Genomic DNA, 72,089 nt, shown 5'->3' with positions numbered 1-72,089 from the left:
TAATGAATTTTTTAATTAGTATTTAAAAATACAAACTTCAGCAGTATATTTCCCTGTAGGGAATGGTATAGAATGATCCAGGTAATTAGGGGGAGTGAAGATATTAAAACAAACTTATGGATATAATGCAATAAAAAATGTTTGAAGGTCAATGGAGGCAATCAAACTCAGGATATGAAGCTATTAAGAGAAAATATAGGTTTGCTATTGCTGTTTTTGTCTGAAATCACTAAATTTAAAATAAAAGATTACGTGATAGAACAAAGATATATTCCTGAAAGGGCGTTAAATGCTCTTTGAATATAAATTGGTCATTATTAATATTTTTAATTTGCTGTGTGTTATAAGTCATACTTTTACTGTATAATTTCCTAATAGAACCGAAATGTTAAGCTAACATTTTAAGGGTAATTACTACAGTTTTCTCTAGCTATGAAGATGATGATATACACAACAGAATTCTGAAGAAATAATAAAGCCATGGTGTTGTCATTCATTCGTCTTTTATGGCTGTGACTATAAATGCCTGGTATATGAAAAAGAGGAATGAAATTCTAAATGTATCCATCATAATAACAATTTAGAATATTTTCTTTTGGAAGACTGATTCTTTTAAAATGTAGAAACAGAAATATCTACATTTGCATCCATTCCAGATCCAACTATCAAGAATTAAGAATAAAGTATTCAGGAAACAGATTTTAAACACAGAAGAAACAGGACAGCCATTTTGGAGTCCTCCTCCAGCTACCGTTACAAAGAGGGAGCCCTTGGTTTCTACTGGCGGGGGGGAGGGTGGAAGTCACAGTCAGTCAGCCACTGAAGCTAGGGACAAATCCTCAAGCAGATGCTTCAACCATTTTTATTGTAATAATATCACCACTGTTACTAACCTTTGAATCTCAGTGAAGAAAATATGCAATCTTCCTGCTTTCAATCTTCGTATTCTGGAATCTGTCCTGCCTCCTGGTACCAACCCAAGCTTAAATATACCATTTAAATGATGCCATTTTGCTGCTGAAAACGAAACTTCAGTAGCCTATGGAAGATGTCTTAACATTTTTTTGTTTCTTGTATTAGTTTCCTCAGCCTGCCATAACAAAATACCGAGACTGCATGGCTCAAACAACAGAAATTTATTTTCTCCGCCCTGGGGGCCAGAAGGGCAAGATTACCGTGTCTGCGGAGGCCTGTCTGCTTGGCTTGTAGATGGCTGCCTTCTCCCTATGTTCTCCTCACATGGTCTTCCCTCTATGCATGTCTGTGTCTTCTTCTTATAAGGCCACCAGTCTCATTGGACTAGGGCCCACTCATCTCACCTCATTTAATCTTAGTTACCTCTTCAGAGGCCCTACCTTCCAATATGGTCATACTCTAAGGTACTGGGGCTAGGACTTCAAAGTATGAATTTGAGGAAGACACAACTCAACACCTAACACTCCTCATCTAAGCCTTCAACGATCTGACATCAATTTAAATTTCTAATCTACATCCTGGCTGCTTCCTCATTGGTACAGTTCAAAGCAAGCTGGCTTAGGAGTGTCTGATCCCTACGTTCACGTAGCAGCACATAACCTTAGCACTTAGCAGTTAGCACTTAGCAGTTCATAACCTGCAGCACATTCCGCACTTGATGCTGCCATCACTAAATATTACAGGCTCTTTATTCATGGGGGTTATCTCTTGCATTCGTTTGTTCCTAGGTAACATGTAGCATTATGACATATCTTACAGTTATTAATCAACTGAAATTAAATCAGATCAATTATTCGTTGATGTTCTGGTTGTTTTGTAGGACGTGGGGATTTGTGTAGAAGAGCAGTCTTTGGTAAACACATTTCCACACATTTCCTGTAATAGCCAAGTCCCGTTTTAAGAAAAGGCATCATTTTTATGCAGTGGAAAAATAGAACAAATTCAGTTTCTCCACACAAAAAAATACTTTTTGAGAATCAAGAAAAGTGTGTTTTGTAAGGGATTTATAGAGAATATTCTCTGCTCCTGAATTCTATATAGGGGCTTTCTAACTGGGGGCTCTCTGCTTTTGCCATTGGCCTTTTCTGCGGTTGACGGAAGAATTAAATAGGCTGTTTTAGGGTAAAATCTCAGGACACAGGTCTCCATTGGTTGTTCAAAATGTAATCATCGCAGTGTCTTCAGAGTAAGAACACACCCTGTGTTAGCAATCGCAGCATCTGAGCTACGATAGTTGGACACTCCAAGGCTAGAACATAAGAGTCCACACTGTCACTTTAGTTCTTCACCTCTTACCCACACTGTGCAACACACACGCACGCACACGCACACCCACCTATTCACAAATGCATGTGCCTCTGCAAATGACCTTACTCTTCTTCCCGCAACCGTTTCTCTCTTACTCACCTGCTTACCCCCGCTCTCTCAGCTACTTTGAAAGCAGCACCCATGCGTGGTCACCACTATTAGGACCCAGAGGAAGAGGAAAGATTCCATGGGAGAGGTATACCTGCTGTCTAAAGAGCGCTGACGGGGATGACGGGACGCAGCCCCAGGGCTCGCACCCCGCTGGAGAGAAGCTGTGTGGTCAGCTCAGCGCTGCTGCTTGTCTTCATATCAATTTCTTCAGGAACGAAGAACAGTTGATTTTGGTGGACAATTAGCTGTTTGTACCACAGTTTGTTTTCTGCCCTCAAGTATCTGTGTGTATGTTTTTTTCTTCATACAAAAACCCCTTTTATTCACCCTAAGGGGCGTGACTCAAGTTCCATCCAGATGCTGGATATACACGAGAGTGCAGGATGTCTGAATGATGTGCTGTCTTCCTCATTAGGCCTTCATAGGGCTCTCTGAAGTCCTGCAACTTATGCAACTAAAAGACAAATTACCTGCCCTCCCAAGGGGTCTTGGGTGCAGTCTGTGTTCTGGTCTGGCAATGAGACCCATTCCCCTGAGTTCTAGCGGCAGAAGCCATTCTTCTTCTCCAGCAGTGGGGTCAGTGTTCCCCGCCAGGCCTCTGCTTGGATCTGCAGAGAAAGCATGCAACTAGCAGTTCCCAGAAATTCCTGGGCCTCAGGGTAGCAAGTGCAATCCAGACCTTTCCAACCTCAGCTGCATCAGTAACCCTTTAACTCCAGGGTCCCAGTTGCCTTCACTTTCAGTTCTTCAGACTTTTCGATTATTATGGAAGCACCAAAATCACTTCTTTAATTTGTTTTTTGTTTGCAGTGCCTCGAATGGTCTTCCGTTCTTGACTCCACCTTGACTGGCACCACTAGGCAGTTCTTTCACATAAATTCTATGAGATGGGCACCATCCTCCCCTTGCAGCGGTAATCACACCTGTCATCATCACATTTAATTGTCTGCCTGAGTACATGGCAAGTGCTGGAAGGCAGGGACTTTGTGCCTTTTATCACCTAACATATGTACTGACTGGTAGGTGCCCAATAAAAATAACCCAATCATGGCCATGTGGCTTATGCACAGCAAACAAAATTAGAATCCCAATATCTGACTCTAAAATTTATTCACATTCCTAACTACATTATTTTCCATTAAAATTAATGTTAAGGTTTTTATTTGAGTCTAAGTCAGAAAAAATTGAGATAACCATTCTCTCAATCATGACACAACTAGTAAGATAATGCAAATTACAAATAAGCTTGGTAATATCATAGACAGAAGAACATGCAGAAAAAATACTGCAAAACTAATGAAATGTATTTTGGTATCACTTTTGATATTGTTTCTTTAAATATCTATCTGTCCACGATGACGGCATTATTTCAGTTTCATTATTTACCCTTAGCACAATCTTTTGTTTCATAAATAAGCAGCTTCAGACGGCTTTCTGGACTTTCAGAGCATGACTGTGCCCTCCAAGCCAAGAGGGGGCAGCCTACCCTCCCCATCCTTCATGTGTGTGGAGGGGAGGGGCAGAGAAAGGGGAAAGCTCACCCCTGAGGGTCTCCCAGAGTGTAAATCTCAGAGGAAGCGTTTCTCAGCCTGTGAGAATCTGACCTCCAGATGGCCTGTGTACTGTGCGCACACACGCTACATGCCACAAATCCCAGATCGTCGGAGCTCAGCTTAAAATTGAAAACTGCCACATCGCTTAAGTTTTATTTCCTTATCCTGCTGAAATTTTCTAGACCTCATAACTCCTTATCTTTATATGTTTTTAATTTCTTTTGCAGTGAATATAGGAAATCTCTCTTCAGTAAATTTGAGTTAGGTATTTTAACTCAATGACACAATACATGTTTTAAAGGAATTAGAGCAAGAAAAGGGAGTAGAAAAAGCATACCTCCCAGTGTGCATCAAAAATTAATTTTGACTTTGTAGAGGAGAAGGGAAATTACCAGTAAAATGGACTAAGCTTGATGCCAGGACAAATCTTTACTGCTGACACCGATTCCCATGAATTAAAATATTATTTTAAATTATTTATCCTGTTTTCTTCTGGAAATTAATCTACCAGACAGCTTTTAAAACTTAAACAGCATGAAAAAAATTTCCTAAGAATATTACAGATATTGAATATTTACTATATCTTTATATCACTATAGGCATTGTTAAAATTAAAAAAAAATTTTAATTTTTAAAAATTACAATGTGAATTACCCTTCTACAGTATGGAAAATTCAACTAAAAAAAGCTGTTTGGAGTAAAGAATTTGAGTCAATTAACACATTTAGATGCTATGAAAATCTTAAAGTCTAAAAAAACACAACCTTTTAGACAGTTGGAATATTTTTTTCCTGTCCTTTCATTAAATAATTCTATTTATTACCCACGTTATTGCCAGAGTAACACCTCTAAAATAACATGTCTGCTGTGCTAGTCACCTATTCTAAAACCTCTGATGACGCCATATTTTTTACTGTGTCATTCTGAATTCCTGTGCACATCATTCAGATTTTTGACGAGCTGACTATATCCCACTGACGTGAGCATTTGTCCTGTGGTGTTTCAATTCATGACTTTGCCCTTCCACGAGTGTGCCATCCTCACCTTCCACCTCTGTCCTGGTGGGACCATTTTTCCTTGCAACATAGGTCTTCTTTTCCATTTAGGTAGATCGGACATTCCAAACTGGCTATCTAAAGCTACGGGCTGGCCCTCAGAATTTTTTCAGTTTTACTTATATATATGTTCGTTTCATTGAATTTGAGATCCGTCTGGAGGGAAAGCTCGGGTACCACACAGGCTCCCTGCTCTTGACGGCTGTAAACCTTAGGCCACGTCACACGTTGTTTACGTGATTGGTCCTTTTGAAAGCACTTGCTTTTGAGTCTTGATCTAGACCCTAGGAAACTCTTAAGGATCAGACACAGACTTCCTCCAAGGAGCTTCTGCATCCTTGACGCCTTTGCTCCTCATTGTCCCCTCCTCTTCCGTGCGCCTCCATTCATATTCTGGTTTATCGTGTGTTCTGTTATTTCATTCTTGCTGAGTTGTATCTGCAATGAGGAATGTTCCTTCAGTTAGGTTCACATTCCACCTCCTCGTGGCCGTCACACACCCTGTGGCCTTAGCTGTGAGGGGTGCCGATATCCTAACTGTGGGCATTAAACGGAGGGAAGGAAAATGGCAGCAGGCAGAACTGCAGCAAGGCACCTGCCCACTCACAGGCCAGGCTTCTGCCCCAGGGCGCAGTCTGGTCTGAGCACGGAGGTCCAAGGACTTGGGATTTAAGGACAAACTGATCATCAGCAGCCATCTTGTTTGGGTTGTCTGGAGTTGATCCAAAGTCAGGTGGGGGCTTAGTTGTGGTTACAGGTGCGTCATTCTACGTAGAAGAAGGTCACCAGTAGAACATGAGGAAATGAGTGAAATTTGCCCCATACCCTGAGCACAGGTGTCTGGCATGAGCCACCCAGGCTACGACCTCCGCTCAGACTTTAGTCCCGGGGAATGAATCAAGAACGATTCTTAGATACGTGGACAGGAAGATCATTACACGGGTTTAGCATACACACCTGGTGGGCAGCTGGCCCCCAGGGTTTACTCAGCAACTACTTGCCACTATCATCTGGGCATCAGAACCAATGAGAGCCATTAGCACCTGCAGCGAGAGCTTGATGCCTGGCCAGCCCTAGTCTAGGCTGGGAGCAGGCTAGGCAGAGATTGTAGATCGTATACAGATTACAGGTTGTGCAGGTTGGTGTTATGGATTCTAAGAGCCTAGAAATGATAGGAACTGATCAGTGCAGAGTTTATCAAGACCTGTGATTAGCACATTGTTGGAGCTAAAGCAGCATTTATTAACTGAGTGCTTTAATTTTCTCTGATTCTCTTTACTCAGATAAATCAATTACATGAATGCTTTAATTTCAGAGACAAAGACTATGAAATACGAAACAAAACAATTTTAAAAATCTCACACTTAGGATGGGAGATGGAGACAGAAAGATCCTAAATCACAGCACAGTGCATTGGGCCTCTACTGAGGCCGTTTACAGAAGGAAGGAGGAGGGTTTAACTCAGCGTGCGAGTGTGTGTGCGTGTTGGTTAGTGGGCAACTTTCAGAGCATATGTGTGTCGTGGAGGGGATGCCGTGCAGACTAAGAAGTGTGGTAATGTCTACAATGGATTTGGAAGTAAAAATTATAGTTGAATAGGCAGATACCCAAGGGCACTGGCAGGGAGTGTATGTGATAGGGAGACCATCACGTACAAAGGCACAGGGGCCCAGAAGCAAGAAGGAAATCGAACGCAGCTGAGTCTTGCTGTTAATTATGCAGCAGGCTGGCAGTTGCAGGAGGCAGATGGAGACAGAGAGAGGGAGGCACCAAAGGGCAGAGTCGTGATCAGAACTGTGTTCCAGGAAACGTGTGCTGGTGGTGGTATGAAGGCTTGGCACCTGGAGCCTATGAAGGAGGCCATTGTGTTTTAAACATGAAACCAAGTACAGATTTTCCAAATAAAAACCTCTTGAAGCACACATCTCTGAGAGATTGGTTCTTATGGCGTTCAATGTTGAGTCTGTGATGAGGAAGACGGTGACTACCGTGGATGGCATCTACAGACTGGTTTACTCTGAGCAGAACGCATGGATGCCTCCTTGCAAACACAAAGGAAGGCGGCCTGAGCGTGAGGGTCTGTCATGGTCCTGCATTCTGATGGAAGATACTCAGCAGAGTCCAGCATGGGCTTGTCATCATTTTCACCAAGAAACTTTAACACAGGAATCCATGTGGAGAGAAGAGAGGCAAACGAACCCTCACCAACTACAACACACACCCTTCAGCCTGATGTTCACATTGGGAAAAGCTACGTAACGGGAACCTTTGTGCATCCTAGAACTTGGTGCTTGCTTCAAGGTCACGTCACACTCTTGATCTTCAAACACCCCTGAGGGGTAGGCTGGGAGGGTTTTTCACCCCTGTTTTAAAAACGAGGTAGCTAAAATCAGAAATACTTCAAGGGAACTGGCCAAACAAAGCCCCTGGGTGACGGGGGGACTATCCCATATCCCCGGCCCCACGTCTACATGAGTCATCTTCCAGTGGGGTCTTCTGTCCAGAGGGGCTGGCCTGTCTCTTTTCTTCCAGCTGCCCCTTCCCACAGCTTCATCCCTTCCCCAGTGATGACAAATGGACAGCCACATGGTGTGGGCTGAAGAGGCTCTGGGGAGAAACTGGTCACGGTGGAAAGTGCCCAGCACCCACTCTACCTTCCATGAAAGGTGGGTTATGGTGGTGAGAATAGAGCCGCCTGTCACGTTTCAGAGCATATGTATATAGAGTCTCCAGCCTCCTAGTTGGAGTGGGTGTCTTGTTGCTCAGTGGAATGTATGCAGGGCATACAATTTTTCTGATTTTAAAGATGGAACACTCTTCCTTTAAAGCCAAAATGGTTTCTGCTCCTCACATAATAGAACAAAGTTGGCAAAACATTATTTAAAACATTGAAGTCCATTATAGCTCTTTGAGGAAATACTACGAGGATGGACGTGCCCTAAATTGCGCCTGAAGTGAGTAACAGCATTTCTGGGGAAAGGGTATTCTAAAGCTCTAGGTAAGCCCTTCTCCTTCTCATTTTGAACAATTACTGCAATATTTTGGGCCCAATTAAAGAAAAAAAATTCTTCAGCATATTCAATTATTTAGTAAGATGACAGTGGGGCCAGTACAATCAGAATGAAGGTTCAGTGCATCATTGTTGTGCTGGAGGTGCAAAAAGTGCTTTCAAGATGCACACCACAATACGGACATCAGTAGACTCTGTGATACTCTGCAAATTACTCAGACTTTTCTTGAGGAACTTACATAATTCTCAAAATTTTAATTATTCGTAAAATAAAATGAGAGAAGACTCACACCTCACTTTTAATCCTTGGTAGTTTTTCAAAGCTCTTGTCACTAGTTTTCTTAGACTTTAAACTTTCTTCGTAGAAGTTCCTTATTTCTTATTTCTGTGTCCATGCAGCAAAGATATATAGGCACACTGCTTCCACTCTCAACCCACTAACGGGGAACGGTTTATTGCACATTACTAGTTTTATGTGCTAAAAAGCCATCTATTTTTGCCGAGACATATAATTCTGAGTCTGGTTTCTAACTTATTATTTTATTTAACTGTTAAAATGCTAAGAAAAAAAATGGAAGGAAAGAAGAAAAACTGAAGTTGCTGCTGCTCGACTAGTACGACCATTTAAAAACGGAATTTGAAATTGAAAACCATAAATTAAAAACTTTACTAAATGCTTTTAAAGTTTGCCTCAGATTTTCTGTTAAGATACATGGTTGTGGAGGTGACAGGAAAAAGAAAATGATCAATTTAACTGGGGGAAGACAGGAGCATTTCCCAGAAGAGGTTTTGAAGTTTGGATAAAAGTCTTCTAAGCAGGTAAGAATGCGGGGGGCGGTCAATTTCCAAGCAGAGGAGCCAGCACATCGTTTCTAACTTCCCGACCCAGGACGGTACTCAGAATTAAGTTGAAAAGCCAAGAGGGAAACGTGCGTGAAGATCTAAGCCCACACACAAAGTGGGATCTTCTCCTCAATACTGAAGCAGATTTGTTCTAATTAATGTAAGACTTTTATGCTTGCCCTAGCTCTTCTAGGAAAAAAAGAATCTATATTGCCTAAAATTTACATTTAGAATGGGTTCGAGAAAAGAGAAGTTTTTCGGGAGAGGATAATGTGATGCCAAATCTAATATTTCCCAAGTAATGTTATTAATAGTCATAATATTTCAGTTCCTTGAAAATGAAATGTGTCCAACTGTAACTTTCTGATTCTAAACTCCACTGGGGATTTATATTCTAACTTTTAAGAGAGAAAATTTGAAAAAGCAAATGACTTTATTGTGACTAAGCAACGTTGTAGGTGTGATAGCTCTGAGCGCTCCATTTTAAAAACTACCTACTCAGGGGCTGGCCTGGTGGTGTAGTGGTTAAGTTTGGTGCACTCTACTTTGATGACCTGGGTTCCCGGGTTCAGATCCCAGGCGAGCACCTACACTACTCTTCAAGCCATGCTGTGGCAACAACCCACACACAAAATAGAGGAAGATTGGCAACACACGTCAGCTCAGGGCCAATCTTCCTCAGCAAAAAATAAATAAGTAGAAAAAAACCCAACTACTTATTTGATGATCAAGTTAAATTAGCATTTTATTCCTAGTAGAATCATTAAATATGCACTATTTTCTTTCAAAGAACTGATTATGGGGGGGGAAAAACCTTAAAATTTTAATTTTATTTGTCACCCTCCCTCAAAATTTAGATTATGATGGACACATTTCTAGGCAACCCAAATTCCAAAGCAAATGAGATGAATTGAAGAAGGCCAATTTTTGCAATTCTGTATCTTTATCTCCATAGAGACCAATTCGAAAAATCATTTGTTACTGTTTTAGAAGTCCAGTATGTTCTTAAGTTACTTTAACTGATAGAGATAAAACTGGTGATAGGGGTTATTTAATGCCTTTATTAGTGGGCTCACTAAGGATCATATTTAAGATTCAAGTGGGAAAAAGAATATATGACTCAACTCACAGACTTTAAAAAGCTTTACCAAGAAACTCTTCCTGGCTTTAATTGTTTGAATCAAGGCTGATTGCACAAATTAAACTATAACATTGTGTTAGGATCATTTCAGTAATATTAACCCAGACCAGCTACTGAGATACTTTCATAAACAAGAGGTTGAAGTTGGCGTTTTTATTCTAAGTAAAGTTTCTCGACTAGTGAAGGCGGGTGGGAGGCCTCTCAAAGCTACTTGAACAGCTACTCTAGATGCCTCCTGTCTAAGGAGAGTCCACATCCAGAACACAGTCAGGAATGCTGGCGGGAAGAGAGGACATGTTGCTCATCTTGACATTGATTCCATTTAGGGTGGCAATGAGCCCAGCTGCCCTTGTCACTAGGTGTGACTACATAGTCAAGTTCTAGAAGGAGATACAAAAGAGATCTGTGGGGCATCTGGGAAGCTTTCTCTGAAGGGTGGGGACACTGCCTTTCTTGTACTTCCATCCAGCTCTGTGAACTCCGGTCACAGCTCAAGCTTCTGCAACTGTCTTGAACCACAGAGATGAGGGGCACATTTTGAAATGATACAATAGTAGGATTTGGAGCCTGGGTCCTTGATGGCTTTGGAATTGTCATGGAAATGTTTACTATCTATCTCTGAACTTCTTTTATATGAGAGAAAGTTGAGCTTGTGTGTTGTTTATGGCACTGTTATGGGTTGGCTGTTGCATGCGTCCAGTTACTACCTTGAGCAGAGGGACAGGTTCCCACGGCCCCAGGGCTTGTATATGCCAACGTGGTGGTGGAAGAGCTGTGCTCTAGAGTGTCCAACACCTTTTAAATAAGAGTATTTCCTTGGGCTTTAGAAACAACAGATCTCGTCTCAAATTCCTGCTGCTCTAATTACTAGCTCTAAGTTATTCATTTATGAGGAAATGATTTCACCCTCATGAACTTCAGTTTCCTAGTCCGTACAACGGGGATAATAATACTGCATTCCAGGACTGTTGTGAGTAACAAATGATTCTGTAGGTGCAGAGCCTGCCACGTCCCACGTGGCCACACCTATTTCGGTTTCTGTACTAACCCCTTTGTCTTATAACGATGGTGCTTCTGTGAAGCATTTAAATGACTGAGACCCTGAGAGAGCTTCCTGTGCTCCTTACAACCGGGAAGGAGAGCCGTTTCAGGCTGGAGCCTCAATAAGTTGCAGCTCCGAGGCTCTGAAACACAGCAGCCCCTCTCTCTCCAGTTGCCATTTGTTGTCAGATACTTGAAAGACATTTTTCTAAAAAACATTATCCCTGTTTTTAGTGACGGGCCCATGAAGCCAGTCCACAGTGCACATGCATCACCAAGGTTCATGTCCCTGTCTGGAACTCAGTGCGGGTGAAGCATTCTAGCAGCTGTTCAGAAACAGGAGAACACACATTACCGGCCGACTAAGTACTGTCGTTCAGAAGAGACAGCTTGTCCTCCGGCTGGGGTGAGACAGGTGGCATGGCGGGTCCCTCAGGTGAGGTGCGTGGTGCAGGAAGTCATGGCTGGGGCCCAGAGCTGAGCTCGTGTGCACAGGCAGCAAGGAAAGCGCCGACGGGAGACCAGTGGGTAGGAGCGGGCATCGGGGCTAGGAAAGCCTTAAAATCCTTTCTCCTCAGCCGCCTGGGGGAGAAGCTGTGCCACTGGTTTCTTTTAGGAAGATGGGGGGAGCAAAAGCCCACTGTACATGCAGTTACTGTCGGTGAGATGAGAGTGTTGCTCGTGATTTCCGTAACAGGCCTTATGAAAGTGTTACTGCTCCATGCCCCTGTCTTCCCTCTTTAGAAACACTTTCTCCGTCTCCATCCTCCCACAACACCTCGCCCTTCCCCTACGCACGCACACCCGACATTACATATCCACGCAACACACACATGTATGCATGCCGCACACATGCATGTGCACACCATATATATACATGCATACAGGCACACGCATGCACGCACTCACTTTGCCCAGCTGAACTTTGGATCCCAGCCCAGATGTCATCTCGATCCCTGCCACCTAGCTGATAGGAGGGCCCTCACCCATACTCCCACAGTGTCCTAGCTATCTCTGTCCCATGATAAACACATACATTTGTACTCGTCTGTTTGTACACCTATCTTTCTGACTAGTGTGTCAGTTTGCTGCAGACAGGAATCGAGGACCTTATCATTTAAGTCTCTTTATAAACTAGTCCCAGTGCAGCGCCTGGCCTGCATTCACATGCCATGAGCAGCACTTACACAGAATGAGGGGGAAGCGCTCAGCACGCAGATGTGGCCTCTGGCCCTGCAGGCAGGTCAGGCTCTCCTCCTGCAGGCAACAGAGTCACCCAAGAGTGACTATTTAAAGGGCGTCTTCATGCCTAACCCCTGTCTCACAAGGCTGTGAGCAGGAAAGGGAAATTGTAGGAGGAGTCTGTGAGAGAAAGGAAGAAGATGACGCCAAATTTCAAAAAATGAATATCTACCCTTGGTTGTCTTTATGATTTTCTACTGCATCCTAATCTACTCACTTCAAGGTTTTATATGCAGTAAAAAGTTGTTTTTATTTTTATGGGAGGGTGATTTTACACAAAATCAATTTGCTCAGAACAGTTTTTAAAATGTTCTGAGTTTATGGCAGTAGGTATTCTATTTTACTTTTCATTTCACTTTATTTTATTTTTGCAGGTTTAAAAAGGATCCAGCTTCCCCCTGTTGCAAATTAAACAGCTGGTCTAACAAAACTGACAGGCTTCTGCAACCTCTGATTGAGCGTAAGGTTGAAGGAAAATTGCAATGCTCTTATTTATACCACAATTACTGCGAGTAATAGGATCATTCAGAATACTACTTAGTAAGGCGGTGTGAGACTGAGGAGGCTGCGGAGGAGGAAACAGGCGGGAGGCAGAATGCCCAGGGGAGGACCTGTGTCCTCTCTGCAGGGACCAAACCCGGGTTTCAGGAGGCCCCTGCCACTCCTGGGGAGCAGTGTATGCAAAACCTTTGACGGTTTGTGTCCCTATCTTATTTGCTTTCTCTCTAATGGGGAGAGTGTTTTTTCCTATTCAAGTTATGTACAAATACTGAAAATAAGAAGCCTTTTGGCAAGATTCATGGCTCATGGAGATTAGTTTTAAACCTGTGCAGTAACTACGGTTGGAAGGCTGGTAGGAATGATTGGACTATATGCAACATGTCTGCAATGTGTTTGGAGCTGAGCCCCGACAGTTCCAATGACCCACCAGCCTCCAACGCATTTACAGAGGCAACTGGTACAACTGGCCTCATGTTTTCCCAACTACTTTATGTTAAATATATTCCGTTATATTTGTTTTATGTCTATCGTTATATGGTCTATTATTTAGCTTTTTAAAATTGATATTTTGTTTTCTTTAAAAGACCTCATTGAGGTAAGTAGGTAATAAACTGAACCATAACTTAAACTGTAAAACTTGATGTTTTGATATATTATACAATAATACATTATACAATAGTGAAATTGTCACTGAGGTCTAGATAGTGGACATTTGTGTGACCCCCACTCTCCTTTGTCATTCCTCCTTCTACCTTTCCCCCGTCCTCAGGCACCTGCTGGTATGTTTTCTGTTTTCAAGGTAAGTGTGCATGTACAAGGAACATGCATAATGGGTCATATGGGGTGCACTCTTTGCAGGGGAAGCGGGTCTGGCTTCCTTCACTCAGCATAGTTATTCTGAGATTCAGTCATGTTGTTGCCAGTATCATTAGTACATTCTTTTCTATTACTGAGTAATATTCATTGTATGGACTATATCACAATTTGTTTACCTGTTCACCTTTTGATGAAGGTTTCAATCACCTCCACTTTGGGCTTATTACAAATAAAGCTGCTGTGAACGTGATGGACAAATTTTGGATGGTACGTATTTCACTTATCATGGGTAAAAACAAACAAACAAATGAATAATAATGGAATAACTAGTTTACACATAGGTGTGTGTTTAAGATAGTGCAGGGGCCACCCCAGTGGTGTAGTGGTTAAGTTCGTGCTCACCACTTAGGTGGCCTGGGGTTCACCAGTTCGGATCCTGGGGGTGGACCTATACACTGCTCATCAAGCCATGCTGAGGTGGTGTCCCACATAGAAGAGCTAGAAGGACTTACAACTAGGATATATGACTATATACTGGGGCTATGGGGAGAAAAAAAAACCAGGAAGATTAGCAACAGATGTTAGCTCAAATCCAATCTTCCTCACAAAAAAAAAAAAAGAAAAAGAAAAAAGTGCCATATTGTTTCCAATGTGGCTGTGCCATTTTATAGTCACACCAACACCAGGTACCAGTTCCCATTGTTCTGCATTCTTGGCAGAGATCGGTATTGTCCATTTCTTTTTTCTTCTAATTTTAGTCTTTCCAGTAGCTGTCTAGTTCTGCTATACTATTTTCTAATCTGTGACTTCTTAATGACTAATGATGTTGAACACCTGTTCATATGCTCATTTGTAATTAGTATATCTTCTTTTGTGAAGTGTGTGTCCAAGTTTGTTGCCCTTTTTTTCACTGACGTTTGTTTGCTTACAGAGTTTTGGGAATTCTCTATATATGATGGATACGTATCCTTTGTCAGAGACATGTGATTCATAAACATTTCCTAAGCGTTTGAGGCTTGTTTTTCATTCTCTTAAAAGTATCTTTAAAAGAACAGATGTTTTTAATTTTGGTGAGGTCCACAGCTTGTTAAAAGCTGACTGAGAATAAATCCAAAATGGAAACCATGAAGTCCAGATGTGAAAAATGGACCTGTTTGACTTGACAACTGGGGTCAGCTGTACCTAAAGACAAACTCAGACAGGCTAATAGCCAAAAAGTTGTTCATTTTTTCCATAATACTAATCTTAAATGGGCCATGGGATTCATAGCTCCAATGGAATTATACAGTTCACAATCTTGGAACAAAAGTCTGGACACTCAGCTGCACTACCATCTTGGAATTACATAGAAAATATGAGATACTTTAATTATTCTAATATCAAGTTGCAAATCATAGGCAAATGTACTATCTGAAACTGGAAGGGAAAGCCTGGGAAACAAACCATATGATTATGTAATGTTGTGGAAGTAGACAACGCTAAGAAATTTTAAAAATAAAAAACATAAAATAATCCTCAGGAGACGAAAAATTAGAAATGAGTTTTACTCTCAGCTTTCATAGACACTTAGTCTTTTTACCAAATTAAAATTCTTTTTATATGACAAGAGGATTTTGATGCCATGTCCAGTTAGAAAGACCAGCTGAAGGACACATTTTTGCTCTATCTGCATAGACGTTATCCCATGAGAGCAGAGCTGAAACTTATGATAGAAGAGTCATAACAAAATATTCTGAAAACATTTCTACAAGCTATTTGTTTCTAGAAACTGGGGAAGTTGACACGAGTGTTTTTCCACGGCCCAGTACAAGAGACTCAGCATCACATTTTGAGGAATCACATTAACGGAACCAGAATGATAAATGAGACAGAGATGGAGGGAGAGAGAGGGGGAAGGGGCGGGGGAGTAATAATAAATAAGCATTTAAATTCAGGAATGAAAAATTCTTCCCAACTCATCCATTTGGATTTCTAGGGCCCAAGTTAAAAAATTTCCCCAACAGTTTATTTTAAATATGGCCGAATAAGTAACAAACAAGGTTACAGTGGTTAGAACACACACATGGTAAGTTTTCAGAATAGATAAGGGTTAGAGATGGTCCTGAGGTTACTTTTTTTTGAAATAAAAAGATACACGGTGGGGCCGGCCTGGTGGCACAGTGGTTAAGTTCATGTGCTCCACGTCAGCAGCCTGGGGTTCACTGGTTCAGATCTTGGGTGTGGACCTACACACTGCTCATCAAGCCATGCTGTGGCGGCATCCCACATACAAAATAGAGGAAGAGTGGCACAGATGTTAGCTCATGGATAATCTTCCTCACCAAAAAAAAACAAAAACAAAAATACTTGGTGGCTTCTTGCTTTAATAGTCTCTTCCCCTCAACACTATATCTCTAACTCTGAGACACTGCTCAAGGATGGAAATAAAGTTAAATGCTGATGTTGAACATTTTTATCACTAGTTAAATTTCCAATTCCTAAGCTCAAAGGTGTGTGACAAGACTGTGATATCATTGGCCAAGATCTGTCTGCTGGGACCTTCTGAAGTACTTCAGTGGAATTATCACATATCCAGTAGGAGGAGAAGTGGTTAGTTTGTAAGAGGAGTGTATCTCAACTTTATATATCATAAAGGCATTGTGGGTAATACACGATGGGAACAAAACCATTAGATTTGACATTTTCCCTCCTTTGTTCAGAAAACAAAGTTTTGTCTTTGCCCATTCAGTGTATTCCCTTTGTTCAAGACTGGTGTTTTTCTTCTCAAACTAGTCTTTGGGCTTTTGTAATGCAGATTCTAAGAATAAAGAAAGAGAAACAGAGGGGAGATGCAGAAGAAAAGAATTTATAGACCAGAGGTCCTTGGGCTCAGCTACAGGAGAAGCAGAGAGGGAGCTAGAGAGGCTGCAGGGCGTGGAGTAAACTGAAGGAGCACACGAGTTTAGGAAGCTGGATTTTCCTTGCTCAATGGCGTTTCTTTGATGCAGACTCTCTTCCAAGGCGTCAGCCTTACTGATCATGCTTCTTTAAGAAACAATCCTTCCGTTTCTGACGTGCCGTGATGTGCCGTGTATAAGGAAATAGCGCCAAGGATTTTTAAAGCAATTTACCAAATGTATATGTCTAAAGATTCTGGAAGATATTACATCTGTCAAAAAACATTAAAAAAGAGTGTTATGAAAATGGGCAAATCAGAGAAAAAGAAAGTTCTTAGAGTTTGAAGAGCAATCTGGAATAAAGTGATGAAAATCTTCAAGAATACAGGAGGAAAAGAGAAACAAAGATGAACATTCTGCTGATATCAGAGGAAGACGAAACTTAGAGAACCGATCTAGTTTATATTTTGGAGAGAGAGAAAAGGAGAGGTGAAACATTCAAATAATAGAAGAGATTTTTCTCAGGAAAAAAAGGACAATGAGCCTTCTCCTTGTTCTGAATGTTCACCCCTCTGGTTCTCTGCTCTGTCGCTTCTCCTGGGAGGACTAAATTTTCCTGCCCCTTACACAAAGGAGAGACCAGAGAACTGGTTCTAGCAAGAGTGTCTATGCAAGAGGAGCAATTATCATTTCCAAGCCAAGGCATCGAAGTGCCGGAATGCTTTTCCAGGCTCTTCCTCTCCACCTGCCTTGGAAATGTGTTGTGATGATGGATGATGGAACAAAGATCAAAGCATCCTGGATCTCTGAGACACTGCATAAGAGATGGCTGTCCCTGGAGAGTAGCCTGGACCCTTGAGGGACATTAACCAGATAAAAAAAATTGCCGCATTAAAACGTAGTACCAAGAGCAGACGAAATCTGTATTTAGGAAAGAAGAAGGAAGTAAAGGCATTTACTCTATGAGAAATTGTGAATTCTATCTTTTCGGAATTTCAAAGCTTAGGAAGTCCTAAAGACCTGCTTCTCTTTAATACCCCTCCTATTATACTTGCATATAATATGTATGCAATACCTGCATATTCCAGGTGATCCTGCTTTCTAAGTGGCATTTGCCTGTTCATCTGTTCCTCAGTATATATGAAGCCCGACGTCTTTATGAATGAGATACTTTCATTCAAAGGACCTTGGCATATTTTAGCTTGATTGTAATAGAATAAATGTATACACTCAAAAATATGGGAGCCTAGGTATATGTGAGTGATCACAGTCTCACTCCATTCAGGCTGCTATGATGAAATTCCATAGACTGGGTGGCTTATAAACAACAGAAATCTGGTTCTTACTGTTCTGGAGGCTTCCACCTGGTCCCCAGGCAGTGACAATTCACATATCCCCTCGACTGTTTAGTGTATGAACTCTTAGAAGGTGAAGGTCATATTTTACTCATCTTTGCATCTTCAGCTCTAGCACAGTGCCTAATAGGCATGCAGGAAACTCTAAAGAATAAATAGATAAAACTGAAATATGGCAGATCTGCCGAAAACCTAAAAGTACAGGGAAAATAATAGCAAAGTGAGAGAAAGAGAATTTGCTCAGGAGGGAAAGAGGAGTAGGGGCAGGGGGAAATTAAAGTAATTAATGTCTAGAGAATGCTAAAATGTAAAAAACTCTAACAGAGAATTGTCATCAGCTCAATGATACTGAACAATCAGAAATGTAGTTTATTAAATTTCTTTTTTGGATTTTATAAATTTAGTATATACTAGATAGCATCTCCAGTTGAATCCGTTACTGAGGTTTTGATATTTCTGGATATGATGATGAACAGATGGGGAAATATATATATGTGTCATTTGTATATATATGTCATTCATACATATGTGTGTACATGTCATTACACATATATATACAATATGCACATATGTCATTATATATCTATGTTGTACATATATACTTACATGCCAAACATATATGATAGATCGATAGATCATAACACGACATTGCAAGAGCACTCAGTGATCTCTTTAGCCCATTTCCAAGTTTCAGACAATCTTTCTGACTCTGAATTGAGATTGTGCGCAAGACAAGTGACCCAGCAACTGTATGTTCCTATGAGGAACCAGGTAGAATTTGACACCCATGGTCTGCAGATAAATACCCTCACTGAAGAGAAAAAAGTGTAAAGGGCGAGCAGGAGGTAAAAATAAAGTAGTATTTCGCTTACATTATGAGAAATACCCTTCAACACACTGTTTACATGTATCACGATTGTTCTCTGCTCAACTATTTATAAATTCTTTAACAAATGACCCTGGAGTCGGCCCAGTGGCACAGCGGTTAAGTTTGCACGTTCCACTTCGGCGGCACAGTGTTCGCCGGTTCGGATCCCAGGTGCGGCCATGGCACCACTTGGCAAGCCATGCTGTGGTAGGCATCCCACGTATAACATAGAGGAAGATGGGCACGGATGTTAGCTCAGGGCCAGTCTTCCTCAGCGTAAAGAGGAGGATTGGCAGTAGTTAGCTCAGGACTAATCTTCCTCGAAAAAAAAAATACAAAAACAAATGACCCTTTGTCAGAAGTTTCTGAGTGAATTCATTACCTCAGTCAGGTGTCTCCAGTGTAAAAGTTTTGCGCATACCCCACCAGTGGTGTACTGACTCACACCGGCTCACAGGAGCCGAGGGTGAGTATCTCCCCCCAGCGCCAACTCCAGCCGTGCCATCTTGGTGCTGTGAATTGTTTGTGGTGATCGCATTGACAAACACTACAAACCACGTAGTGTTGCTCTTCGTGTTTTCCAGAGAGCCAGCTGCTAACATTTCCCAGCACACCTCTGCTTCCCCTCCATCTTGCATGCACACACGCACTCTTTGGTGCCTCACATTGGCAGAACGGACCCACTGAGGCAGCATTTTCCAGTGTGTCCTTCACAACCACCTACTTCAGAATCTCTTGAATTGAGTGTGAAAATGCAGGCTACTGGTCCCTACTCCACACTTCAGTGAATCAGAATGTCTAGCCCCGAGCGGTGAGGGGGTGTTTGCTGTAAAAGGCTCCCTGGATGAATTTTATGGACCGCAAAGCTGGAGAAACACTCCAAAGACTTTTCTTGTCCAACAGGCCCTTTGAATGACTAGTCACCCTGAATACATTATGCTCCAGGGTGACTCTAATTGTTTCATAATTTGTCATATTCTTATTATATTACAAAATAGTTCATTTTTAGATTGGTATGAGAAGCCAAATATCTTCCTAGACAACAGAATAGATGAGGTAATCTGTCAGAGAACAGAGAGAACCGGTATTGATGAAGGATGCTGTGGCCTGAAGTCCTTCTTCCGTTACGATAATCAGCCTGATATTTGCAAATATGATACTAATTTTGAGTCTAAAAATTATGTGAGAATAAGTCACTGCTTTACGGCTCACTATATACACTTCTTATGTGACAAGTTAACATCATTGTTTAGCTGTCTTTCTAGATGGTGTTAATAAAATACAGCTATCAAGGCATGGCTGATCATTTATAACACAGACCCTAAGGATTGCATGTGTGTGTTAGCGTAGCTCACAGGCGGATAGGAACACACACAGTGTGCTTATAAGAGAACCCCTCAGGCTCTCACTATGTGTCTTTTATTTTATTTTGTTGATCATTTGAATTGTTTGCCAGCTAAGCAGACTAGCAACAACAAAAAACATTGTAAGAGCAGGAGATTTGCTGCTGGAGGCGGTTGTGCTGATGAAAGGGGCATAGATGAGATGGCGACAAGCAAGAAAAGACAGAGGTGAGCTAGAAAACAGGAGTAAGCAAGAAAGAATGAATTATGCATCAGAAAAGAAAAGATTTTCCTTAGGATCGCATCTACCTTCTATGGACAAATTTAAAATTCCTTTGTAGTTCTGAATAATCTGAGGGGTGGCCATGTGTACGTTTCTTAATAAAAGCCAAAGAGGATTGAATTTCTTTTTTTTATGGGGAAGAAAATAATTTGAAATTCCAGGGAGGCGGAGCACATGGGGAGGAGAAAGGAGGCAGCCAGGCTGATGTTTCCTGAGGGATGGGCTGGAGAAAAAACCCCTGATCCTTGTTGAGGAATTTGAGAAATTGTTTGTCTCTTGGTGGAATTTTGGGGAAAGTCTATATCGCTTGTGGGGAAACGGTTTGGGAAGACTCTAAAGTGGCAGTGACTGACGTAGTATGCAAGGACCCAGAACGGAGAGAGGAAACCAGAAGAAAGGCAGTCCTTGGGAAATTTTCAGAAATCTTGCAGACAACTTATTTAAAACCATGAAATTGGGAGTTCATATCACCATACTCTCTCCATATTGGGGGGTGTTGTTTACACTGGGCTTGCAATTATATTAATTGTAAGAAAACTAGAATTATACGTTATATCACAGAAAAGTTTATATCCCAAATTTAAAAGCTTCAATTCTTCATTTCCAAATATTTTCTGAATGGCTACTAAGCACAAGTACTGAGCATCAGTACCCCCATGGAACATCTTGTTTAGAGAGGGAATGTAGGATCTGTTCATGTCTAAGCTGGGTCCTGAAGTATGAATTAGTGTTGCCAACTGGATAATCAAGGCGAAGCAGGCGCTGGAGAGCAGGGGACGTGAGCACAGGCACTCCAGAGCACTGTGTGTTTCAGGAACAGCACTTAGCCCAGGAAAGTTGGAAAGAGTAACGAGAGTTGAGACTGTAAAGGTAGATACAGGCAGGATTACAAGCAATCTAATATGTCAAATTGAGGAATTTCAACATTAACCTGTAGGTGATGAAGAATTTTATAAGATCAGAATTTTCTTTTGCCGGTAGAGTGTGGGGACACGTTGCTTAAGCAGAGAATGACCATAATCTGTTCCCAAAACCTGGCCATTCAGGAAACTCATTACCTAATGCTTCCAGATAGTGAAGATGTTACCAGATGATGAGTTCCTCTGTTCCTCTTGCTTTGATGGTGTTTTCATTCTCCTGGCTTTCCATGGGCTAGAGACCATTGATGATGAGGTAGCGGAGGAAGACATTTCCTCTACTTAATGTGGGTTCGTCTGGCGGGAGAATTAAATTCACATGAGACAGAATAGCAGGCGAAAAGTAAACAAAGCTTTATGAGGACCATGGCCCAGGGCCTTTTTTCCCCGAAGGAAGAAAGGGCACTGAAGAAGTGGGGTGCACAGAGTGGTCATATACCCCCAAACAGGATGTTTCACATAGGATTGAAATGTCCCTCCCACAATAGTCACAAGATTGCCCTGTCAGCACAGCACTTGATGGACACAGCAGGTAGTGGGTCTGCTATCTCAGAGGGCATAGCAGGAGACAAGTTTATTGTCTCAAGCTGGGTGGTCACAGGTGAGCGCCGCAATCAGTTCCTAGCCTAAGGAAAGATGCTTAATCCTTAAGGAAATGCCAACGTTGGGAGGGGGAGGGAAGTTGCACCTTTATCTCAAGGGCCTTTGTTCTTGCCATAGTAAATGTTTTAAAGCAGATATACAATGCGTGCTCAATGGCCACAGTCAGGCTTTTTTGGAAAAACAAAGTCAGGCCGAATTAGGTTTACACAAAATGGCTTCCTCATGTACTCCAATATATTGTATTGCTTGCCATCTTTACTCATCAATGCACACATGGCAGAGGCCCAGGCAAGCCGAGCAACTCGGAAAAATGGCCAAAACCACCACCCCAAACATCATATCCAGCTAAAAGACAAAGGAGGATGTTGGGGTGGGGGAGTCAGTTACAGGAGGTTACCAGACAAGCACAATAAACAAATGCAGATTTAAGTCCTTGCCTTCCCCATTGATTAAGGGTTTCTAGAAACAAGGTCATCTCCCCTTCTTCCTGGTACAGAGGGAGATATCTTTACAGATAGAGAGTTCCTTTACAATGTAAATGTCTCTTACAAAGGGTAAGTAGATTCTACTTTTCAGTTGCTTTCCTGTCTGCAAAGAAAGGAGCCACAAATAATCATCATGCCAAAGAGACATATCTTGGGGTGGCCAATTCCAGGCCTCCACAATGATAATGGGAATATCAACTATGATAAAAAAAAATCCATTCCTTTGAGTTCTAGCTTTTTATTTCTCACGTTGTTCAGGGGATTTAGCAGGTGCAGTTCCTAAAGCTAGGAAAGACATAGCATTCTTCAAAGGAGATAAATGGAGACTGTGTCAGTCAGAATGCTCCTCTCTCTGCCTTCTCATTCTCCCTTTTTATATACACATATACATATATACTTACAAACACATTTCACAACGGTTTTACAATTGTTGGAAACTTTAGGACACAATGTTTCAGTTTCCAAGGTGCACAGCAACCGTTGGAAGAGTTATATTTTTTTCTATAGGTTGCTGTACTGTCAAAATAAGTAACCATATTATTACTAACGACCCAGGTGAATGTTGGGAGGCAATATGGCAGAATGGAATGAATATAGATTTTTGGCATGAAATAGACCTGGAAGAATCAGTCAGAATTATGTAGACACATCGTGCTTCTTTAGGACAATCTCCTGTTTCTTCGAGATTCCAGTGCAGAACCTACCTATTAAATGGGAAGATAGCGGCTACTTCAAATGATAGTCATGCGTTGGTGTACAGGGGTGCTGGTCTACTTTCTGGCATATAGATAAATGCTCAGTGAATATTAACCCAAATGGGGTGATGATGATGGTTTGATAGCTAGGCATTTTCTTTAAAGGATACCAAATACATTAATAAATTAGATAGGGATAATAAATAATAAATTTCAGAGAGAGAGAGAGATTTTATAGGATTTAATTAATTTTGTAGGATTTTCACAGCACCCAAGGAGGTGCTCAGCCTTTATGTCTGTTTCTAACCTTCATATCCCTGGTACCCGTCACCACTGCTCTGAAGATACACAGATAAATAATTATGCAAGGATCAGAGAAACTTGAGGCTAAAATTCTTAATATCATTTGAAATGCCTGTCTTGTGAAGAAGGAGCTATTCACCATTAAGGGAAATGGGGGATACAGGTAATAATTCCAAAGGATGATGCAAAACTCATGAAAATTTATATTCCATCAGCCGGTAACTACCAAACAGTATTTCTTTTTTAAACAGACAGTTTTGTTAACAGATTACATAACAAAATATCAATGATTCATGCACATATTTTTATTCTTCTTTTGCAAATTACATTTTCCTACAGAAATTAATTTGAAAACTCTTTGTTATAGAACATTATGTATGATTTCATATTGTAACATTTGTTGAGAATGTTATTTCTTTGTACAAATGATAACATTTTAGTTGCTTCTCATAGTTCCAGCAGGAAATACTATTTTAGAATCTAGCATTTGATGTAAGGAAGACACACAAAGCTCAAGTGGAGGGTCAAAAGCTTGTTCATTTGGGTGCAACTTGAAATATTTAAGAAAATTCCAAGCTTACGAAAAATTATACCTCCATTATATATACTTATATATATACGTTTACACACACACATATAAATTTATATTTATATGGCCAATCTCTGTGGGAACAAATTCCCTTAAGATCCTTTTGTTGTAAAACATTTAATCAGTTAAGGTATGTTTTTTCCATCCTGTTTGCCTCAGGCTAAAGCAAAATTTCAAAGGAACTACAAAAATTGAGTGGCCTTCAAAGATCCCCTGTGGGGTTCATTAGCACCACTAGATGTTTATCTGAAAGTTGCTTAATGCTTCTCGAATAAAACTTACCTAGACCCTAAAAAGGATTGATGAGGGAATTTGTAAACTTGGTTTGCGTTTTTACGAGGTGATGACCCTGGACTCTCCACAGAGAGGTCTTTGGTGCTAATGACGGGATGTTTCAATGCACCCAAATATCCCTGTGCTGCTTTGAGCTGTTGAGCTCAGCCAAACACCTGTAAAAGCAGAAATGATGCAGCCAATGAATGGGAGCCTAGACATGCGTAAGCCAAAAATCTCTGAAAGTCATGCAGACAGCAGAGGAGTCATTTTAAATGAAACAGGAGTTAACTCTGTAAAAACTTTTTCTTGTCCACTTTAACATATGCAAAGATTTATCTTTTGTTGCTCTCTGCTGCTACTTTCAGAGGGCGGCAGAACATTTTAAAAAGACTCTACTACCCACGATGCTGATGCAGAATTGTTTGTTATGAATGTTAGTGCCATTCCTATAATGTACTGAAGGTGACAATTCTCAACCTGGGAAGATGTTTCTGTAATTTAATTGGAATCAATGGAAAAATCTGATTTGACATGGAATTTCTCACATTACTCACAACTCTTTATACTTGTCCACACACAACTTGAAAATTTGAAGAAAAAAAAAGTTTCTTCCAAGTATTAAGTGATAAGTCTAGAATATTCCAACAGTGTACCCATCAGTGAACTATGTCATTACACTGCAGCATTACCATCAGGCTAAATTATGTACACAATCAAGGCTGATTCATGTGAAGGTTGTAACAGTAGTGAAAGAGCTCATGTCTGTGGGTCATTCTAGGAGGCGATCTCTTCCATAACTTCGTAATTTTCATCATCATTAATCATGTCCATTGCCCTCTTCTTTTTAAGTTTAATGTCAAATTCCTTTGAAAGTAATATGATTATCTTATATCAAGCCCTAATAAATATGACTTGACAGACTTCATTATAAGAATAAACATTTCTTTTAATAAGTTTACAAACCCATGCACCAGATTTAAAAAACACGCTTTCGCCACTTAATAGCTTTCAGAAAAGACATCTGATTCCACTTCCACCCATCACTGAGGTTCTAATTACTTTGATATAATAGCTGTGGGATTTTATTTTTTACTGATCAGACAGATTCCTCACTAATATGGAGCAGAAAAGAAACATTAAAATTCTGTTCTACTTGACAAGGCTATAAAGTCAGTTGGATCCAATTTAAATTTCTCCAATTCTGTCGTGTTGAAAATATCTTTGATGTTCCTTTAGCCATATTTACTCAGTGAATCTAAATATTTGGTGCACAATGAAACCAAGAAAAAAAGTGACACATTTGACCTTAATTTATATGTTTCTGTACAAAGATGCATACTCTTGGACTGAAACGGGCTTAGTCTCACTACCAACTTAATTGGCTTATTTGTGATAGTTCGATTTTTTGTATGATACCAGAAAACATATCATTTGGTTTAATACCTATATTATCACTGAAACTGTTTATATGTAAGTTAGTGCTATAGCCGTAATATTTTAGAATACGCAAGAACTTTTTTATGTTGATTTTTGTTGTAATATTACTAGACCTTTTATATACATTTATTTATAAGAATCATATATATTAAGAATTCGTATATATAAGAATTATGGACCTGAATTTTGAAACTTCACTTTATTATAACCAATAATCTTCAGCCAAATCATATATGCTCTGAGTTTCATATTTTTTAATTAGGGCAAATAATAACTGATTCACCGGGCTACTTTGAAGTTGAAAAGAAAAATCCCTGCTAAAAGCATTTTGTAAGTAAACAAGGGCTATGCAAATATCATTTAGATTTACTATTGGGTGCTGCCTCATATCCTATTTATATATGTATATATATAGTTTTGATACATTCTATTAGAAATAGAAGCAGTTTGTATATTATGGGATAATATGAACCTAGATTAAATATATTGCAAATTAAATAAATAATTATCTACTTCTAAAATCCACAAAAAGGATAACAACTACATTTATCTTTCAGTTATTTGGATGGTGTTCTGGGATTCATCACTACTTATTAGATTAAATTATATCTTAACTGACAAATATACAAAATCCAGTTGGTAATGCAAGATGTATAGAGAGTCAGTTATTCATAGGAGGGGAATAAAATTTTTATTTTAAAAATTATTGTATTTTCCAATTAGTCACCTCTGATGTGAACAGGAGCAAATGCTTAGGTGATCTTCTGAATACATTCACCATAAAATACATATACACTAGTTTATACTTGTAGTCTGACAAAAGATATAGCCCTTGCTTACTTACAAAATGCTTTCAGAAAGTGTAAATGTCCCCAAACTCATAGTCCCACATAGCGAGATGTCTGATATACTGTTGGCATTTGATAAAAAGTACATTTTTAAATTTCTTTGCTCTCTCCTCTCTTCAGAAACACATTTCTCATTAATACAAGTACACTTCATGTGTAGCTTTGCAGGTGAAATGCTTTGAAACTCTAACTAATGTCCCATGTTTCTGAAGCGTTTACTGTGATCATATATTCGCATTGGGAGGAAAATAGCAGGAGATAGAGGACAGGGGTGATAATTCTTGAAAGATATGTGCTTTTTCTGCAAAGGTGATGCAAAAATGTGTGTGTATCTATTGAAATCATAATAGAAAGGGTGCCTGTCATGACAAAGAAGACAAATTTCTTGGCTAAAAGGGTGGTAGTAGAGCTTATCCACGGCCAGCTCAGATTCATTTCCTCTTCTGGTACATGTTTTTCCTCCTGTTTACAAGCTATTTTACTCATTGTTGCAAAAATTTTGATTACCTATTCAAACACTTTGCTGCCATTCTGTTATTTTTTTCTAGAAGAGCCTCAAATTATTTTTAGCCAGATCCGTCTTTAGTATGTCATGAAATCAGGGAAAGAAACATCCCCCCCCCCCCCACACGCACACCACCACCTGTCTTAGAGTGCCAATTTTGATTGTTTTAAACCAATTTTGGTGGTTCCTCCTTGCCAATGCTTGGTTGAAGCAAAAGTTTATGAGAATTCTCATGCATGATGAAACAATTCTTGGGGTCACTTCTGAGAAAAGGTTACTTCACTCTTGTAATGAATCAAGTGAAGGAAATTTTCCTTTGGTGAATACATATGGCTGTATGATGAGGAGATGCTTGGAACTGTGTCAGCTGTCAGAGAACAAAGCTGTGGACAAAGGTCAACACACTGAAGAGGGTTCAGTGGAAAGAAGAAAAAATTCTGGATCCCTGTTTACACTGAAGCACCACTGATTTAACCAACTCAAACTCCCTTGCCTTTGGATTTCTTGTTATAGGAGAGACTAAAAGTCAATGTTTAACCAATTGACTTGGATTTTTGTTGCCTGAAGCTGAATTTATGCTAAGTTATGCTGTTTACATAGGTATATGCTAGAAAATTTTATAAACACAGTGGGGAAATATAATTTTAATCATATATAAATAGTTATCAATGGTGACAAGATTTCAAGAGAACACAACGTCAGAAATATTTGAAAGGCAATTTTGTAAACTTAAAGTTTATATACTTGAATTAGATCAATTAAAACAGAAATAGAGTTTCCATTGGGCTCAGTCAAACCAAAGCCAAGAGATCTTTTCATCTCCATGCATTGATCTGCTAATTTTGAATCACTTTCAAACTTAAAGAAAAATTACAAGTACAAATAACTTTTAAACAATTATTTGTGGATAAATTGTCAATGTGATGCTTCATTGCTCCTGGGTACATGAGTGTATTTTTTGTACAAACAACATATTCTCCTACATAACCATGACACAACCATCAAAATCAGGAAATTTGCAAAGCCCATGAAGCTTCCCCACTTGTCACAGATGTCCTTTGTAGAAAAGGATCTATTTCAGAGTTGCACCTTGCTGTTAGTTGCAGTCTCTCTTTCATTTCCTACAACCTGAAACAGCTCCTCAGGCTTTTCTTGATTTTCATCAACTTGACACTTTTAAAGACTATGGACTCATCATTTTGTAGAATGGCCCTCGATTTGTAACTGTCTGATGATTGCTCAAGATTACATCCAGGCCAGGCATCTTTGGCAGGAAAACCCACAGAAGTGACTCTGAGTGCTTACAGCATCCTAAATGGCAGCATGTGATGTCCCATTGCTCACGATGTTAACTTTGACCACTTGCTGAAGGTGGCGTCTCTCAGGCTTCTCTATTTTTAACTTACTCTTTCACATTTTGTAATTAACAAGTATTTTGTGGGGTGGTACTTTATTCCTTTTCTCAACAAAGGTTTAAGCTCCTCATTTATTTATTTATATCAATAAGGACTTGGGTTTTCCTGTTTTATCCAGTGGGTTATAATCCATTAACAAGAGTTTTTATTTTTATGCTCAAATTGTCCCAGATATTGCCAGTGGGAGTATATCAGTTTACTGATTGAGAAGAGGGCTCAGACAACCCTGGCTAGTGTTGTGTCAAGCAGAGAATCTTTGTCATTCGTTGTCCTACAGGTTCAACTCTGAATGTTAACAGGTGCCCACAGAAATAAATTGACGCACTGCAGTGTGCCTGAGAATTCAGAATCATTCTTGGGTACTACATTTCTTTTACTGCTCAGATTGTACTCCTCAGAGTCAGCCGCCCACTTACGAGGCACCAATGGGAAATGATCTATTGAGGATGCTCCAAGGACTCTGCTCTTGTTGGTGATATCCTCAGGCATGGACTCTGAGCTGAAAATCGACATTGGGGTCTATGTGTAGTACTATGCGTTCAGTTTCAGAGCCTACATATACATCCTCCAAATGGTTTGAAGTACATTTATAGAACTGCAGCCTGAAATCACGGGCTCTAAAGTCATCATACACCTTCTTCCATTATACTAGGCTGCCTCCAGGTTTCTCTATTAGTTCCTCTATCTATACTAGTCAGTGAGATGCTACAGTTCCATGATTAAAAAATGTGGTCTTTTGCTATGTTAAGAACTGAGTCATCATCAACCAGGGAAGCACTTCTGGTAAGCTGTCCAATTGAATGTGTGAGGTCTTTTAGTAAAGCCTCACATTTTCTCGATCTGTTCCATGCCACCAAGAAAGGTGATCTCACCTTTGGGACAGAATCCCCTGCTCCAGCTCCATGCTCTGTGAGCTTCTGGTGGTCATCTAAGCCTCAGTGGTGTCCTGTTCAATGGTGTCCACCACTGAGTGGGTCACAAGTCCTCATTCAGGAGCTTCCCAATGGTTCCCTTTGAGCCATTAAAATGCTTTTTGAGGATATCCCTTCTCTGCGCTGCACTTTCTGTCTTTTTTTTTCTTTTTGGTTATTCATGCCAGCTACTTTTTTATTATATAGCAAGCTGTAGAGAAAAACTGAACCATTACTAACATTTTGCATTTAGAAATGCTACGAGGACAAGCAAACCATTCCACTGCTCCTGGTAATGCATTTAACCTATTGGCCCTCTCTTTCTGCTTTTAAAATGGTCATTGCCTACCACTAATATCTTTCTAGATATTAATGACTCATTTATCTTCATTCATTCCATAGCATTAATTAGGATGATTATATTAAGAAGGCAATAGATCATTTTGTAAAGTAGAATTTTACTCTAAAGCCTCTTGTGATTTTTTTGTAATGTCTCACATGATGTGCTCTCCTTGATCTCTGCACCTCTCGCAGCCCCTGCAGCCCCTGGCCCAGCTGGGCGGGCAGCTCTGTGCTCCCTCCAGGTTCTCAGGGGCCTTCTGCGGCAGAACCGCCACCCACAGTCCCAAGTGTGGCAAACTCCACTTATATTTCTAAACACATACATTGGCTCATTTAATTGCCAGGTCTGATGGTAGGTATTACCAATATGCCCTTTTGTTAAATATGTTGATAACAGTTTTAAGACTATTGTTTTGAAGAGAATCCTCAAGTAGCACAGCCTAATTAAAGCAATATTGAATCTCTGTTTTCGGTCAGTTTCTGCCCATTATTTGTGGTCTGATAAACTGAGTACCCTCTTGACAGAATAAAAGCAGAACTCTTTGAGGCAGGCACCTGCTCCTTCTCAGCAGTGATGCTTGGAATGCCGTTGTAGAGATGGGTCAGCGTACAAAGGAAGAAAGTTAAATACCTATTGAGGAAAATCTTCTGCATTTCTAAAGAATGGCTTAAAATTGGGTTGAAACTAATCAACAAGTTAAGCAGGTATCTATTATGTGAAATATCCTGTGCCAAGTACTGTGTAAAAAGAAATATAGAAAGATATGGCGCCAAGTGGGTGCCTGTGTTAGGAGAGAGTTAGCTACTCTCACATGGAAAAGAACTGAGGGTGTTAACTGGGAATCCGAATTCTGCAAAATACACTTTAAGACGGAAGTCAGAATCAAGAGAAACAAACAAGAGGGCTTCTCTGTGAAGTCAGGGAGGGGTGGTTCAACAGGTCTGTGCTTTTCAGACAGAGGACCTGAGTTAAACCCGGTTCAACTGCTTCCACCTCTCACTAGATCAAAATGTCTGGTCTTTAGTTTCTCTATCTATAAAATGGGGGAAAGTAGAACAGCATTGCTATTTGATGTGAGAATGAAATAAACATTCTTGCACACATATACACACACAGAGTTTATTCTCTTTGTGGTGCTCAGCAATTCCAGTTCTCACCTCGGGAAATTATGAACGATATTTTAACATGATTATTTATGCATTTATCTGACAGACGTTTATTGACCATCCAGAGCTTTTGAAAGGCAATGGCTGTGGTGCACAGTACCACGTGCTGGGTCATTTGAAAGGTGGAGGGGATACTGTCTGTACAATGTGTTAAAATGTGTCTCTGTGGCTTCCAGAATTCCAGATTTTGTAGTCCAGCAGGGTTACAAAAAAGAAAAAGAAAACAACTGGACGCCGGTGGCACAAGCAAATGCGTAACATGTGCGAGCACAGCCTTTTCAAACGCGAAGGATGCTTCAGCGCAGCCTTCATGCAAACCCTCGCGCGCTCTCCTTGCGCTCAGAATAAAAGCGGACTTCTTACTGCAGCTTGAAGGTTTATCAGGATATTCCCTCCACTCTCCCTTTTTGGGCCATGTTACCTCTCCCTGGTGACCCTGACCTCTTTGCTGTTTATCAAAGGAAACAAAAGGATTGCTGTCCCCCCGACGGCAGGGTCCTTCCCACAGACCCAGAGGTTTTATCCCCACAGGTTCTTCAAGTCTTTGCAGAGAAGTTAAGTTCTCCAAAAGGATTTCCTTCACTGTTCTATTTAACGTGGCCAACACTCCGCCCCTCCAATCTCCCCTCTGCTCTGGCTTTTCCCCCTGCACGTACGTTTTCATGTAACTCTAGGACGTACTTATTTTTCATTGCCTGTTCTCCTTCAATAGAATGCCAGCTCCAGATGGGCAAGGGTCCAGGCCTAGAATAATGTCTCCCACATGAGAGGTGTGCATTTAAACATGTTGTTAATAAATGAATAGAGAAATAATTCCATACACCCAACTTGGAGATGAAGAAAGTGTTACTCGTATTAAATAACATCTCCCTGAGCCCACAATGATAAGAAATGGAAAATGATTAGAATCCAGGCCTGTTAGTTCCCAAATTCATGCACAGGCATCATTACAGTCTTTTGTAAATTTCCAGACAGTAGAAATAACATATTATTAATTAATGATGACGAGGAGGAGGATGACCTCAGAGTCAGTTGAAAACTGAGTGGCTAGGGAAGTGTATCCTCTTCAACTCAATAGAGAGAGAAGGACGGGCTCACTGTGTGAGCACTAGAGTGTCACCCAAAGCTCGTCCTAAAGGAAGGTTGGGTCAAGAGACAGTCACCAGCACAAAACTGCTAAAGGCCCTCCAGGATTCACAGACGTAAACAATGGAGGAAAAGCAAGACATATGTGATAATTAGTGCATCCTATCCTCTTGTATTAATCCATTTTTTCTTATATTCTCCTCCTTTTCCTTTTTACCACAAATTTATTAAATACGTTCAGTAGACCAGGCACAGTGCTAGGCACTGAGAACACAGTGTGTGTAAATCGTGTTCCCTATATAAAATTAAAAATGCTAAAATGGATAAAACAAAGTACTTAGGGAACTTAATTATGCTTCACTTTTTCAAAACTTAACTGACTATATCTATAAAATATATGCAACATAAACTAGAAGAGAGATTGCCCATTAACCATCCAAAGATCTGTGTCAGGCAAGATGCTGGTAACAGACCTGGGATGGCCTTTGAAAAAGAAACTTCTCTTTTTTCTGAGTGGAAGCCAGGTGCAAAATGGTAGACTAGTCCTTAGTTTGTCTAGGAAAAGTAAGTAGACCGTCACATGGGCCACTGAAATACGATCTTACCTGAAAAGTCCTATGTTGTACATAGAATTTCTGCCTTATAGCTTCAAGGTCAATGAATCACAGCCCACAGAGTTTGAAGCTTTATGACTTGTTCGAGAGTATAGCAACCGTTCTCATTTAGGAAACAGCATTAAAAAGAAAAACTCTTCTGCAAAGCAAAATACACTCACCTGGCACAGTGGGGGCCCACAGAGAAGTTGTATGACACAGTCAGAAGAACCCCAGAGGCAGGACGATGCGATCTATACCTTCAGGATTCAGGTCCTATAACTTTAGGCTGAACCATCCCTGTGAGCTCCTATATGTTCTTCCGCATGGAGATTCCTCTCTTCTTCAGTCTGGAGCGGAAAACTCCCTGACCCTAAGGTGTGGAAAAGGTGGCTTCAACCACAGACAACCTGCTAATGGCTGTGGACTTCCTAATTTAGGCACTGGGCTTCAGTGCTCTTCCACAAACATCAAGAAGCAGCTAAATATTAGAAGAATGAGTCTTTGGCAATCTGGGCTATAATCTAGATTTTTAGCAAGAAGAGTTGAATGAGTGTTCTCTTGTCTGATAGATTTTCTCTCTTCTCCACTCCACCCCCTTCCTCTTTGAGAAAGAATAGTCTAAAACATCTCCACTTACCACACTCTGGGAAGCAAATGAAGTTTGCTCCTGTTTCCTCTCTAAGTTTCTCCTGTGAAAGACATTTAAGAAAGTTTGATAGACTGCTGTGTCACTAACTAGCCATTTTCTGGTAACCATACCTATTACATAGGGAGTGAAATTTCTGCCTTTACTACAAACTTAGAGAACGCTCTTAAGGACCCTTAGGTCTTAACCTCTGCTCTCATCTCCCGTGAGCCACAGGAGCAGTCAGGATGCCATGCAAACAGAGACTCTGTGAAACTCCTCCATTTGTCTTTCTAAGGATATCTTCCTTCATGTCTGGTACATTCTACGATTTGGGCAAAGAACAGGTATTCTATTGCCACCAAGAACAGGTGTCTTTTGAAGGTAGAAATCCACAGATGCCAAGGAATTCAACACTGAGGAAAAGAGTTTGCCAAGGAATTCCTTCCCCTCATCTTCTAACATGTAACTGAGATTTGACGTGAAAACAAAAGGTTGGAAGTTCTAAGACTACCCATATGCCTTCCAATAGACTTTAAGACCTGAGCAACACTTCCATCTTAAGGGGAGGGGTGACAGATTAACATCATATGTCACCTCCTTTGTGTCAACTACCATAAATCTTTATTATCTATTCAATTTTCAAAACACCATTGTGCTGTCGTTTTTATTATTTCCGTTTCGCAGGTGAGGAAGATGAGGTTTTTGAAAGTTAGAATGATTTTGAAAAGATCAGAAAACTTGTAGCATTTGCAATCCGTCATAATGTTTTCCTGGAAAGCCCTCAGAAGAATCTCATCTGAGCTAACATCCAGTTCCTACTGCAACACTGACTTTGTGAATTTATCGTAATGACTTAATATCCCAACACAGTCGGATAGATTTGCCATGTAACAGAAAACAAAACGCTAACCAGTGTTTATTGTCTGTGGACAATGGATGGTTCAATTTCCATCCCCTTCTAATTCTAGATTTGGACTTCCTTTCACAACCCTTGTCCTGCCTTGGGGGGCAACTGCTCAGTCTCTTGACTTCAGCTGCCCTTGGGAATTTTGGCTTGAACCCATTTTAAGAGCTGGCCCTTCACACTGGCTCTGGAAGGAAACATCCTGTCAGAAATAAAGCCCTGCCCGGAATCTAGGTTTGGGGTAGGGACAGCTTTTCTAGTGCACTTAATCCCATATTCCATGAATGACTCCCTACTCAAAAAGTGCATACTTCTAACTATCTTACTACAGAAAACATTATGTGCTTCAGTTTTTACTAAATAATTTGAAAGCCAAAGACTTATTCTGCTACCAGTCTTCCAAAATTTAATCTGGATGTCTAAAACTCTATATGGTAAATAAGTAATTAATATGGGTAATAACATTGAAGCAATTAAAGAGACCACTGGTGCTTGGCATTTAAAATAATGATAACAATAACTATAAGAGACTATGGCTGTGATGTAAGCATTGTGTTGCTTCAATATGAAAAAAAATGTCAACAAACAGCTTCAAACATCCACATTAGTATTTACATCCTGGAGTGAGAGGTTCATTTTCATTGTTTCATATCTTGTGTGTGTTTTGACATAATTTCTATTTCAGTAGGTGAAACTCAGTAGAACATGGGATTGTATAAATGGTTAAGTCCCAAATGAATCCCTGATATAATTGATTTTATTTATTATTATAGAATTCCAGTATCAAAATAGCAATACAAGTTGAAGCTGTGGAGGAAAATTTTAAACAGACACCATTTAGTTGAATGAGTAGCGAAGGAAGAAAAGAAGTTATAGCTGCTCTTTCTATTTCTCCACATATTAATCCTGCTTACTAGTTCATTGTTTGCTATTTGTCCAATATCATTTGGCAAGGAGATTACTTACATACATAAAATGTTTTAGGTGATGAAAATTTTAGCATTTAAAAAATTTTAACAATTTTTATAAATTCTATTCCAAAGTTTGTTATGCCTATTTCTATACATTTAAACACTGTTCGGATGAGTCAAAATCACCAGTTTAAACAAGAACAATTTATAGGGCCACCACCACCAATTTACCTCTGTGCCAAATGTCCTCTCTGCCTTTTATATTTTTTTCTCTATTGTGCCTTTGATGGCCAGTGTTCCTTTTGTCATCTGTCAGCGAGCCCTTGTTTAGTTTGCTTCATCTTTATCTAGGCAACTGAATAAAATGAGATGACTTTATGACAGCTGGTGGTTCAGCCAAGCTTTTCCTTTATGCTGATTGCACGGGTTCCAGATGCATGGCTTTGCTGGAAGTCTGACCCGCTAACGAGTCACGCGCTGCTGTAATCTGTAATGGTTACATTCACGCAATTGTACTTAATACCATTCAACAAAATGAATCCTAGCCAAATCCTTTAGCGGTATTTGAAGACTTGGAGTCACCTTTGACTCATTCTTCCTCTTCGCATTCCTGTCATTTAAAAAAATGAAATGACTCATATCTGTTTCTCCTGCTACCATACTAATTATTCAAGATTCAGCTGACTCTGTTTTCTAATGGACAGAAGGCTCGTCTTTAAAGCCCTCTCAGGATTTAGCCCCAAACAACCATTCAAGTCATGCCACCCACCACTTTTACTCACAATCTAAGCACCACAGAAACCCCCCAATTCTCTGTACAGGTCATGTGCACTCACAAATGCATTAGCTCTTGGCGTTAGCTCTGCCTGCAACCTGAAAACAAATCAATAAAAGTATGTCCAAGCTCGAATTCCTTATTGTCTGCTTCAAAATCCAAATGTTGTCTTGCTGGCTTCATTTCTTTATGGATGGTATAGCCATCCATCAACCTCTAAGCTTGCAAGTCCAATCACCCTTGTTTCACACGTCTACCCAGGCCTTTCCACATTCACATAATCTTGTCATTTTTAATGCTGAAATGTCCAAATGCCAATTCCTTTTATCTAATTCTTAAGCAAAGCTTTTATTGTCTCCTTGTGTGCACAGGATAACAGTATGAAGAGTATTATAAGGCTTTCAAAACTTTACCCGGTCTGCAACCTCTCTGGCCATCCCCCCTGCCCTGACATACACACAAAACAAATGTCCCTACTGGTGACATGTTTTACTTCTTATGGTCCCCAAAATATCCCAGAGCACCATATATTTCAATATATAAATCCATATGCCATCATTCCTCCCTTCCCCAACTGGAAAACTCCATTTATCTTTCTAAATGCAGCTCAAACGTCATCTACCTGTGAAGTTCTTCATGATTCCCCGTGCAAAAATTAATCACCTCCTCCTCAGTGCCCCAGTAGGAGTCTGTGCACACTCCTATTGAAGTACTTAGCACATTATAGTATTGAAAGTGAATTCTGTTAGAGCAGAGAAGATTATTCACTCCTGTGTCTGCAGCAGTCATTAAGGCCCTGAGACATAAGAGATGCTGGCTCATTGCAGGTTTGTTATGGTGTAAAACATCTCATTACTGCATGACCCATAGCTTGTTTAAGAGAAAAAAGAGCTTCCTCCCGAAAACTGCCCCCCCCCCCAAATTGTGCATTTTCTTGAGAGTTATGAGTGGCCATGTGAGGGGTGGGAGAAGAAGCATCGAGTGCAGCTGTCCTAAGAGACCCTTCCTCATGGCCCAGCTTCTCAGTATCTAAAGGACGGAGGCATTGCTCACTCTGGGCACTCAGTTGAGATGGGTGGCTTGGGTCAGCCCCATGGCTGAGTGGTAAAGTTCGTGCACTCTGCTTAGGTGGCACAGAGTTTTGCTGGTTCGGATCCTGGGCACGCACACGGCACCAGTCATCAGGCCATGCTGAGGTGGCGTCCCACATAGCACAACCAGAGGCATTCACAGATAGAATATACAACTATGTACTGGGGGCATTGGGGAGAAGAAGAAGAGGAAGAAGAAGGGGAGGAGGAGGAGGAGGAGGAAGGAGGAGGAGGAGAAAGAGGAGGAGAAAAAGAGGGAAAGGAGAAGAAGAAGGAAGAGAAGAAGAAAAGAAGATTGGCAACAGATGTTAGCTAAGGTGCCAATCTTAAAATAAATGAAAAAAAAGTATGGGTGGCATTTCTCTAGTTCCATTCATGGATTAAACCATGGGCTCAAAGATTGATTGAAAAGTCAAAAGCAACTTCATCAGTTCATTTTAGGACCAGATGGTCCACCTTGGTCTTCTGCATCTAGTTTGCAAGTCAGACATTCCTTTTCTCAGTGTCAGGCAGGAACGGTCTCCAGGAAAGATTTCTTCGTTGTCTCCCTACCATCAGCCTTGTACACATTTGCTGATGGAAATCTGAGTGTGACTACTGTGGTGGCAATTCTAAGAGTCAGAAAGCAGGTGAGTTTCTCTGTGTGAATTCCGAACCTCCATCAGAGTGTCCTCTAGAATAAACACAGATGGAAAACCAAGTGGCATTAGTATGCTCAGCAGACTAACATTCGTTTTTGTCCACGAGAGCTCACTACGGAAGGAGATCGTTTCTCAATAAGACAAACAACACATGTTCCACCAGAGGTCATAGTTGCAGGGGTGATTACTCTGGGAGCATTAACTTGTGGAGTGTGGCCTGGGGATGACAGGACCCCATTGGAGCCTGCTGCCTGCTGGGGAAAGTGCAAGACAGCAGCCCCTTTAGAACTCATGTTGATCAGTCAGTTTGTTAGAAGGATGGCAGCTTCCAGTCTCAGGAACGAATTACACCTAGAAGCTTGACAAAGCGTGCAGTTTACACTCCTTCTTGTCTTTTGAGGTCCTTTTCTGCGAGACAACCAGTGCGCAGCTCACTGCCCTCCCCAAACTGTTTCTCTTTCCAATGACTCCCAGTGAAGCTGCTCCAGCATGGAGTCCCTTATGTCACATCACGTAACTAATTACAGTGGAGCCTTACATCACATTAGATAGCCAACCACATGCTTTCATAATAAGAATAATTCTTATAGCAATAGTAATTGTAATAATCCTGGCTGGTATTGATCTAGTGCCTTGCAGTTTTATTTAGTAATTCACATACAAAGTTTCACATGACTTTTGAAATAAACTTGTGAGGTTCTTATTTTTCTCTTCCTCATTTTAAAAGTGAAGAGACCAAGACTTTGAAGAATTTAATTTTCAAAAGGTTACCACTACCCTATGGTGGAACTAGGTCCTGACACTAGTTATTCTGACTGTGCATCTCATGGTCTTTCTGCAGTCCACAAACAAACTGACATACTGAAGTAGTTGACAGTCAATATGCCACGGCACAATACTTATTTGACAGAAAAAAACGTGTGCTGAAAAGCCCATCTCAAAATGCTTTAAACACTATGTTGTGCTTGCAGGGAATTCCATTTCTATAGGTACATCTTCAGACTTTCCAATAAACCTCACACTTCCTGTGATATATGCTCATTCTGCTGATGTCCTGGAGGTTGAAATGATACAGCAAAAGGAACTCTGTGCACTTTCTCAGTGAGCCAACTTCTAAGGTGGCCATGACTAAAAGAGAAGTCAGGCAGACTGTCTTTCTGATATATTTAGGGTGGAAAACACATTCTTTGAGGACATTATCTGCCGAATTAAGTGAATCATTGGGTCAGTCTTCTGAATTTGAGGTGCGAGAGAGAAATTGACTCTTTAATCTTGGCAGAGAAACTCACTGTTTAATTACAGCCGTGTTCCAAGTTGAGAGAGATAAAGGCAGCTGAAACTATACATTTATCCAAGACTATCCTGGGCAAAATGCCCAAGCTCTATATGGTCAGTCTGCAGGGATCTTGTCTTCTCAGAGGAACTCTGTCTGTCCTCTCAGGGTAGGTAGATGCCTTGGTTTGTCTTCAGTCTGTGAACTTGATCAAGGGCCATGACCGTACCAAGATTCACTTTTCCAATCTGAGAGACAGAGATATTAATACACGACACATGAGAATGCTGAGAAAACTAAATGAGATAGTGCGTGCTAGCACGGAGCAGTCACTCCACACCACATCCTTCTCTCCTTCTGGCTTCTTCCTCGGGGCATTGGGAGGAACCAGCTAATAAGCTCTTCCTTTCAGGTGACACTTTTGGGTAAGTCAGGTGGCTCTTTGAGGCACAATATTATCACTACCCACAGGATAAATAGTATGCCGGAAATTTTAAGTCAGAACAAGGTGATTTGGTGCCCCCACCCCTAAGTGTCATCCATGTTCTGCCCAAATTCCAGGAACTTCCACCACCACCTCCATGATTATGGACTTGGGATGACAGAATAAGAAGAAAGGAGATAGAACTGCTTACCTACTGACGCACTGACTGGCTTACCTGTGTTACGGAAGGGCAGCATAGAGGGCTGTAGAAAGGGCAACAGCTGGCCGTGATGAGAAGATAGCACCAACTGCCCGTGGGCTCCACGCTGAACGGCTTTGGCTCTTCATTCTCCCTTCTGCAAAACACTCTCCTCCAGAACCCTGGTGGGTGGTAAAATGCCAGTATCATTGTTAACGCGTGTGAGGTACAGTATTGATGGAAGCGGGAATTTTTGAAAATGGTGATATAGTAGTTTGAAATTAAAAGATGAAAATTGCTATTGATAAAATCATCCCACAACTCTGTTATGAGATGAACTTTCCTGACACGTCATATTTCTAAGTTGGAGGGTGGTGGAAAACAGTAGCTAAAATAATTGGCTTTGTGCTTCTATCGTGCAGACTCCAAACCCCAGACCACATTTAGTAGTTGTGTGTCGTTGAGCCACTTGCCTACGTGAGTTAGGCAAGACCATAATTTCCTCATCTGTAAAATGGAAGTAATAATACTTAAGGGTCATTGTGAGAAATCTGGCATATATTGCCCCCAAAACATGAAGACTTTGCCTGCCATGTAGTGATGGGTTATGTTTAACCCAATTATATCATATGCCACGTGTGAAATTAGTATTATTTTCATTAATATTAGACTTGGAAAAGCAAGGTACGTCAATGTCTGTATCCATCCAAAATACTATCGATCACTGAAAAGTTGTGGGTTTTCTTTTTATATATGTCTTAACAAAGTAGCCAATTTTGTTGATTTTTTGGGGTTTTTTTTCCTATTTTATTAGTTTATTTATACTGTAAATTCCTCAATATACATTGTGATTCAGGATTAAAATAGATGTGTGAAAACATTTTGAAATTTTAAAATCTGCTTAACAGAGAAAGCCACTCGCCATCCAACCGATTAACTCAGGATTTAGTGCTGCTTTGATTCATGAGGCATTGATGGCTGCTGTTTTTGCTGGCATCTTCCTCTACTCCTCGTTGGTGGAGGTGATTTACAATGCACAGCATAGTTAATAGAATTTCCACCCTGTTGTGGGAGTTAGGGAATAAAATGTACTAGAGTCCTAAACTAAAGAAGAATACCACACTAGCAATTTACAAGGAAAACACTAAAACATCTGGGGACTACTGATGGAGATGCAGCTAGCTTCTATAGGTTGCAATTGAAAGATCAGCACATGGCTTCTAAAAATCTAATTTCTCTATATAATTCATGTCCTACATGAAATAGACAAAAATATAGCTCAATGTAAACAGCAGAACACAAAAAATCTTCTGTCATAATATCTAGCTGTAGCTCTCCATCTGAAGTCATGGATTTCAAATATCCCAGCCAATTGATAGCTCCCAGTGAGGATGAACATCTGATTCCACTTTCACCCATCACTGGAGTTCTAATTACTTTGATTTAATGACTGTGGGATTTTATTTTTTACTGTTTGGACAGATTCCTCACTAATACTTACCAGGCAAGAAACATTAAAATCCTGTTTGGTTTGACAAGAGCAGAATTTAATGTCAGCTGGACTGAATTTATTTTCCCAAGTTCTTTTTTCTCCAAAATATCTTTGATGTTTTCTTTAACCAGATTTGTTTAGGAAACAAACTATACGATATACGGGGGATCCAAATACATTTCTTATTCAATCATAGCATCAATATTTTGTGCACCTCCCAGCTCAGGGTAAACATTTCACACTAGACTTCCATCATAAACAGACAGTGCAATTCAAGAATGAGCTACACAACATCAGCCAATGTCTATTTCTATTTGGATAAAGTTATAGCAAGAAAAAGCACATGATCAGTCATCAGGATGTATATTTTTCCTAAAGCATTTCTTCCAGGAACATTTTTCTGATTTTTCTTGGATCCCTGTCTGTTCTCTCTTGTTTCCATCTACTTCCAACATAGCACCTTCCTCATTAAATTGGAATGATTTTGTGCATGTTACGGACTGAGAGTTCCTGGAGGCCAATGTAACCATTACATAGCAGAGTATCTGGTCCATGGCAGGCAACTGGAACTATTTCTTGAATGGAACTGCGTTCTATTTACCTGTGTACTTGTTATATGCGTATATCAGGGTAAAAAAATAACATTCACATTATAAAATATTGTAAAGTAAGTGTCATTTGATTATCTATAAAAATGTTTAGTAACACAGACATAGGAATGATTGGCAATGAAAGATGAATGTTTTTCCTTAACAACTGTGAACAGTTTGTGGCTAGTATGGTCATTATTTTGATTTCCAAGGACAGATACTAATGAATAAATAGGATCCAGTTTGTATTAGCCAGCACAATTTCATTTGTAAATGACAGGCAAACAACTCTAGCTTTTGCAAAAGAGAGAATATATTTACTTATGTGGCTGGGAAGAATGCTAAATGTGACAGAGAATATTATTGCTTACCCAAAAGTTGTTGTTCTCCTTTCTTGATGATTGAAAAATTTTAAAATATAATTGAGGAAACTTTGATGTCATGGTACATGTTCACAGTCCCTGTTCGAAGGGCATGTAACCTCAACTCTGACCAGTGACCTATAAAATGAAGTCTATTGGCTTAATTCTGGGAAAGAATTTCTTTTTGATAACATAAGGTTGGTGAGGAGAAAGTCTAAGTCCTGTTTAATGCCTGTGATCACAGTTCTTTGAGGATATAATGCCTGGAGCTGTGGCAGCCATTTAGCAGCCCAGAGGGGAGGATTAGAGGCCCTGAAATCATGGAACTATTGAATTAAACCTACAACAGCCAGTCTCGAGCATTCTTAATATGTAGGAAAGATCAAATCCTATACATGTGAGATCTCCAATGATGTACCCTCATTCGTTCCTAATATTGATAATTTCTCTTTTATCTCTTTTTCCTTGATTTATATTGCCAATGGCTTATGAACGCAATTAATCTTTTCAAAGAGCCAATTTTGGCTTGTTGATTTACTCTATTTTATGTTTACTTTCAATCTCATTGATTTATTGTTTTTATTATCATTTTATTTTTTATTTTATTTTGATTTAGTTATTTTTTCTAGAGTTTTAAGGTGGAAAATTAGATTGACTTTCCATCTTTATTCTTTTCTATTATGTGCATTTTGGGCTATAAATTTTCCTCTAAGTACTGCTTTATCAGCACACTGCAAAGTTTTTGATATGCAACATCATCCTTAGCATTCAGATCAAAACATTTTGTTAATATTCATTGTGATTCAGTTTGGGGATATTTAGAGTCGTACTGTTCATTTTTCATATGACTAAGAACTCTCTAGTTATTTTGTTTTATTATTGATTTCTATCTTTATCTTTAGAAGACAAACTGAATAATTTTGATCTTTCATTTCTTGAGGATTTCTTTATGGGCCAGCATAGGACACTTTTATAAAAGTTGCATTAGCTCTTAAAAGGAATGTAAATTTTGTTGATATTGGGTACCTTTTTTTTGAGGTGATTAAGTGAAGTTTTGTAAATGATGGTGTTAATATTTTGTCTGTCCTTACTAATTTCCTTGTTTGCTTGTTCTATCCACTATGCATGTTGAAATTATGTATGGATTCCTATCAATTGAGGATTGTGATAACTTCTTATTGGATTGACCTCTTTATCACTATTAAGGGCCTTTTTTTATTTCTGTAATGTTTCTTTCATTAATTTTTTTATATTATTAAAATCTGTTTTTAGGGGGCTGGCCCCATGGCCGAGTGGTTAAGTTTGTGAGCTATGCTGCAGGCAGCCCAGTGTTTCATTGGTTTGAATCCTGGGAGTGGACATGGCAGCACTCATCCAGCCATGTTGAGGCGGCATCCCACATGCCACAACTAGAAGGACCCACAATTAAGAATATACAACTATGTACCAGGGGGCTTTGGGGAGAAAAAGGAAAAAAATAAAATCTTTTTTAAAAAATCTGTTTTTATTTTAGTTTCATTGATGTCTATACATTGTTTTTATCTTTCCACTTTTAATTGTTTTGCGTTTTTATGCTTAAAAGTATACCTCTTGTTGGTAGCATAAAATTTTAAATAGATTCTGACCATTGATGTTGTTAACTGGAAGGATTAGATCTTCCTCCACCACTTGCCATCATTTTATTTGAATTTTCAGTTTGAGTAGAGATGCAGAGTGGTTACAGAATTGTTAACTTATACTCCAGGGGGAAACATCTTTATCAGTTATAGTATGGCATTTCCGTACAATTTCTTTTGATTTTAGTTGTACAGATTCCATTCACTTCCAAAGTGACTTAGGTCTTTTCCCTAACTACTTCGGTACAGTTTCTTTTATCCATTTGTAATACAGTTGGATTGTTTCCTCACTTTCTGCATTCCATCCTTGGATTCCCCGACATGCTAAATATATATAATTTAAAATTTGCATCCATTAGGATTCAATCTTTGTACTATAAAGTTCTATGACTTTTGACAAATGCATAGGGCCATGTATCCACCATTACAGTATCATACAGGATATTTTCACTGCCCTAAAATACTCCCTGAGCTTCGTCCTTTCAACTCCTTACCCATGAGACTTTGGCAACCACTAGTCTTTCATCACCTCTAGAATTTGCCTTTTTCAGAAGGTCATATAAATGGTATAATACATATGCAATCATAGACTAGCTGCTTTCTATTAGCAATATGTATATAGGATTTATCCATATTTATGTATGCCTTGAAGATTCATTCCTTTTTGTTGCTAAATATTTCTTTATCGTAAGAGTGTAGCTGAGTTTGTTTATTAATTCACCTATTTAAGGATACCTTGGTTGCTTCCGGTTTTGAGTAATGACAAAGTTGCTAGAAACATTCACGTGCATGGTGTTGTGTGGATACACATTTTCAACTCACTTGGTAAATACCTCGGAGTGTGGTTGATTGTTGGATCATATGGTAAGACTGTGTTTAGCCTTGTAAAAAGCTGCCAAATGGTTGTACCTTTTTGCATTTCCACCAAGAGTGAATTAGAATGCCTGTTGCTCTGTATCCTTATCATCAATTGGTATCGTCAGATTTTTTGGATTTTAGCATGCTGATTGATGTATAGTAGTCTCTTATTATTGCTTTAATTTCTAATAAGAAATGATTTAAAAATAGTTTCCTATGCTTATTTGCCATCTGTGCATCTTCTTTGTGAAGTGTCCAGATCTTTGACCATTTTTAATTGGGTTTTGTTTTGAGTTTTTATTGTTATTATTAAGTTTTGAGGATTCTTTTTATGTTTTGAAAACAAGATCTTCAGCAAATATGTGTTTTGCAAACATTTTCTTCCAGTCTGTAGGTTGTCTTTTCATTCTCTAAATGATATCGTTTCCTGAGTAGAAGATTTTAAGCCAGCTTATCAATTTTATCTTTATTAGATCTTGATTTTGGTGTTGTATATAAAAACTCATCGCCAAAATCAAATTCACATATATTTTCTCCTATGTTTCCTTCTAGAAGTTTCATAGATTTATGTTTTACATTAGTCGTGTGATCCATTTTGAATCAACTTTTTTTAAGGTGTGAAGTTGGTGTGTAAGTTCACCTTTTTAATCATATGGGCATCCAAATTTCCAACACCATTAGTTGAAAAGATCGTTATTTCTCATTTAAAATGCCTTTGTACTTCTGTCAAAAATCATTTTACTATATTTTTGTAGGCCTGTTTCTGGGCTCCCTCTCTATTTAACATATCTATCTATTTCCTCACAGGATTTTGGTTGCTGCAGTATTAAATAAGTCTTGAAATTTGGTAGTGAGTGTCTTCCAAGAGTGTTCATCCTACTTAGAATTGTGGTGGCTATTCCAGGTCTTTACTTTTCCATATAAACTTTAGAGTCAGTTTGTCAATGTCTATAAAAATAGCTTGCTGAGATTTTGATTGACAATTCATAGAATCTGTTATCAACTTGGGAGAAATTGATGTCTTAACAGTATTGACTCTTACAACCCATGAACACAGAATATCTGTTTATTTAGATCTTGTTTCTTTTATTAGTGATTTTTAGTTTTATGCATAGTGATCCTGTACATATTGTAAGACTTTTACCTGAGTATTTCACTTTTTGGTACTATTATAAATGGTATTGAGTTTTAGATTTCAAATTCAATTGTTTGTGACAACACAGATGGTCCTTGGGGGTATTATGCGAAGCAAAATAAGTCAGAGGGAGAAAGTCAAATACCGTATGATCTCACTCGTAAGTAGAAGCTAAAAACAACAACAAACAAACACAGAGCAATGGAGATTGGATTGGTGGTTACTATAGGGGAAAGGGGTGGGAGGGAAAAGGGGTGATTAGGCTCACATGTGAGGGGATGGGCTATAATTAGGTTTTGGGTGGTGCACATGATGTAATCTACACAGAATTTGAAATATATTGTGATGTACATCTGAAAGCTATATATTGTTATAATCCAATGTTACTGCAATTAAAAAAATAATAAAAAATAAAAAAAATAAATAAAAATTCAATTGTTCATTTCTGAGATACAGGAAAACAAGTCACATTTGTATATTGACAAGCACTGGTGATGAGACAGGACGTCCTTTCCTTATTCCTGATCTGAGGGAAAAAGTGTCCAGTCCTTCACCAGTAAATATGTAAACTATAAGTTTTTGTGGGTGTTCTGCATCAAGTCGAGGACATTCTCTTCTATTCTTAACTTGTTGAGAGTTTTTACAATAAATTGGTGTAGGATTTTCTCAAATGCTTTTTTCCATCAGTTGAAATGATCTTACGGTTTTTCTTCTTTAGCCTGTTGATACGGTGGTTACATCAATTGACGTTTTTAGTGTTGAGTCAGGCTTGCATATCTGGAATAAATCTCACTTTCTAGTGGTGTATAATTATTTGTATATATTGTTGCATTTAGTTTAATAATTTTTGCGGAGTTTTGCATGAATATTCATAAAAGCTACTGGTCTGTAGTTTTCTTGTAATGTTTTAATCTGGTTTTGGTATTAGCATAAAGGTGACCTCATCGAATGAGTAGGGGACTGTTTCCTTTGCTTCTATTTTCTGGAAGAGATCGTAGAGAATTGGTTAAGGATTAAAGAGAAATTTGTTTCATAATTTAAAAAATTAGAATTTGGATATGATAGACCATTGGTTCTCAACCCTACCTATCTCCACAGTGAATTACTTGGGGATCTTTTAAAAACGCACTGATGCAGAGGCCAAACCCCAGACAGACAAATCCAAATTTCTGGGGTGGATACTGGAAATTAAAATATTTTAAAACAGTGTCCTAAGTGATCCGATATAAAGATCGAGTTGAATACTCATTTTAAAATGCTGATCTGATTGTTCTTTAATTTTCAAACACCACCAAGATGCATTCTGTGACCTTAAAAATTCCCAGTGAGTAATTTAGGAGCTATTTGGGACAAGTGGATGGTTAGTGATGTTGTCTCCACTGAGGAGACTATCTTTTGTATTTCCATCTGCTTCTTCAACCTGAAAATATCTCTGTATTTTACACAAAAAGCTTTGTTCTCTAGCAGGGGATCTCATTCTGGTATAAAAAACATCCCCTATAGATTGCATTCTTATGTGCCTTAATCTCTTAGTCTCAGAGAGGGTTGGGAGAGAAAGAGAAAGAGAGACAGAAATAAAATGCTTTTTTTACAGGCAACACTTTGTGCAGGCTGCATGTGCTCTTTCCTCCTGAGCTGGAGAAGTGGAGGAGGCAGGAGAGAGGGTGAGTCATCAACGCACCACTGCAGCTGAACTCACCCCGTGCGGTGGAGAGTCGCCCTGCTTCACAGAAGGAACACCATCCGTGGGCTGATCACTCCAAGGGGGAAGTCACATGGACTTCTGGTGCATCTGAAAAGACACTGCCAGGAGTCATTAACTCTGTGCTCACCGCATCAGGATCTCAATCTTCTATTTGTAGCTGTACCATCTCCTTGACATTTCCCCCATATATTTACAAGACATATTCTCTGGAGAGCAACAGGAGGTGCCCCAAATCCCTGTGAATCCAGACGAGCTCTGCTGGGAACGGCCTCTTCCCCCCTTCCGTTGTTCATACAACAGCATTTGCCAACCAGACGATCGAGCAAATGTTCAGATTTGTGGTGATTGCTTTTGAAATTGTATTTCAAAAAATTAATTGTAGGCTAAAATATTTTAAAGGATAATCATGTTTGCCTTTTATTTTTCATTCTTATTATAATTATTATTTCACTATTATTTCTTTGTTCTTTTTTGACTGTGTCATAAAAATCAAAGTCTAATATGCTTAAGTTCAAAGGAACCCTGTTTTAAATATGTATCTTCCATCAGGAAGAAGGCTCTAGTTTTTTGTCAAAAGGAGTCACTAATAGTCCGGTGGGAATGCTGCCCTCCCTGACAGCTGGTCGACCTGGGGGAACCTTGTGGATAAAGAGGTATCTTAATATAGAGACTTGATTATGTCGTAAAAATTGCATTGTCCACTCACTGGATTGAGGATGGAATCATGAGATATAGAGGCTTTTAGCAAACTTTGCATCATTAGGATAACTGTCCTCCAAAAATACCCTTCTTTCTTTATCTTTCCTGCTCTATTCTCTCCCCCGTCCACCTCCACATTTCTTTTTCTTCCTTTTTACTACTTCACTCTAATGTGAATTAGACCATGGACTGTTGATGCTTGCTCCCTGACCTTGTTCAGCAACAGTGCATGGCAATTCTTCCTCCCATTATGCCTACCCCCATGAAGACACTCATTATTTAATGCCAGTGTTCTGCTATGAGCAGCAAATGTTATTTGCTCTTGTTTTGTTGAATAAAAAGCACAGTAGGTGTTCATGTGACATTATTTGGACATAGCTTCTTTACAGATGCAATTAGTTAAGATGAGGTCATTAGGGTGAGTCCTAATCTAAAGTGACTGGTCACTTTATGTAAAAGGGAAATTGGACACAGACACACATGCATACAAGGAGAATGCCATGTGCACATGAAGGCAGAGACTCGGGGAGTCTATAAGCCAAGAAACACCAAAGATTGTCAGCAAATCACCAGAATTTAGGAGAGCTTCAGAGGGAGCATGGCCCTCCTCATACCTTGATCTCAGACTTGGGCCTCCAGAGCTGTGAGGCAATGTGTTTCTGTGGTTTAAGCCACTCAGCTTGTGGTCCTTAGAATAAACCTAAATTTTGGAATTGGCAGAGGGGAGGACACTGGTGTGGGACTGGGGGACGCAACTATTGCAACCTAGAAACTTTGGGAAACTGTAGTCTGTTGTGCTCTGGGCACGTGCAACCAAGTGCCAACCAAGTAAGGGTGAGGAGAAATAACACGAAGAGTTACAGACATCCTAATCCTAGGCAAGGTGGCTCCACAAGGGCGTCGGGCCTCTCCCGTTGGTGGAAGAATAGAGGAAAGTGGACACAGGCATGAGAGGGTAGTTTTGCGGGTGAATGGATCCCCTGGGGAGTTCAAAATTGTCTCCGATGTTCAGCTCAGTCACCTTTCTCCAGCCTCACCATAAGGTCAGTGGCATCCTTTTCTAAGAATAGGAGTCAGAGTGTTGAGGAGGTCACATTTTTTCTCCTTGAAGAGAGAACCAGAGGGAACCAGAGTTTCTGTTTTATGGACTACGGCAGGAATGTGAGCTGACACAAGTTTTCAGCTGAGAGGGCTACCCAGGATCTAGGTACGTGTACACAATGAGAGTATCTGAACTTCTCTTCTAATGAATGAAATAGGAGGCATTCAGATTGGAGCAGAAAAGATACTTTCCTAACCAAGTTCATTTAAAAAGCTAACAGCATTGAAATATTTTTAATATAAGAGAATTAAAAGTTAGCATCATACCTTCATAACAAAGAATTAGTGACATTGAAATATATTGTTCCCATTAGAGGCAATGGCATGTGCCTTTTCAAGTAAATTTTTATTTCTCCCACACTGTCAAAGTAGAAGTTCAGATTGGGTGGACCATCAACCATGGCAGCCAATACCCACCCTCCATCTCGTTGGACAAACTTTCAATAAAGCAAAACAAAGAAATCCCCCAAATCTCCATGGAATATTGTCCTATTTTGCCTTGTCTAGGTTGGTGGGTTGGTACTCATTCTCTGTGTTCTTTGGAAACAATAAAGCATCATGCAACTGCAAGCTAGTTCTTTTTCTTATTTCACTTCACATTTTTGCTTCAAGTCTAACAGGTAGACTCACTGCATCTCACCAGGGGCATCATTTCAGTTCGGTCGAGTTTACGAATTGAGCCTAATTCTCCGTCAGCCAACAAAGTATTAAGTGGCTCACAATAAAACAGAGGGTCAATAAGGGAGACGTGCAAACTTGAAAAGAAATCAAACCATCATTTCCTCCGAAGACTTCTCTTATGAAAAAGGAAATAAGAACTTAATTGGCATCCAAACTAACACCAGCTGAAAGCCCTAAAGCCTAAGTGCAATTAGACCTCAAACCCAATTAGCCTCCCCCTTCCTGTGCCACTCACAGGCAACAGGTGTCCCAGGATTCCTCTAAGCAACTACTTCCTTGTTAACATTCCCAGGTTGCTGTGGAGGTGAAAGGGGATTAGATTTCCCTGGTAACTCTCGTCCTGCAGTGTAGATGTTTTAGAAACCAATTACGCAGGGCTCCCTAGGACACAGGCTTAGCTATAAACATCAGCCTCCTCAGACCCTCAGCCAGGATGTCTATCATTCTACAATACGGCCATCCCTGGTATGTCAGCTAACTTAGGATACAAATTGCAGTATAAAATTAACATTCTGGTGTCAGTCCTAAGTAGACATTGGCAGGTATTACGATTCACAGCTGCTGCTTATGATGACCATTAAGAAAAAATATTGTTCAGGGGAAGTTAATATGCAAGGAAATCTAGATTGTGTAAATCACAGGTATTGATTGTAGTTTAGGCAACAATAAGAATTGGGATGGGGGCAGCTGGCCCTGTGGCACATTGGTTAAGTTTTCACGTTCCGCTTTGGCAGTCCAGGGTTTGCCAGTTTGGATCCCGGGTGAGGACCTATGCACCACTTGTCAAGCCATGCTGTGGCAGGCCTTCCACATATAAAATAGAGGAAGATGGTCATGGATGTTAGCTCAGGGCCAATCTTCCTCAGCAAAAAGAGGAGGATTGGCGGCTGATGTTAGCTCAGGGCTAATCTTGCTCAAAAAAAAAAAAGAATTGGGATGGGATGCACTGATTAGAATCACTGTGGGGATAAAGGCCTCTATATGGATGAATATGGATTCCTGAAGTAGACTGAAATCCATTGATGCGGTGGCCAACATTTGGCAGAGAAAATCAAGAGGGTTGTTGTAAGATTTAATGGAATTAGTGTGTGAAAAGTACCCAGTTCAGAACCTGGCAGGAAGAAAGTGCTCAGTAAGTGTCCACTCCTCTCCCCTAAGTTACAGAGACAGCACCTCAGTGAGGGTTCATTTCATAGAGACTGTGGTGGGACAGCGCGTACTCTGTGATGGCAGAGCTGGAGAGATTGTCAGATACAGGAGAGGGGCAAGGAAAGACCAATTGCTCTGAGAAAAGTCCACGGTGACAATAAAGATGCTAACAATAAGGATCCTCCCTTCTTTACTGGGCGCATGGGATTTAGATGCCCACTTGTGTGATGGACATCCAAAATCATGCTTGGACTATATAGATGAGCTGTGCCTTTGGTTGGGATAAGTATGTCAAATGAGTCTACCACGTCATTATGCTGTATATAGACTCTTCCTTTTCATCTCCTTGCATTCGCCTTAGACTGTACAACAGAATCTGACCCATGGGAGGGTGGAGAGCACAGGAGCCTTGAGCTCCTTTTTGCTTCCACGCTGAGCTCTGTCTCTTTAAGATGCTAAGTGGGGGAACAGAGTTGCCTGGCCGTCTGTTATTTAGTGGTTGATTGACGTTCACTATACAATGGGTCTTTCTGAGTGAAAAACCTTGGCTCTGCCTGGATGTAGGACAGTCTTGTGTGGGACCTGCCAACCTCTGCTGCTGGTCCTGTGTGAATTCGTCAATCCAGCTTCAAGAGGAAAAGGACAGCATCCTTCCTGATTGTGATCCTCAGTGCTCCTTCCCAAAGACTTGCAGCTACTGTGTGTAAGTGACTACTGGAATGGGCTTCCCTTCAAAAGGGGGAGGAAAATAGAACAAATGTCTGATAAATAAGCGCCAAGTACCAATGAGACATACAGGACCAGGCAGGGTAAGAGAGAGCTTCCTTCAGCCGTACTCAGCCAGAGGCCGTGAAGTTTGAATAGCTGCATCTTCCTCCCCCAGATGGTGATTCTCTCAGGGTAAAAACTGAACAGTGGGTGCAAACCGTGGGTTTGCTGCTGAAGGATAATGGATAGATATGTTATTTTTCTCATTTTGAAGTAGTCAATGTAAGGTCATAACTTCCACTTGAATTGTCTTTTTTCTCACCAACACAACAGCAATTATGGTTTTACATACAGATTATTACAAATGTAAATCATTAGCCTCTCAGCAAACGAGCGCTCTCTTCCCTCTTACATGTGATCATGCGAAGGTTTAGAGCAACGGGCCCCAGATGGACTGCTGGTCCGGCAGCTCTCAACCGCTTGTTATCGCTCTGATAGATTAGGAGCTAGCCGCAGTGAAGGCTACCATATCACCAAGCACACATTTGTTTCAGATGACACTTTCTGCAGCAAGCAATATTTTGGTGACGGAAGCACTGTGTTGACTTACTTGTGCGCATTGCACAGACTGGCATTTTGTAGTCGCGACCTAGACGGTTTAAACACCTCAGTGCAGATCGTCTGAGAATTGATGTCAAAATTGCTAGTAGAATCTGCATGTCCTGGCACTCAATTCTTTGTTTCTCACATTATAATAGATTCTCTATCAATGATGTAGTAAAAATGTCTAAGGATCTAAGGAACAATTGTAAAGAATCTTTTTTTTTCACATAGTTTGGGAAACTTTGAGGTTTTAAAACATTTTTGTATTTTTACCTTAATCTTCACTGAAGACACGTTGAAGTTTTTTCTGACAAGACTGTGTAACGGATGAAGATTAAATAACAAAAGTCAAGTAGTTCAAGGAGGAGAGGTGACATGTAATAAAAGGTCTAAGGTGCGGGAAGTAATGAATGATTTCCCCTTTTCCATTTACCCCATTAACAAAATAGAGATAATAACGGAGTGCATTTCATAAGGCGGAGGGCTAAATGAGATAATCTCTATAAACTGCTTAAAGTAATGCCTGGAACATGGTACAATTTCCATAAATATTGCCTATTAATAGTAATACTAATATTAATAATTGCTAAAATTCTCATAGGGCCTAATGCATGCTAAGGAACTATTCTAAATGTCTTGCATAAATTATTTAATTTTATCCTTTCCCCATCCCTAGTAGCTAATATTAGTATCCTCATTTTACAAACGAGAAAACGAAGATAAAGAAAAGTCAAGTCACTCCTGGTGTCCCGTAGCTAGTTAGTGGTGGAGGGAGCTGAGAAACCAGGCAGTCTGCCTGCAGAGTGTTGGTACTCAACCACTCTTCCATCCTACTTCAGTAGTAGCCACAGAAAGAAAACTCACACAGAGAGGCATCTTAGATAGTTTTTGCATAAAAGTAAAAAATGTCAGTTCTGTAGAAGAGTTTTTACCTGGTCTTGGACTACAGGAAGAAACGACTGAACACTGTCTGTCTAGTGGAAGGAAATAATCAATAGATAAAATTCCCAGGAGAGAATTTGCAAAATCAAAAATCAAAATCAAAATCTTAAAGTCATCCTTGGCTCTTCTTTTCTTGCACTCTATGCATCCAATCCATTAGCTGCTCCTGTTGGACCTAAATCAAAATATATAAGACTCTGGCCATTTCTCATTACTTCCCGTATTTCTCGTTATTTGACCACCGTGCTTGAAGCTGCCGTCTCCCCTTACTTGGACTAGTGCAATAGTACAGCATATTCTGAGTCCAGCCACCACTGCAGTCCTCTTTAAACATTAAGTGGAATTGTGCTTTTCCTATGCTCAAAACTATACAATGAGTTCCGTTTTACTCTGAGAAAAGGTCAAGGTCATTAGCAGGGCCTAGAAGGCACCGCCTGAGTTAGTTCCCTCTCCTTCCCCTGCCCCCAGCCTCCCCCTCTCCTATGACGCCCCACCTCCCTCATTCCACTGCAGCTCCACTGGCCCTAATGCAGCTCCTTGAAGAGCAGGCCTGCCCTCCTTTTGGCCTTTTCCCTGGCTTTTTTCTCTTTCTGGAAGGTTCATCCGTGAGATGATGTGCTTCGTGAGCTCTCTTGCTTCCTTCAGATCTCCCTTTCTTAATGAGGCCTATCCTAAGCCCTATATTTGATACTGCATCAGTCTCATGATGATGTCCCAGGAGGCAGAGACATGTGGGTAGTGAGGAAAAGCAAGATTCAAAACATTCAGTTAGAAACCCCATGATGTGGCATTTGGGTGTACAGTGATACACGTGTAAGAGCACTTAACCTGCTTAAGTCCTTAGGTTTAGAACTTCAAATGAATTATATTTTGAATTGGTACCTTATTTGACAGATGAAGAAACTGAAGCACAGAGAGGTCAAGTAACTTGTTTAAAGTCACATGGTCAGCAGAGGAGCTGGGCTTGACCACAAGTGGTTTGACCTAAGCTCACGCTTTTTATTTCTAAGGAGAATTCTTCAGTCCCCACCTCTAATTCACTCCACTCTGGTGAGGTTACCTGACGTCATATTCTGAACATTGGGCAACAATGATATCATCAGTTTACCCTTTCAATAATCCTATAAGATAAATATGACAAGAACTTCAATTTTAGGGAGAAAAAAATTGAGATAAAAGTTATTTAGGTATCAAAAGTCATAATATTTGTTAACAGCAGATCTGAAATTACAAACCAAGTTTCCTGACCCTCAGCCCAAAATTCTTTACAAACTATATGATACTCCGCCCACATGTGGCTCATGAGATTGGCTGTGCAGAGAAAAGTGTATTGTCTCTATGATCTTCAGTCCAACGACAAAATCCTAGAGGCAACAGCAATGATTACATCAGTAAGACAAGAGAGATCACAGGTTTTGAGCTGGGGGATAATTTCTGAAGGTAGGTACAAGGGAATTTCTGGGCCAATACCAAGATGCTTACTCCCAAAGAACAAAAGACAGGATGATACTGCTATTTTAAAAAGCAGGTAACCTCCAATCCCAGGGTCACCCAATCTTGCCGACCAGAGATCTGGGAAAGGCCCATCCTGGTGTGACGTTGTCACAAGTATAATTAGCACAGGTCACTCAAAAAGCTTTCTTAGAGGCCCTCTAAACTTCACCCAGCCTAAAGAATGTGTGCTACCAAAGGAATGGGCATTAAAGGACTTGGGATAAGAAATCAGCCTCCTGATGATTCCACCCACACTGACCTGTATGCCCTGAGCTTCCCTGACCTTCATTCTCAGCAAACATTGTTCTTTTTGACTGTCCTTATTAATTTGTGACCTAATGGGGCTTCCAGGCTCATTTAAACTCCCTGTGTGAAATCTGCTTAACAAGAGATCCCGGGTTTCGCCGTCCCCTGCTGAGACGCTCCACTGCTCCGTAGGACCCAGCGGAGTGTGTACAAAGCCCTCGTTTCAGGGCATCACATGTTTAAAATTCTCCCTGGTGAAGACGTCCTCAAATATCTCCAGGTGAGACGACCAGCATGGTCATTTGAAATGCCTTTCTGGGAAGTAAGAATAGAAATCTCAGTATTTATAGAAGTTCTGTCCTTACTTTTTCATATTGACAATTTAACCTATGGTGCTATATTTTAGTGTTAAAAATTTTCAGCAAAAACTTATCAACCTCTCATTAAAACACTGGAAAATGTCTGCCCTCATTGAGGAATAAATTATTATATAAAGTCAATATGAATTTAGGGAGAAATATAAAATTGTTCAAACACATGCATACGCACACACACCAAACACATACGCAACCAACACACATAAAACCTTTCAACATTTCTTTCACTCTTTGACGTCTGTGTGCCGAGCGAGTGTTCCTCAGATGCTTCCATATGTCCCCGAATATGTGCCTTCCTTATTTCATTATGGCAGGTTAATAGATGTGACAGGTTAGATTAATTACGACTTAAAACTTGGCATTCCACAGGAAGAAAATACAACTTTCAAATACAATACTTCTAACAATATGACTGATTTTCTTGAACAAAAAAACTGTCAAAACATGACATGTCAGATTCAGTTTCCTTCCACCAACATATCACAATCTGTTTTGATGGAGAAAGGATATATTTTAATTATTTGTTTTTAATCTGACTCCAGACTTGACATATGGCACTTCATTAAGTTCTCTCTACATATTCTGGTAAAAACAAAAACAAGCTGTACAAAGTTATTCAACTTCTGGCATAAAAGTTATTTTTAAGAACTTCTATTGCTTCTGATGAGGTTAAATGATTCTAAGGAAAAAAAAAACCTCTTCTAAAGATTGGAGTGTCATCCGTTTTGAAAGATTTGCCAGGAATCAATCACAGTAGACATTAGCTGTGGGTAAAATGTGTTTCCTGGATGAGAAGGGCTGTGTACAAAGATAAATGGTAATTGGTCTCTCCATAAACACTTTCCTCTCTGAAATTCAGATATATTGAGTAAATTGAGAGAAAATGTATATACTAGTATTTTCAAATTGTATATGAAGCCCTTTGTGTCTCAATTCAATCTCAGAACAGGAAAATAACAAATCATCTGTTTTTTTTGGCTTTATGCAACATGCTTTATTAATGCCTTTTCTGATAAGGCACAAGGAAGCAGTCCTGACAAATATTTTTTTTTCTGCTAAGTTCTGGAGTCTACTTTAACAGTACTGTCAATTAACCAGAATTTTTAATTTTTTCTTATATCTTATATTTTAAAAAAATGCAAAACATATTCAGGATCTTATTTAAATGTTTAAAAAAATCTCTTCAATCAAAGAAATAACATTCAGAGAACATGCTGATGCTAATACAGATTCAACCTGATAATTTAAATTAGGATTATCTATGCACCTGGAAATGGTCACTAATGTTCAGAGTGATTCATTCATTTATTTATAGTTTAATACAATAAGCACTGACTTAGCATAATAGGAACATTGTACTGAACTAAAGGACTAAGAAGTAGGAAGACAAGACACAGACTCTGCTCTGAAGCAGTTCACAGTCTTAGAGAGAAGAATTTTGATATCCACAAGGGAAGGGAATAAATACATAGAGATATTGGCCAGAATCTTCTGAAAGAAAGATTGGACACAAGACCATTCAGAGTTCGAGCCTTTGGAATGGATCCTAAAGTTATAGGCCGCTGGGCTCACTAGACTTTTATATCTTGTTAATGTCTATAAAAAATCCATGAAAATATTTCAGCTAATCCAATAATTTTATCTATTATAGCTAATTTCCAACATCAATTTTCCAATTACCAGGCCACTATTTTCATCGATGAAAAAATCTAACATTTATTATACTGACTAGATACACATAGTTGAAAGAACTTATAACAACTTTCTCTGAAACTTGGAATTTTAGAGTAAATGCTAGCTTACCAGCAACACTGTGTTATGCATGACTAGAATAGAGATTAAGCTAGCCCGATGTGAAAGGGCGTACTCACATACACTGAAATATTAAAAAAACAATTATAGATCTCATAATACTTCACTTTTAACATTTGGGTTAGTAAAGACTTTTCTGTTGGGCTCACCAATTTATCTTCTTCTCATACAACCATGTCTAGGACATAGTAAACACACGACAAATATTCCTTGGCCATGTCTATCAAAAGCAATTAACGTGTGGTCAGATCACTGGGACATTGAATCACTCATTCTGCACAACCCAATTTTTGCCATTCTCATAAAAATCTAAATTCTTAAAATATAATTCTTGTGTTAATTTGACTCTGTTTGACCCTGTCATCAAGATTTTTGTCTATAGGATGTCCAAAACCAAGTAAACATTCCGTATTTCTATCTTAAGATTAATATAGGGATAAACTAAAGTTTACAGTTGAGGATTAGAATGCAAATATAAATAAAATTGTGAAGACATAGGCAGAAGAGCAGAATCTAGGTAGACTAGGGGAATATGTTAGAAGACTTTAAACTTAAATATGAGAGGTAATACTCTTTCTTTTTAAATCGGGGAGACCAATGAGAAGGATGTAAAATCTGTGTTGAGGAAATAAATAAGAAAGTTTTCAGCAGAGTAGAAAACATTGATTGCCAAGAGTTGTATATTTAAGTGAGATGTTTTTCTCACGGAAGAAATTAATCCTGCTCATTCTCAAGGGAGAACAAGAGATTATAATCTCAGGGCAATTAAAGTTGAAATCCTACTGGAATACAATATTATGCCAAGAAAATTGTCAGGATTACTTTTCCAGCTACAGGAATGTGTTCACAATAACAAGAATGGCTCCACCGGGGCTCTTCCCTGGATCCATAAATGGAGAGAACTCAGGAAAGACTGCAGACCCCCACAGGACAACACATGTTTCGGCAGATAGGAGCATCAGTGGTTGGTATAATTTACCTTGAGTATTTTCCCAAAGGTGCTGTCATGGCCAAGACACAGCAGGTACTATCGAAACATTGGCACAGAGTTCTCTACAACTTGAACCAAAATGCTTCCCAGAGGAAAAGATCTGAGCTGTGCGATGCTGTTGACTTCTCAGGTCTCCTGGTTGGAATTCGAGCCAAAAGAAGGTAGATAAGGTCCCATAAGGTAACCATAACACTTCATTCATGACCGAGAGCCTCTGATCCAATGGTTACCACAAACAGAGAAGCAAGAGCAGCTCAGATGCATGCTCACGTCGAAACTAAAGCAGAACAAGAACAGCTCCTTCCAGGACCGTGCTCTCAATCCGAACGCTTGCTGTTCCTCCTTCACCGGTATGCTCTGACCAAAGAAGGATTTAGATTTAACATGGTGCTTTTTCTAAAGTGAATAAGAACAAGGACAGCAAAAATACCCAACTATCAGCGTGAAAGTGATATACTTTAATGCTTACTAATGAAAGCACCAATGGGACTGTCTACCTTAAGAGACATTTTTCACAAAAGGAGATCAAAATTTCAGTGTCCATGACTACCAAACAATATGAAGAGGAGCAGGTTGCAAGTTCCTGGTAACTTTCGCATATGAAAATGAAATTAAATGGCTTAGACAAAAAAGACTGTAAGTAGCTATAAAATATTTTTAATGCCATTTTAATCAAATTGCTTTTTGAGGAAAATTAGCCCTGAGCTAACATCTGTGCCCATCTTCCTCTATTTTATATGTGGGACACCTGCCACAGCATGGCGTGACAGGCAGAGCTTTGGTCTGTGCCTGGGATCCGAACCGGTGAACCTCAGGCCGTCAAAGCGAAGTGTGCAAACTTAACTGCTGCGCAAGCCGGCCAGTCCCTTAAGCAAAATTTTAAAGTGAGAAATTCATGAGAGCCAATTTAAGATAAAACTTCATAGACTTTATGCCCCAGTTAGAGAGAAAACATTCTAGAAGGCCGAAACGAAATACTGGGCAAGTCTTGCTAGTTGTTAATGCTGAAATTCGAAACCATGGGGATCTTGGAGAGTGACTTACGAGAACAGATTGTTAAATCTTGAAGTTTGATGCATTGCCTTGGGCACTGGTCAACAGGAGGCTTACAGTTCCAAACCAAAGCCATTTTTGCTCAAAGTGGAACTTATTTTGTGTTTGTGTGGTGGTAGTGGTGATGATAGAGGGCAGGTTTTAAAAGCTATGAATATCTCATTTTTCCCCTCAATGTTTCTCCCTAATTTTGTCTCTGCATGTAGTAATTTTAGCACATATCTGAATTATGCCCATGATGTTCAAGACTCTGTCTCAATCGATTTGTGTCTAACAGATTTAAGGAAATTCTTCTTAATAGATGCAATCCATTTTAAAATGAACTTGATTTGCCTAAAGCCAAAGCTTGCAGCCTAGCGAATGAATAAACAGTGTAAGTAAACAATTAAATTGCAGGTAAGTGTGCACACTGGTGGGTGAGAGAGCCTGTCATTTTGAAATAGCAGAAGCTTGAGCAGAGGCAGCAAGAAAAAACGTGTGTGTAGTATATGTGTAGTAGTGTTTGATATAGCTTCGGAGTGCCATCGCTCGAACAGAGTAAGTGGTGGGTGGATATATTTTCTTAATATAGGGATTTTTTTTAAGAAAAGCGATAATGGTACAGCTAAGATAATGCGCACTGAACAGCAGTTGTTTTGAAAGTGGAAGAGTCTTAGATTTGGGTGACTTAGCAGTTGACAGGACTGTGAACCAGTGAGAGACGTGTATTGTAGTGGTACCGTCTTTGAGGGTCCAAGTCTCAGTTCTGCCCTCTACTAGCTGTGTGACCTCGACCAAGTTCTTCACTCTTTTGTGGCCCAGTTTCCTGAGATGTCACTGGGGAGAGTCCTAGTGTCTATCCCATAAGGATATTGTGAGGATTCCGTGAGTTTAAATATTACAGTGCATGCAAAGGGCTTAGGTCAGTGTATGGCACATAGCATAGGAGATAGTAACAGGAAGCAAGCCCTGAAACAATTGCAGTGGTAGAGAGAAGTATGTTAGAGTCGAAGGAAAACATGTTTGGGGATGGCAGCCACGCATCAGTACATTTTTTTCAAAGATTCCCAGGTAATTTCAATAAAAAGCAATGTGTGGAAACCCCTGATCTAGGCACATAGAAAGAAATTAAGTTGCACCCTTCAAGAGATAAAAGTGAGTGCTTTGAGGGAGCTTGTCTGATGTGTGAGGTGAGCAGGATCTCCTTGATCTGGGGAAGAGTCGAGGCACAAGGGGTCTGCGAATTGTAGAATTTTGGCATCTTGGTTTAGGGATGCTGGGAATGGTGTGCCTTGCTCTTGAAGACCATGAATTTCCCATAATGAGCAACACTGTCCACATTCAAAGTTGAAGTAGCCCGACAGGGACTAAGGTATTGCAAAGAGCAGAGAGAATTCCTCAGACTTACTGGACCATGTTGGACTCGTAAGACTCTGCTATGGCTTTAGAAATAAGCAACATCATTATCCCTCAATAATGGTAGATACTGGGCCTTCTGCCACTTTGGGGAACATTCTCCTAGAACCATATTTAATCGGGTTTAAAAAAAAGCTGAAAAGAAATGTCACATTTTTGCACGTGAGTGTGCTAGAGAATATTACTAATTATTGCTTATGTTTGTGTCATTCCATAGAATCTTTTCAAACAAGCATCACCACATGAGTCCCTGTCCTGCATTGTTAAGACTAAAATGTTAAGACTAAAATTACATAGTTCTTCTGTTTCTTCCAGCCCTCTGACACCTAAGAACATAGATACTTTTATATAAAATTGTTTGAAGCTTTTCAGACAAAACTCAAATGTGTATATTTTTCAATAATGAGTAAGACAATATAAGCACTATATTTCTTGTCACAATAAAGACCAAGGAAAAGTTAAGAAAGATGATTCATGGACAAGCCTTTTAAATCTTTAATTTGTCAAAAAGAATTTGAGAGATCCCAAAGATGATTCAAGAAGAGTAATCATTTCATGAAACAAATATATTTTTCCACATGATCTTAGATTTTCTCTAACACCTTAATACTCACTCAGCTTTCCCCAATGATATTGAGCAGACTATATATACTGCTAATATTACAGTCAACAAAATGTCATCAGTCCCTGGCAAGTCTGAAATACAGTGCAAGTATTGAAAGTAAAGACCTTTCATTCAAAATAAAGGTGACTGGGAGAAAATAAAGTCTTGGGGAACAGAAAAGGATCTGCCTTAGAAACGTCAGGTGATGTGTGAAAATTAAATACCTAGTTCACGCACAAGAACGGTATTGTTTACTTAAAATCATTGCAACCCAATGTAAGTTTTAGAAGCTTAAAGCAAAAGTTAAAATATCAATTGCTCATTATAAAACAAATACACTGAAATAAGGAGGATTAAAATTTTTTCTGAGTTAAAGTGACCTCACTGAACAATATCATAATAGTGTTCTAGCAGCACGATGAATAATATGAAGGAATGATTACCAAACACAATAACACCCATGTCAGGAAGTACCTGACCACTTTAATTCTCCCCCAATTCCTCATGTCCTTGCAATCCTTATGATGTTTTAAGAGAAATGATGCTTGTTTAACATTTTATTGTTTTTACATGTAAATTTTTCCTTTAAGTACTTACAAAACTCTTGGGAGTAGAAATTAAAATATGCTCCCCATCTTACGAATGAGAAAACTGATGTTGACGAAAATGAATGATGTCATTTAGGATTTAAGAACCTTGTTTCCGTGAGAAGAATCCCTAGCTTTGTAGAACATACCGATAAAAAGAACAGAATCCTTAAATGCATATTACTAAGTGAAAGAAGTCAATCCAAAAAAGGCTACATATTGTATAATCCCAAGTATATGACATTCTGGAAAAGGCAAAACTATAGAGACAGTAGAAAGATCAGTGGTTATCAGGAGTTGGGGTCAGTGGGGAGATAAATAGGTGAGGCAGAGAGGATTTTTAGGAGAGTGAAGTATTCTTTGTGACAGTATAACTGTGGAGACATTAGATTATGCATTTGCCAAAACCCATAGAATGTACCAGACCAAGAGTGAACCCTCACGTAAATTATGGACTTGAGTTAACGCAATAGACTGAATGTTTGTGCGCTCCTCCATAAATCAGAATGTTGAAATCCTAACCCCGAATATGATGATGTTAGTAGGTGGGGCCTTTGGGAGGTGATTAGGTCATGAGATTTGAGCCCTCGTGAATGGGCTTAGTGCTTTTATAAAAGGGACCTCAGGGAGCTTTCTCACCCTCTTTCCTCCATGTGAGGATACAGTGGGAAGTTTGGCCATCTGCAAACTGTAGAGGGTCCTCACCAAAATCTGACCATGCTGGCACCCTGACCTTCGACCTCCAGCCTCCAGAGCTGTCAGAAATATATTTCTGTTGTTTATAAACCACAAAGTCTATGGGGATTTGATATAGCAGCCCAAACTAAGACAATTGATAATAATAATAATCAGTATTGGTTCACCAATTTTAATAACTACAATATGCCGATGCAAGATGCTAATAGTAGGAGAAACTGTGTTTGTGTGTGTGTGTGGGGGGGGGAGGGTGAGAACTGTCTGTACTTAATGTTCAATTTTTCTCTAAATCTAAAACTGCTCTAAAAAATAAGTCTATAAGTTGAAAAGGAATATGTTGTGCCCTTTTTCCGCTTGCAGATATCCCAATCTCATCTCAAGATGTAGGCCTCCGACTAAGAAAGTTCATCTGCTCAGATATAAAGTCAGGTGACCACGCCTGTGCTCAGGTTAGGTTTTCCCTGTCATGTCCATTTTTGTGCATTCCTCACCTAATCCTAACTCACTGAGCTTACCCCTCAAACGAGCTTCTCTGAATGCAGGCTTCTGTAATGAGCTGTGTACTTTGAGTTAGAGGATAACAACCATTAAATAAGGACAACTGTTCAATAAGTAGTAACCCTAATCATGAGGGAAAAGTGAATAATCTACAAAAACATAATTTTTTGAGACCTCAGTGCTGAGGTTGCAAGGACACCAAGTTTCCCGAATTCCCTCTGAAGAGAGTTGGGCACATAACGTTTTACTGTTGCCTTTGGGAGCACCCTGTGGAGGAGGTGGGAAGAGGAAACAATGACATGCTAAGGGACTCCTTAAGGCCCAGTGCCAGCCACTGTGGCAGGTTAGACTCCCCGGAGCCCAGGACACAAGGACGCTATCCGCCTCAGCCGGCTTCTCTCCATGGGCCAGATCCAGGTGCTCACAGGAAAGGTTATGGCACACCTGAGGCCCAGAGGCCCCCTCCCCACTTCAGTGGTTCAGTGGCATGTATATGCAGGGACTTCTTAGTTTTGAGGTGAAAGCAGGGGTACATAGGAAACTCAAGTACATCTAGGGGGACAGCATGCAGCCTGAAGGTATCATCGCCCTCTGTGATGTGAGGCAGAGGGCAAGAAATGGTTGACTGCTACTAAGGGAAGGGTAAGAAACACTGCCACATGGCCCTTTAGCCATACTCGCAAAAGCCGTCTGCCACCAGACATACCCCCTCATGCCCAGGAATCCATGCTGATGGAATTAAATGTACGAGTCTGCTGGGGATTGGGAGCAGGACACCCACACATGCCGAAGACTGCTTACCAACACAAAGCAGAGCTTGGTTGTCCTGTGTGTGGGCAGGTGTGTGCAAGACACATGCCTGCCTTCTAGACCATTCACAGAGAAAGAAGCAGAATCATTTGCATGGGAGAAGGAAAGATACGAAGAAAGTCTTCTTTTTTTTTTTAAGGTATGCCGTTTTTTGGTGAGGAAGATTAGCCCTGAGCTAAGATCTGTTGCCAATCTTGCTCTTTTTTTTTCTCCTCAAAGCCCCAGTACATAGTTGTATATCCTACTTGTAAGTCCTTCTAGTTTTTCTTTGTGGGATGCCACCACAGCATGTCTTGAGTGGTATGCAGGTCCAGGCCCAGGATCTGAGCGGAATCCCCAGGCTCCAACGTGGAGCACACGAATTTAACTGCTATGCCACTGGGCTGGCCCCACTAAGAAAGTCTTATCCCTAAGGCTCAGACACACTGGAGTGCTAAGCCTTAGTCTGAGGCTGGAGCAGGGAAATCATGGGACCCCTACCTCATCACAACCTTTTCTCCCAGTACCAAGCAGCAGTGGTCTACCCCTGGGGGTGGCATGGAGAGACCCCTGGAGGAGTAGGGGCATGTGCTCAGAGTCTCTGGAAGCTGAGAGTGGAGCAAGAATACCCAAGTGTCCCCTGGCACTCCAAGTCCTGCACCAAGCCCAGGGCAGCGACAGTGCTCCACCGAAGGGGTTTGAAGCCTGCAAGTCACTCAGGATAAATCCAGAAACACCTAAAGCCAATGGGGCTCAGCTTCAGACTAAATGGATTCCACGAGCCACACCAAGAGCCTGGCAGAAAAAGAGACATGTCCATTTCCAGGCAGAAAGAAATATTCTGCTTCCTCAGAGATGAATTTCTCTACCTGATATGCATATCGTTCATGAACAGAGGTAACTAACGACGGTCCCAGACAAACAGAAGAAGAGAGAATTCATCACCAGCAGATCAGCATTATAAATGATAAAGGAAGGTCACAAGGCAAAGAGAAATGATACCAGATGGAAATGAACATGTATGTAAAGGAATGTGCAGAACCACCATTTGCAAATATAAGTTATCTAAATCAGATATATTTCTCATTTTAATCTTATTAAAATAATAAGCCATTTAAATAAAAATAATAATAGGGTTTTGGGCTTGATGACATGTAAAAGTAAAATGTGTGACAGTGGCACAATGAATGAGAGAGGAAAAGGATAAAAAGTTGGAAGGATCCTAGGTTACATGTGATATGGTATAATATTATTTGAAGGTAGACTGCATTAGGATAAAGATAGATATAGTAAACCCCAAAGCAACCAGTGAAATAAATAATTAAATTAATTAATAGTATTTTAAAAGGTTCCCTAAGAAGCCAAAAGTGGAAATAAAATGGGAACATAAATATATATTTAATTCAAACTAAAACAGGAAAGAGGAAAAATAAAGTAAACAACAGATGGGAAAAATAAAAGACAGTTTTGATTTAAAATAAAAGACAGTTTTATTTAAAACTGGATGTCAGATTTAAATAAAAACATATCAGTAATCATGTGAAATATTAATGACCTGAAGGATAAAACTAAAGGCTGAGATTGTCAGATTGGATAAAAGAAACAGAAAGTAGCAACTACATGCTGTCTACATGAAGCACATGTTAAATATATAAGCACGGCACAACCAGAAGGACCTACAACTAGAATATACAGCTATGTACTGGGGGGCTTTGGGGCGAAGAAGAAAAAAACCAAATAAATATATATATATATATATGTATATGTATAGGCACAAATAGATTAAAAGTAAATGGAGAAAAGATATATCTTCAAAACACAATTCCAAAAAAAATTTAGATTGAATATATTCACATTAGACAAAGTAGATTTCAGAACAGGAAATATTACTAACGGAAAATAGAGACATTACATGGTGATGAAGAGGCCAATTCTTCAAGAGTTATGAAACAGTTTCAGGGGTAGAGAGAAATATAGGAAAATTGAGGGAAAACATGTTTGGGGACGGAGCCATGCATCAGTACTTTTTAAAAGATTCCCAGGCAATTTCAATAAAAAGGGCACATATGGTAAGATGTATTTGCTTATCAATCAAAATCTTGCACATGTGAGATGAGCTATCTGTTAGAGCACCTGTCAACACAACAGCGGTGACACTGATAATGCCAATATGAGAAGACACAGCACACAACACAGGATGTTCGAGACACTCATATTAGCTTTTTTCTATAAACGATCGCTAACCTCCGCAAGATGTTTTTTAACTGAACTGTAAGCAACAGGAAATCTGTGTACATTAAAAGCAACAACAAAAAAAGAGACAGCCTCATTAAGCTGATATATTTACTCCAAGGATGCTGGTGATGACGCTGGTATTGCCATAAGACAGATCCTCTCCAATGGCAACTGCAGAAGAATTATTCTAGGTCTTCATGACAGAAATAGTCATGTTATTTTTTCCTGAGCAATTGATCCATCTTTTGTCTCATGTTCCAAGAAGCTCAGAATTACGTTCACAAGCATCCGGGATTTTAGAACATTTATTTTGTACAAAACTTCATCTCTATACCACCGCATTTTTCTTTCTTAATTTTTGCCTGTCACAATTTTCTTCCTTACCTATGTTTGCCTAGTTGTGTTAAATCAGGTAAGTCAATTTATTCGGCGAACTCTATTTTTCCTTGTATTAATCTGAAGGCCACAGTCTGTCTAATAGTGACATTCGGTTGTTTCATACGTCTGTTTATGATGGGAGATTCCCAAGACACTAAGCTCCCGCCTGTGCCAGGCTGATGAAGACTACCTCTCCTGCCACTGGAGCTGGGAGCTGGGGTTGGTCAGCTGAAATGTACCCCCTTTGGGGGCAGAAACCACCAAGCCTCACATTAACTGGCTTCTCAGTCCTCGTTGTGGAAAGATGTCACTGCAACTTAATGAAATGGGGTTACATATGACTTAGGTTTTTACAAGCTTCACTTACGTTATCCCTAATGAAGAAGCTCTCTTTGTGTAGGAAAATTCCTTATAGGGCTTTTTGATGTACAAAAAAGGGCTCTGGAGAAGTGTCTGGAAGAAGCCTATAAAAGCAGAGAGGGGGGCAGTGCTCTATATTAAGAAAAAAACAAATCAGCGACAGTGTCCTGACAAAGATTGTAAAAGGACATAGTTCAGAGCCATCCAAGGATATATTCCATATAGAAAAGAAGGAGAGGAGAGAAGCGAATGAAACTAGAGAAGAGATTATCAGACAGAAGCTTCTTAAAACTTCAGAAATGTTGCCAAGGCAGGTGGGGGGTGAGGGCTGCCAGGCTAAAGGGTCCCTAGGACAAAAAGAGGGAGCCGCACTCTGGAGTGAGCGGGGGAGGGGGGCTGTGGGACTTGGCAGCCATCCCTTAAAATCCACTCACACAGTTAGTATCCGGGCTTCTGAGGCAGAATGAACCCTTGTGAAGCTTTTAGATCTGGGAACCAAGTAAATTTTTTTCCCGAGGAGATTGGGTTTTCTCCGCCATGGCAGGCTCACAGCCCCCAGACCCCACTCCATGCGAGTGTAAAGCTTCCCTTTAGGCACACAGAGTTCCCATACATCACACCACAGGAAGTTTTCTCATCACACTGGACCACTTCCTGCTTCTGTGACCTTCTGCAATCATTTCCTCTTTCAGGAAATTGCCTTCAGTGTCTGATTTGAGCTCTTATGGTTAAACATTTCATACTGAAGTTCAGGAAACAAAAGAAAAAGTATGAAGTCTGATTTTTACTGAGAGACTCCTTGGCATGTAAATATCTGGAAAGTAGGTCATATTATTTACAAATGACCTGAAAGTCAGTTGTCTGAGTGTTCTGTGGTTCCATGGTTATCTGAGGCGGATTGTCTTCATTTTTTTTTTATTAAGGTTCTGAAAGTTAACATCCTTGTGAAATTACAGTTGTACATCATTATTAGTCATGTTGTAGGTACACCACTTCACCCCTAGTGCCCTCCCCCAACCCCCCTTTCCCCTGGCAACCACTGATCAGTTGTCTTTGTCCATATGTTAACTACCACCTATGAGTGGAGTCATACAGAGTTTGTCTTTCTCTTTCTGGCTTATTTCACTCAACATAATACCCTCAAGGTCTATCCATGTTGTTGTGAATGGGACGACTTTGTCCTTTTTTATGGCTGAGTAGTATTCCATTGTATATATATACCACATCTTCTTTATCCGATCATCAGTTGCTGGGCACTTAGTTTGGTTCCATGACTTGGCTATTGTGAATAACGTTGCGATGAACATAGGGGTGCGTGGAACTTTTCAAATTGCTGATTTCAGGTTCTTAGGATAGATACCCAGTAGTGAGATGGCTGGGTCATAAGGTATTTCTATTCTTAACTTTTTAAGGAATCTCCATACTGTTTTCCATAGTGGCTGCACCAGTTTGCATTCCCACCAACAGTGTATGAGGGTTCCCTTTTCTCCACAGCCTCTCCAACATTTGTCACTCTTGGTTTTGGATATTTTTGCCATTCTAACAGGTGTAAGGTGATATCTTAGTGTAGTTTTGATTTGCATTTCCCTGATGATTAGTGATGATGAGCATCTTTTCATGTGTCCATTGGCCATCCGCATATCTTCTTTGGAGAAATGTCTGTTCATGTCCCCTGCCCATTTTGTAATTGGGTTGTTTGATTTTTTATTGTTGAGTTGTGTGAGTTCTTTGTATATTATGGAGATTAACCCTTTATTGGATAAATAACTTGTGAATATTTTTTCCCAATTAGTGGGCTGCTTTTTTGTTTCAATCCTGTTTTCATTTGCCTTGAAGAAGCTCTTTAGTCTGATGAAGTCCCATTTGTTTATTCTTTCTATTGTTTCCCTCATGTGAGGGGTTATGGTGTCCGAAAAGATTCTTTTGAAGCTGATGTCAAAGAGTGTACTGCCGATATTCTCTTCTAGAAGACATATTGTTTCAGGCCTAAACTTTAGGTTTTTGATCCATTTTGAGTTTATTTTAGTAAATGGTGAAAAAGAATGGTTGGTTTTCATTCTTTTACATGTGGCTGTCCAGTTTTCCCAGCACCATTTGTTGAAGAGACTTTCTTTCCTCCATTGTAGGCCCTCAGCTCCTTTGTCAAAGATTAGCTGTCCACAGATGTGTGGTTTTATTTCTGGGCTTTCAATTCTGTTCCATTGATCTGTGCATCTGTTTTTGTACCAGTACCATGCTGTTTTGATCACTGTAGCTTTGTAGTATGTTTTGAAGTCAGGGATTGTGATGCCTCCAGCTTTGTTCTTCTTTCTCAGGATTGCTTTAGCAATTCGGGGTCTTTTGTTGCCCCATATGAATTTTAGGATTCTTTGTTCAATTTCTGTAAAGAATGACATTGGAATTCTGATTGGGATAGCGTTGAATCTGTAGATTGCTTTAGTTAGTATGGGCATTTTAACTATGTTTATTCTTCCAATCCATGTGCATGGAATGTCTTTCCATCTCTTTATGTCGTCATCGATTTCTTTCTAGAAGGTCTTGTAGTTTTCATTGTACAGATCTTTCACTTCCTTGGTTAAATTTATCCCAAGGTATTTTATTCTTTTTGTTGCGATCATGAATGGGATTGAGTTCTTGAGATCTTTTTCTGTTAGTTCATTGTTAGCATATAGAAATGCTACTGATTTATGTATGTTGATTTTATACCCTGCAACTTTGCTGTAGTTGTTGATTGTTTCTAATAGTTTTTCTATGGATTCTTTGGGGTTTTCTATATATAAGATCATGTCATCTGCAAACAGTGAGAGTTTTATTTCTTCTTTGCCTATTTGGATTCCTTTTATTTCTTTTTCCTGCCGAAAAGCTCTGGCCAAAACCTCCACTATTATGTTGAATAAAAGTGGTGAAAGTGGGCACCCTTGTCTTGTTCCTGTTCTGAGAGGGATGGGTTTCAGGTTTTGTCCGTTGAGTATGATGTTGGCTGTGGGTTTGTTGTATATGGCCTTTATTATGTTGAGGTACTTTCCTTCTATACCTATTTTATTGAGGGTTTTTATCATAAATGGATGTTGGATCTTGTCGAATGCTTTCTCTGCATCTATTGAGACGATCATGTGGTTTTTGTTTCTCGTTTTGTTAATGTAGTGAATCACGTTGATTGACTTGCGGATGTTGAACCATCCCTGTGTCCCTGGCATAAATCCCACTTGATCATGGTGTATAATCTTTTTGATGTATTGCTGTATTCGGTTTGCCAAAATTTTGTTGAGGATTTTTGCATCTATGTTCATCAGTGATGTTGGCCTGTAGTTTTCCTTCTTTGTGTTGTCCTTGTCAGGTTTGGGGATCAGGGTGATGTTGGCTTCATAGAATGTATTATGGAGTGCTCCATCTTCCTCTATTTTCTGGAACAGTTTGAGAAGGATAGGTATTAAATCTTCTTTGAATGTTTGGTAGAATTCTCTAGAGAAGCCTTCTGGTTCTGGACTCTTATTTTTGGGGAGGTTTTTGATTACTCTTTCTATTTCTTTACTTGTGATTGGTCTATTCAGATTCTCTATTTCTTCCTGATTCAGTTTGGGCAGGTTGTATGAGTCTAGGAATTTATCCATTTCTGCTAGGTTGTTCAGTTTGTTGGCATATAGTTTTTCATAGTATTCTCTTATGATCCTTTCTATTTCTTCGGTATCTGTTGAGATTTCTCCTCTCTCGTTTCTAATTTTATTTATTTGAGACTTCTCTCTTTTTTTTTTAGTGGGTCTGGCTAAGGGTTTGTCAATTTTGTTAATTTTTTCAAAGAACCAACTCTTTGTTTCATTGATCCTTTACACTGTCTTATTGGTTTCAATATCGTTTATTTCTGCTCTAATTTTTATTATTTCCCTCCTTCTACTGACTTTGGGCTTTGTTTGTTCTTCTTTTTCTAATTCCGTTAGGTGTCGTTTGAGGTTGTTTATGTAGGATTTTTCTTGCTTATTGAGGTGAGCCTGTATTGCAATGAATTTCCCTCTTAGGACTGCCTTTGCTGTGTCCCAAATAACTTGGTACAGTGTGTTTTCATTTTCATTTGTCTCCAGATAATATTTGATTTCTTCTTTAATTTCTTCAATAATCCATTGTTTGTTCAGTAGCATGTTGTTTAGTCTCCATTGGCCCTTTCCCAGCTTTATTCTTGTAGTTGATTTCTAGTTTCATAGCATTGTGATCAGAAAAGATGCTTGATATTATTTCAACCCTCTTGAACTTCTTGATGCTTGCTTTGTTTCCCAAGATATGGTCTATCCTTGAGAATGTTCCATGCGCGCTTGAGAAGAATGTGTAACCTGCTGTTTTTGGATGAAGTGTCCTCTATATATCTATTAGGTCCATCTGATCTAATTTTTCATTTAATTCTATAATTTCCTTGTTGATTTTCTGTCTGGATGATCTGTCCATTGGTGTTAATGGGGTGTTGAGGTCCCCTACTATTATTGTCTTGCTGTTGATGTCTCCTTTTAGTTTTGTTAATAGTTTCTTTACGAATTTTGGTGCTCCTGTGTTAGGTGCGTATATATTTATAAGTGTTATGTCATCTTGGTGGAGCGTCCCTTTTATCATTATATACTGCCCCTCTTTGTCTTTCTTTATCTGTTTTGCTTTGAAGTCTACTTTGTCTGATATAAGTATGGCAACACCTGCTTTCTTTTGTTCATTATTAGCTTGGAGTACTGTCTTCCATCCCTTCACTCTGAGTCTGTGTTTGTCTTTGGGGCTGAGGTGTGTTTCCTGGAGGCAGCATATTGTTGGATCTTGTTCTTTGATCCATCCTGCCACTCTGTGCCTTTTGATTGGAGAGTTCAATCCATTCACGTTTAGAGTGATTATTGAAATGTGGGGGCCTACTGTTGCCATTTTATCACTTATTTTCTGGTTCTTTTGCATTTTGTCCTGATGGAGAGCTGTTACTTTGTGTTATTGTCCTTCTGCTTATCTCCTTTGTTCTGGATTTTGTAACCCCTTTCCTTTTTTTGATTTTTGATGAATGAGGTTCTTCCTGAGCATTTCTTGAAGAGGAGGTTTTGTGGCGATAAACTCCCTTAACTTTTGTTTATCTGGGAAAGTTTTTATTTCTCCATCGTATTTGAAGGACAGTTTCACTGGGTAGAGTATTCTTGGCTGCAGGCTTTTGTCCTTCAGAGTTTTGAATATTTAATTCCAATCTCTTCTAGCCTGTAAGGTCTCTCCTGAGAAATCTGCTGATAGCCTTATGGGGTTTCTTTTGTAAGTTATTTTCTTCTGCCTGGCTGCCCTTAGTATTTTCTCTTTGTCGTTGACTTTTGCTAGTTTCACTACTATATGCCTTGGGGTTGGTCTTCTTGCGTTAATAAAGTTTGGAGATCTACTGGCTTCTGTCACATGAAGTTCCGTCTCTCTTCCCAAGTTTGGAAAGTTCTCAGCTTTTATTTCTTTGAACAGGCCTTCTGCTCCCTTCTCCTTCTCTTCTCCCTCTGGTATACCTATAATCCTTATGTTGCATCTCCTAATTGAGTCGGATAATTCTCGGAGAGTTTCTTCATTTCTCTTTAGTCTTAGTTCTCTCTCCTCCTCTGTCC

At 39.7% G+C, this 72,089-nt stretch overlaps 1 pseudogene; it reads right to left on the bottom strand.

Annotated features, from left to right (window-relative positions):
* Positions 1 to 28,624: 28,624 nt before the first annotated feature.
* Positions 28,625 to 37,739, bottom strand: LOC103559197 (cytokine receptor-like factor 3; annotated as a pseudogene).
* Between the last annotated feature and the right edge of the window lie 34,350 nt (positions 37,740 to 72,089).

This window comes from Equus przewalskii, chromosome 14 (assembly GCF_037783145.1).
Source record: "Equus przewalskii isolate Varuska chromosome 14, EquPr2, whole genome shotgun sequence".
NCBI lineage: Eukaryota > Metazoa > Chordata > Mammalia > Perissodactyla > Equidae > Equus > Equus przewalskii.
The sequence above is the reverse complement of the archived record's forward strand: the minus strand, read 5'-3'. Positions and strand labels throughout refer to the sequence as shown.